At 39.1% G+C, this 53,013-nt stretch overlaps 6 protein-coding genes and 2 pseudogenes across 12 annotated transcripts; 3 read left to right on the top strand and 5 right to left on the bottom strand.

Annotated features, from left to right (window-relative positions):
- Positions 1 to 3,942: 3,942 nt before the first annotated feature.
- LOC141840512 (uncharacterized) lies at positions 3,943 to 4,980 on the bottom strand. Its single transcript, XM_074728524.1, has 2 exons — positions 4,739 to 4,980; positions 3,943 to 4,454 (listed from the first exon to the last, which is right to left on the bottom strand). Exons 1-2 carry the CDS (start codon positions 4,850 to 4,852, stop codon positions 4,149 to 4,151), a joined length of 420 nt encoding a protein of 139 aa, XP_074584625.1. The 5' UTR covers positions 4,853 to 4,980; the 3' UTR covers positions 3,943 to 4,148.
- Positions 4,981 to 7,320: 2,340 nt separating this feature from the next.
- Positions 7,321 to 8,668, bottom strand: LOC141837629 (uncharacterized). Its single transcript, XM_074725002.1, has 4 exons — positions 8,563 to 8,668; positions 7,816 to 7,878; positions 7,492 to 7,723; positions 7,321 to 7,413 (listed from the first exon to the last, which is right to left on the bottom strand). Exons 1-3 carry the CDS (start codon positions 8,655 to 8,657, stop codon positions 7,525 to 7,527), a joined length of 357 nt encoding a protein of 118 aa, XP_074581103.1. The 5' UTR covers positions 8,658 to 8,668; the 3' UTR covers positions 7,321 to 7,413; positions 7,492 to 7,524.
- A 1,468-nt stretch (positions 8,669 to 10,136) lies between these two features.
- LOC141837821 (uncharacterized) lies at positions 10,137 to 17,174 on the top strand. 7 transcript variants are annotated; one of them, XR_012602577.1, is made up of 3 exons: positions 10,137 to 10,351; positions 10,446 to 12,769; positions 16,911 to 17,174. XR_012602577.1 is itself a non-coding variant. In XM_074725191.1 (2 exons), exon 2 carries the CDS (start codon positions 10,478 to 10,480, stop codon positions 12,359 to 12,361), a length of 1,884 nt encoding a protein of 627 aa, XP_074581292.1. In that variant the 5' UTR covers positions 10,137 to 10,351; positions 10,446 to 10,477; the 3' UTR covers positions 12,362 to 12,949. The 7 variants fall into 7 exon arrangements, 1 of the variants encoding a protein (XP_074581292.1); XR_012602581.1 differs by lacking the exon at positions 16,911 to 17,174 and adding an exon at positions 16,330 to 16,879 and having other exon boundaries at positions 10,137 to 10,303; XR_012602580.1 differs by lacking the exon at positions 16,911 to 17,174 and adding an exon at positions 16,330 to 16,879 and having other exon boundaries at positions 10,449 to 12,769.
- Positions 17,175 to 18,141: 967 nt separating this feature from the next.
- On the bottom strand, positions 18,142 to 19,976 carry LOC141839447 (uncharacterized; annotated as a pseudogene).
- A 6,280-nt stretch (positions 19,977 to 26,256) lies between these two features.
- LOC141838422 (uncharacterized) lies at positions 26,257 to 26,979 on the top strand. Its single transcript, XM_074725898.1, has 2 exons — positions 26,257 to 26,482; positions 26,562 to 26,979. Exons 1-2 carry the CDS (start codon positions 26,405 to 26,407, stop codon positions 26,814 to 26,816), a joined length of 333 nt encoding a protein of 110 aa, XP_074581999.1. The 5' UTR covers positions 26,257 to 26,404; the 3' UTR covers positions 26,817 to 26,979.
- Positions 26,980 to 30,560: 3,581 nt separating this feature from the next.
- On the bottom strand, positions 30,561 to 31,948 carry LOC141838421 (UPF0481 protein At3g47200-like). The gene is made up of 2 exons (XM_074725896.1): positions 31,373 to 31,948; positions 30,561 to 31,295 (listed from the first exon to the last, which is right to left on the bottom strand). Exons 1-2 carry the CDS (start codon positions 31,946 to 31,948, stop codon positions 30,561 to 30,563), a joined length of 1,311 nt encoding a protein of 436 aa, XP_074581997.1.
- A 720-nt stretch (positions 31,949 to 32,668) lies between these two features.
- On the bottom strand, positions 32,669 to 37,811 carry LOC141838420 (acetyl-coenzyme A synthetase, chloroplastic/glyoxysomal-like). Its single transcript, XM_074725895.1, has 18 exons — positions 37,299 to 37,811; positions 37,019 to 37,162; positions 36,760 to 36,915; positions 36,559 to 36,681; positions 36,296 to 36,464; positions 35,944 to 36,026; positions 35,741 to 35,842; positions 35,578 to 35,666; positions 35,192 to 35,282; positions 34,940 to 35,053; positions 34,676 to 34,752; positions 34,519 to 34,597; positions 34,350 to 34,418; positions 34,087 to 34,262; positions 33,897 to 33,953; positions 33,685 to 33,775; positions 33,499 to 33,597; positions 32,669 to 33,125 (listed from the first exon to the last, which is right to left on the bottom strand). Exons 1-18 carry the CDS (start codon positions 37,656 to 37,658, stop codon positions 32,940 to 32,942), a joined length of 2,265 nt encoding a protein of 754 aa, XP_074581996.1. The 5' UTR covers positions 37,659 to 37,811; the 3' UTR covers positions 32,669 to 32,939.
- Positions 37,812 to 49,889: 12,078 nt separating this feature from the next.
- LOC141841392 (BOI-related E3 ubiquitin-protein ligase 1-like) lies at positions 49,890 to 51,398 on the top strand (annotated as a pseudogene).
- Positions 51,399 to 53,013: the final 1,615 nt, after the last annotated feature.

The following is a 53,013-nucleotide window of genomic DNA, read 5'->3' as shown; positions in this document are numbered from 1 at the left end:
ATGAAATATGGATAGAAAAAAAAGATAATACTATAAGAGTTTTCAGAGTCCAACCTAGAATAAGACTGTGGGTTAAGCCTTTTATAGCATGTTCAAGACATTTTAGTCAGATGGGATAACACCTTTATAGCAACCTGCAAAGGAGATCAGATATGACAGTCGTTTTCTTTTGGCCTTATGTGCATATCTGAGGGAGCCGGATTTGATAACCTCGTAACCGCTGTTCATTCTTGGACCGTCGCGTGTCCGTGAGAATACTCGCATTTCCCTTTATAGTCCATGTAAGATAACGATTCATAGAAGACGTGAAGGTGGAGCCTAGGATGAAGTCAGCCGAGGTGGAGTGGCCGAGACAAGACTTGAGGTCGAGATGATCGAGACAAGACGACTGAGATGGTCAAAACAAGGTTGGCCAAGACGAGACGATCGAGGCTAGCCGAGACAAGACGACTGAGATGGTCGATGAGAGGTTGGCCGAGACGAGATGACCGAGACGTCGAGACGAAACTGGCCGAGAAGAGATGACCGAAATGGTTGAGACGAGATGGCTTCAAGGGCCCAAGTGGAGGTTAGGACTGAACCCATACTGAGTCCGAAGTACGATCTGAGTCCGAGGTGATAGATATCTCACTCTGATGGTGGGATCGGGTCCGTGTTGACCCATCTTGCCATATCGGCCCGGACATTGACCTTTGTTTGATTCTTGATCTTTACGTTGGAGGGAGCCACGTCCTCTACGATGCCTGCACTATGGTGGTGGAATCGGATTCGTGTTGACCCGTCTTGCCACATCGATTCGAATCTTAACCTTCGCTTGACTCTTGACCATTACCCCGGAGAGAATCACGTCCTCTACGACACTTGCATCAGTTCTCTTTGGATGTTTGTAAGCATAGGGTTCCATGCCCTCTCGGCGTGCTGTTTTAGGATTGCACTCACTTTGTCGTGCAAAGATATCAGGGAGTACATGGCAAATGTCCCACCTGTGGAAATGAGTTGAAAAATAACTAAATCCTCGTGAAGTCTCACTTACTCGGTACAAGTATTCGACTATTTAACCTATGCTCTGGAAAGCACGCTTAGCTACACCCACAGAAACAACCTAATACATTTCCAACCAAAACACAGCACCACCAGGTTGCGTAAGGGAGGAAGATGGACGTACTGCCGCATTATGTGTGAACTCGGTTCTTGTAGGTTTAGGCAGGGAGTCGTTCCTCAGCGCGGACGCGTGTGAATGGGGAGCTTGTGACAAGTGGAAGCGGCAGTTAGAATTTTCAATTAAAGGAGGGGAATTCAATAAAAAGGTAGTAAAGCTTCTATCAATAATGAATCTCAGAAAAAATTATAAATTTATTGTACATAATTTTTTCTGTTTTATAAAAGATTATTTTTCATAAAGATGAAATTCAATAAATTAAAAAAAAATTAATACAACATAAAATATATAATAAAAATCTCCCTCGAACCAAGGCTGGGACGCGGGAGGCGGTGACTTGGAGGCGGAGGGTGAATGAGATCCGCCAACTCAAACCAAGGAGGACAATAAGGGAGGGCTATATCCCTCAGCAACAGCCAACAGCCCCCATGCGGTTGTTTGTCAGAAACTTTCTATTGAGAAAGTAGAGATGGAAGGCAAATGTTGGAATGCAAGGCAAATGCTGAATCTTCTTCTTTTGATCATACCAAGCAAAAGCCATGACCAGCTTGAGTATTCACGAGTCTATTTGGGTACGTAATAAAATAGGAGAAGGAAAAAAGTTACGTAAAAAAGGTAAAAAGTCATATGTGATTCTTCTTTCCTGTGTTAAAAAATTATTTCTTTTAACATAAAATATACGGACTTTATCCAACTAATTCTAAAATAATCGATCTTTCCTAATTCATCTACTAAATAAATTAAAATTATAACTTATACACATACAACTAATTTTTAATTTAAACTTTGATCTTCTTTTGATATATATAGATAATGTTCCTCGTTAAACTCTAAACCCTAAATCCTCGTTAAAATAGGAAGATCCTTTTAATTATCCATTTTTTATCTAATAATTTAGAGTATTATATTTTATTCTCTATAATTTACAAAATACAGATAAATTATTTTATTCTTTGCCAATACTATTATATAGAGAGTGTTGATAGCATCCACATGATTAGATAGAAGATCACTATCAATTTGACTATTTGCCTGCTGAAAATTTCAACATGCTTAGTATGCAACTCTTTTCGGTTGAATTCTCATCCCAAACTGTTTCAGAGCTCTTTTTTTTTTAAACAACTCTATTTTTAACAACCACGTTTCTAACATTCTTCAATTGATCAATTATTGTATGTGGTTATTATTTATTTTTTTATTTTACACAAATTAAGTATATAAATATTTTATTTCTAGTTTGCAAAATATAAAAAATAAAATTTTTGATTATATTTTCCATATCCATTCCCTCCTTTTCTCTTCTTCCCTCCAAATTACCCTCGTCCGGTGTACCAAGAGCCTAGGTTTTAATCGCATAAACCATAGTTTGTTTAATCAAACAGTAGGTTAGAATAAAAGCAAACTTCCAGATAATATTAAATCCAAATTTTCAACTCACCTTGTATCCAACCAAGTTCTACAAATTTTAACCCATCCTTCATTTAATAGCAAATTCAACCTAAAGTACCTCACTAGTCCCTGATAAAAATCTTAACAACAGAATGATCATGCTAAGTACACAACACCTCAGATGTAAACAGGACCTAATTTTACACAAACCTATTTATCTTTACCATCCCCCTCTCTTTTTCCACTCACTCATCCTCTGTTACAGCTTCAGGATCAACTCAATCAGAAAAGAATACCATAAACTAATCAAGCAAAGAAATAACGTCCATAAACTGGGACCAAGTAAACATGAAATAATATCATCCAGGTTGAATTTTGCTTAAGAATCTCTCTCTCTCTCTCACACACACACACACACACATTTTGTTAAACAACAAATAGCTAATAACTTACCATGGCAAATATGTTATTGTAAAGACATAAGCCACAGTTGATTACATGAAAATTGAAGTAGTAGGTAAATCAATAGCATAAAAGTTTTAACAAGAAAGCAATTTATTTGCAGAATCTTTGATAACTTGAATATCATTGACACAAAAATAAAAAATAATAAGAATAAGATTATACTTAGAATAGCTGTGTATTTAAGAAAAAGTAAAGGCACATTCATGCATTTTGCTTCAACAGTGCTAGTAAAAACTTGGACACTGTAGACCTTTTCACTATATTTGGCTATGGATGCTTTAAATGATTCTAGCCGGCACAAGACAATAAATAAGCTTGTCCATTGGCTGGCTAAAAATACTATCTACAACAAGGAGCTTTCGAATTTCTTGCTAAAGCTGAAGAACAAGGAACAGCAAAGACAATTTGCTTACTTTCAAGTTATCCAAATAGAAACAAAGGCTCACTGTTCATGATGACAAAAAACACTGTCCAGTAAAAAGTTTAATAAAATAACTATTAGTCCCTAAGCTAATTATCAGGACATAATCTTCTTGGTATATTCTTTCCCTAGCTAAGTAATATTGAGTTCAAATTTCAATCTTAAACATCTTTCAGTCCAAATTTAACTCAGAGGTCAATTATGCATGTAGACTTTTCAGGACCAGACAACCACCAGACGAAGGGCCCTCTAATCATCAATAAAATTATAATTGCAGAAACATTGCCAAACAGTTTGTTAGATGCCAAAAGAAATTAATTGGACAGCCTACCTAAAAAAATGATTCCTTTAGCATTAGGAGTACCAAATGACAGCAAGAAGCCTCTGAATAGTGTCCTTGATTGGATTGCTTCATTTCTCTGACCAGCCCTACTTTTGTAGGACCCCAATTAAGAGGGCAGAAGTTAGTGTACATCAGCTACGAATTCCACCAAGAGAAACCTAGACATCATAACAACAGGTTTCATCTCTGAAGCATTTAGCAGTGTAAAAGATGAGCAACAGCAGTGGCATCAAGTATGTTCTGTCAAGTAGCCTTCCCAATAAGCAATGGCTGCACCACCAACCCAGATGGTGCCCATGCCATGCAAAAACAGTAAAACAATATCAACTACACGAAGACTTTAGTAAAAACCTAGAATCCCAGACGGTGTTTCAGAGCCCCTCTGGGGCTCCTCCACTTTGGGGATTCTCGTTTGCACCAGAAGAATTGTCGGTGTCCTTCCTGGAGGAGCCCTTGCAGAGGTGGACTGGGTACTTGGCGGCATTGAGATCTATCTTCCTGAGGGCAGCCTCACCCAAGTCCACCCCACACATGTCTGAGAGCCTCACAAGGTAGAGCAGCACATCAGAGAGCTCCTCCCCCAGGTGTTGCTTCTCCTCCTCCCCCCAGTCTGGTAGCCCCTTGGCCACCTCACCTTTCCACTGAAAGATCTCAGACAACTCCCCCACCTCTCCCACCTGTGAAGATAACAATAACATGAAGATTAAGAATCACAGCGTAGTGATTAGGGTTTAGAACACAAAGAATCAATTTTTTTTATCCCTTTACTTCCTGCTTTCGGCTAGATAAGAGTAGCGATTCAATCTAATGATCTCGAAACTTTGTTTTCCAAGAGAACAAAAAAGGCTTATGCTATGGGCACAAAACGAAATCTTTTTTGGTCTCATCAAAATCAACTGCATGCCAAAGAACAAACGAACAAAAAAAAAAGAGAGATTTTGAGAGAGCGGGACGAGAGTACCAGAGCAAGGAGGAGGTTTCTGGGGCTGTGGAATTGCTCCCAGTCCCTCTCCCTTGCAAAATCTGCCATTTTCTTCCTCAAGCTCTCGAGGGTTACAACCTCCTTTCCTGCCATTGCTTGGGAGGAAGATAGAGCCTTCGATTGCTCGCTGCTTTCTGCACTATTCCTCCTCTTCTCGGGTCCTTTTCTAGGGTCAGCTGAGTAAAGCAAGCAGTGAATCGCGTTCTCATGTGCAGTCCCTCCCTCAGAAGGAATTTATTTTGATCGGCCGGCAGGAATGCGCACAATCATGGGGAGATGAACCGTCCCACATTTTATATTCCTTTTTCCCCCTTTTTTTTACATTTTTTATTAACTAAAATATATTTTCCACCTAAAAAAATATTTAATGGACGGTAAAATTCTTAGATTCCTAAAGCAAGCAAATTAGAAAATTAATTTACACCTAAAAAATTCATCAAAATAAAACAAATTAATTAGTAAATAAACTTTTAGATACTTTTGATAAAATATTAATATCTTTGAGTCAAAAATTTAATCATTAATATGTAGCTTGTTTTTTTGTAAAAAGTGAGACACTTATTTAAATAGTAATTTTTTAAAAAAAAAATGAAAAATCTTTTTTTGTCGTTTCAGAACTTTTGTCTCGATTAGGAACTTTAGTAGACTTTTTTATTTAAAAAATCAAAAGGTCCGCTGGCGGCTGGCTTGTGTATGAATTTTTGGAGACACCGTGGCAAACGAGTCAACATTCTATAAAACCGGGCGGGAAAACGTGTGCCTTGTAAATTCATAGATATCATTTTTTTACTATTTAATCAATTTCAGATGAAATTTCTCAGTTTGAAATTGTCACAATATCTTCACTTAATTTTCAAATTTATATTTTTATAAACTAATCTAATTAGTCTCTAAGCTTTATACATTTATATGTTAGGAATAATTTCAATCCACTATATATTCCTATTTTTATATTAATTTTAATTCAGTTTCTCATCGATCTTTGTTATCTATATATAATTTATTCACATTATAATTATTTTTACAACCGATTTCAAATTTATTTTTTCATCACTTTTCAATATCTATACTTTTAAGAAACTATAAATTATAGTTATAGAATTTAAATAATATTTAAATGAATGATATTTTATTTTATTTAGGAATCAATTTTAAAAATATATTTTTAGACAATTAATTTCTAAATTATTATACTTTTAAAACAATATAAATATCAAAACACCTAAGGTTAATTTTAATTATTAAATTAAAATCAATTCTAAAATTTTAATTTATGTATTCTAGGTTAAATTTCAAATTTTCAAATTAAAATGCTACTTAATTTTATTTATTATATTGCAATTTAATTTAGTTTACAAGATATATTAGTTATATGTTCATTTAAATTTAAATTTAGAATTCATGTTAAATTTAAAAAATAATTAGTTATTTTTATTTACCATAATTTAAATTTACCAAAGAGAGAAGCTCGATGATGAATTTAGCAGAACATGTCGTCCGCGATTTGTCCTTCCCGTTCGGTGATGTGTCCCGGTGCCATGCACCGGCATGCACGGACGTGGGATGATGACACTTTCTCTTGACGGTATCACCTTATCCAGATCCCACGCCCCTAAATCCTCGCACTGTACACTGCGACGCGAAAGCGCGGTGCAGCACAAACTCAGAGCAACTGACCAACTTCTGCTGCTGCATCTGCCCTTCGAGCTCCTTCAATGCCTCTATCATTGCTTATCACTGTTGATGTATTGTTGCAGCCACATGCGTCTCCATTTTTAACGATAGATTTAATCAATCAACCCTTATCCGAATCAATCATCGTATGGAACGGCGAATTCTAACTTTTGCTGTAAAATATTATTTGAGAACAGTCATCTGAAATAACGATATTATTTGAGAACAGTAATCATACTCCGATGAATTACTTTCTACCAAGCTGAAACTGAACTACATGTATTTAAGGTTTTCTCAAGGCAGATGCTGCCCCCATAACCACAGATCATACTCCAACTGATGCACCAATTGCAGCAGCTGTGACACAGATTTCTTTTCTCTGAGAGTCTTTCTTTGCTTGGAGAGGCTGCTCCTGCTCTCTTGCCAACTCCAATGACAAGCTCTCCTTGAGTTCCTGCATTCCAATCGAGTAGATAGAACAAGGAACTTTCGCATAATTCAAGTAGCTAATCAGTAATCAAGCAGGTAAAACGCTGCAATCAGTCAACACAATTTTCTAATGCTGCCTAGTTTTTTTTAGAGGGGCGGTAAAAAATACAGCTCAGCGGAAGTATTCCACTATTCTTCTACTACAGTTGAATGACAGAACATACACTCTCAAAGCAGCATTACCAACAGGTGGTTGAGAGAACGTTATACATTTCACAGGAACGTTCACGTGCTCTTTAGCCAGAGAAGATGTTGCTAGAACTCTCAAAATTGCAAGCGTAGACAGCACAGCTACCTGGCATCATAAAGAGATCGAGCCATCAGAAGATAAGAAGCTCATATTAGTATACAAGACAATATAAGTAGGGTATAATAAATATCACTTACAGCTCCACCAAGTGAATGCCCACAAACAAGCTTATGTTTTTTTTTTTCTGAGCAAGTTTATACAACTCCAGAGCTGGAATTCCTTTAGCACGCACCAAGAAACCCTGTAAAATAATTAAGGGCGTGTTACCTTAACAGTGAGTTTCAGACAAACTTCAATTTGGAGCAATTGAAGGGATTACTTTCTATGTTAACAATACTCCAAAGTAAATTTATCAGCAACTCACCCTATGTGCAGCAGGCTTTGGAGTTTCTCTCCATTGCTTCCGTTTTGCTTGAATTGGCTTTCCAAGGTTTTCATCAATCTTCATTTCCTTGCCAGCATGATCAGATTCGATATCACTCAAATCATCCATAGTATTATCCTCATGGAATATGGCTCCCTGAAGTACATTTGCATCAGTTATGTCATCTCTAAAAGAGTGATGAAAGATCAGTAACTTTGTAAGTTTTTTTATTATTACTTTGAAAATTCAGGAATTCCATAATCTTATTGTTGTGCTTACTTGTATTGTTTTGTGCCAATGAATGAAGCATAAATAGTATCCCCTGCCTCAGCTAATAGGTAGCTAACAGACAGAATAAGAACATATAAATAATCAAACAAAACATAAATCTCTTTTCACAAACTTGACTGGTTGACAACTTACCCAAATGACTAAGCTTAGGAAAGGAACCAATTTACATTAATAATACTCCCCTCCTGTGTGGTTGGTGAACTTAATTAAACTAACCCAAAACCCAACGGTGCATTCATTCAAACCCACTTGTACAACTGTCACAAACATGTAGATGCAGTCAAAGACAATGAAAATAAAAGGCTCAATTAAAGAACCAACAAGGGCCTGAATCTGAAGTAGAAATATCAACTACTGTGCTTGTGTTTTATGTTCTTTTTTCAATTACAGAATAGGAATACATTGGATCTGAGTGTTCACTGATAAGTGTTAGGTCAGTAGCAGTTAAAGATGTTTGAAATTTAACAAAAAATAGGAAATAAGAAAAAGCAACAAGATGATGGTTTCTTTTACAACCCAAAGCATGCAAACTCGTTGCATATAAAACAAACTAATATACTTTTAATACTAGTATAGCTCACAAAATACAAGTCTATGAAAAGAGTATGAGAAGATAATAATATCAACAAAAATTACATAATAATCCATTCAGTTTGGTTACTTGGATTAAGTAACAAACTATGAAATTGAAACTAGAAATAGAATTTTTTTGATATGTGATAAATGAAAGCGTACCTATGGGGCACATGGTCCAAAGAGGATTGAACTTGCTCAATAGAAACAACTTGTCCTCCAAAATCAGATTTAAATTTGTTTATGTACCACATCATATCAAAAGCACGACTCTGTCAGTTTAAAAATGTCGTAAATGATCAAAGTAGACTCAATGAGTTGAAATTCAACATGATAATGTTCATTACTTATATACTAATTAAGTGCAAGAAACTTAATTCTATGGTCTTGTTTCACTTGAAAAGATAATAAATTTAAAGGATGAATACATAAAAAGACAAAAAGGTGGAGGAGAAGGATGAAAAGAAAATTATCCTTTCAGTTGTCTATTTAAATGGATGTAAATGAGGACGAATCACTTTTGTCTAATCAACAAGTTTTAATTAGTTTTCCATTTGATTTTAGGTGGATGAGTTAAGGCCAGATGGTTAAGTTTTATCTCTTTAAATGTCCATGTTCCCTCTTTTCTGACAAAGGAAACAAAAGATCCTTTAATTTATCTCTTCAAGGAAACAGACCCTAACACTTTTAGCTAGCTGTAGTGTTTTCAATATGGTTATATCATTTGAGGACGCTCTACCATGTCTTGCTCTTAGTCTTTTATTGCAACAACAATCTAGTCTCATCTTGTGATTCATTAACAAATATAAAGTCTTATATTAAAGCAAGATGTCTATTTTCTGAATCAAAAAATAATAATACAAAGGCAAAAAACGGCTAGATCATTTGCAACTTTATCTACTTCATACCCACGTGATTGTCAAAGCTCTTTTAACCAATTCATCATGTGAAGGGACGTTTGAAATACGGCTAAAAGCTAGAATTATCACATACCACCATACACAGTGAACTATCACATTTCAGCTCGAGTTGAAGATCAATCTGATTGTCCAAGAAAGATGTAACACTTTGCTATGCTAATCCGCTGTCTATTATGTCTAGTTCCAGGTTCCAACTACTAGCGTGTGACTCGTGTCACCTCTACAATAAAAGCATGAAGAAAAACAGATTTAACGTTGGGAACAGGTATTATGAGCTTCTTTCCATTCCCTAACGCCCTTGCTCATACCTGTGATACAGACACCGGCAGTGCAAAACCTTTTGAAGAACATAAATAAGCAAGGCAAAGAAGGCGCATAGCAGAAACAGATATAATCAACCTTATATACGCACTCGGAGAGGACCATAGAGCAGAGGATCTCTTGAAGATCGGCGATGGATTCTGCTTTGACGGCGTGACAGAAGTCGTTGAGTTTCCGCAGATGCCACTTGAGCGCTCCTCGGAGGGCCCTCTCCTGATTCTTCCGATCGCTCTGGCCTTTCCATGGAGACCGTCGCCACTGCTGCTGCGTGGGGCGCGGCCACGAGATCCCCACCCTCGTAGTCTGTTCTTTGATCCAAGATTCCACCCGCGTGCGCAGCGGTCCCATTAGAGCTACTGGAACTAAAAGTGGGGTTTACAGTTGCACACTTCGGTTGATCCATAGGTAGGTTCAAAACCCTACTGGAACTACGGATCCAAAGATTTGGTATTCGAAACGAGGAAGTCATGACCGTAGATCAGCCCGGCCCAAGTTTGGCCCTTCTAACCATCGCCTAAATCATGGCGTTCCCAAACCTCGTCTCCTCTGCCCTGGGGCTTTCTCGCCGCTAGTCTTGCGCGTTCCGTTTCCTCGCCCTTCGCCGGCCTCCTCACTTCCGGTGGTCTCTGCGTTATGATGGCGCAACTCATCGGCCTGAGATGGTAAAAGCGAAGGAAAATAAAATTTACGCTTACCTTTTCCCCTCCGTGGTATATTTTTTCTCAGTTCTTTTTATAGAGGTTTCATTGTTATTAGGGTTCCGGACATGATCCCTTTCTATGAATTTTCACACCTTTGACATAGGAGGCTGATGCCTTGCAATTGCATCGACGAAAATGTTGATCAAGGCTTTCGTGCATCTCAAGAGGCGCATCTATCCCGTAGTCTCTCCCGTGTTTACATTAATGAGAACCACATCCGCCATCGTCATCTCCTCCAGAATTCCAGCATCTTTCGCAGTGGAGGCTGTGCCGACGGTGCCTTATACTACTGGAGTAGAAGGGCGTGTAGACTACGACGGCGATCGCGGCAACGGAAGGCGGTGCCGGCAAGTAACGGAGTCAGCGGAAAGGGTGTGCGAGATAATCATCACACGTCCAAGGTGGGAAAGCTCGCTTCTTTCCCGTTTCTCTCCGTCGGTGTTGTTCCACCCCACCTGCGTCTGCCAAGTCCTCCGGTTACTCTCCTCTAAAAATCCCATGCTTTCTCTTCGTTACCTTCTTTGGCTCTCCTCCCATCCTGATGCTCCACCCGCTGACCCAGAGGCCTCGGCCTCTCTCCTCTTTGCCCTTGCTGACGTGAGGGCGTGGAAGGCTGCGCTGCTTGCCATTCGCACGATGAAATGCCAACCTGACGCACGCGCACTTGAATCTTTCCTTCTCCGTCTCATTGTCAACGAACGTTGCGGAAGGGATGTGATGGTGGAGGCAATTGCCCTTGTCAACACCAATCTTACCTATTATTCTGTGCCCCTCTCTATTTGGAACACTTCCCTGTCTTCTTGCCTCCGGTCCAAGAGGACTGACCTTGTGTGGCGCTCATATGAGTCGATGATGCAAGCAGGAGTTGCAGGTGATGCTTCCACTGCTGGCTACTTAATCCAGGCTTTCTGCATAGAGAATAAGCTGGATGATGCCTACAGACTCCTACGGGAGGTATCTATGAAAGGTCTAATACCTGATGTGATCTCAATCACCAAGTTGATCGCTGAGTTCAGCAAAGATGGTAACTTTGGCAACGTTTCCGAGCTCCTGCACCTGATGATAGCAGGTGGCTGCATGCCTGACATCTTTACTTATCAGTCCATCATTCAGGGATTGTGTGAAAATGGGAAGGTGCATGATGGTTTCCACATTTTTAATAATCTCAAGTTGAGGGGATATGATCCTGATCTGGTTACTTACACAACAATGATCGATGGTTTATGCAAGACGGGCAAGATGGTTGTTGCATGGAACCTGTGGTTAGAAATGATAGGGAAGGGACTCAAGCCAAATGCTTATGCATATAATGTCATCATTAATGGATATTGCAAGGCAAGAGATCTCAGTAGGGCTCAGAATTTGTATAATGAGATGGGCTCAGCTGGGTTAAGTGAAAGCATAATGAGCTGTAACACCATGATTTCCGGATTGTGCCTGGAGGGGAGGATGGAAGAAGCACTTAACATGTTTGAGGAAATGCCAAATAAAGGAATTGAACCTGATGTCATTACCTATAACACACTCATTCAAGGTTTCTGCAATGAGGGGAATACGACAGAAGCCAACAAACTATACAAGAAACTGTTTTCAATGGGTCTGAAGCCCTCTGTTTCCACATACACACCGTTGATATGGACTCTTTGCAAAGAAGGCAATGTACTTGATGCAGTGGAGCTGATCAAATGCATGAAAGAAAAGAATTTGGAGCCTTTAGTTTGCACAAATGATTTTGTCGTTGATGGGTTCTGCGAGGTTGGCAAGGTTGAAGAAGCCATGTCTTGGTTGGTAAACATGTTGGAGAATAACCTCAAACCAAAGAAAGGGACAATTAACAAACTTTTGGTGTGCCTTACTAAGAATCATATAGTGGATGATGCACTGTTGGTACTGAATAATTTGTTTAAATTAGGTTACAGTCTCGATATACATATATGCTATTTACTGATTGATCAACTATGCCGAGATACACGGACACAATCAACATTGCAGGTTGAGGAAATATTGTTGAACAAATAGTTATTGATTTCGGGATGTTGCTGCTCCTATTGAGGATGATGACGATTCTCTAGAATAGATTTTATCTCTATGCCATTGGGGTTGACAGAGTTATAGGTGGCAGATTGCTATTGTTTTTGGTAAATATGTGTTCATTCATTTATATGCAAAGGCCATTCATGTTGAAACTTGTTGACATAACAAGGTAGATCGATTGAACAACAATATGATTAGCACTGATGCAAGGAGTCTACTGCCACACTTCTTTTGTTTGTTGCAAGAAAAACTACATTATTCATTTATGACCCAGACCAACATCAATGCGTCTAAGGGGAGGCTTGGTAACTGTTTGCTTATTTATTTAATGATGGAAGGCAACTTGGTTGGATTATTGAAGGATCCAAGAAACAGAAGACCCAGCTTAAAATGGTACGTAGATGTGGTCTTCTCCTTTATTATTAGTGCTAAATAAGATGCTTCTCAAATAGGATTGTACGCTCAGCATTGTACTTCCCTACAATTACATCCATAATTATTTTAAAAGAGTTCAAGGCATTGCTTTGCCTATCAAGAGAAAAAATCATTGTGTTAACAAAATATACCTGGAAATATTCCCGTAGCAAAATTTTCTTGTCAAGTCATCTTCCTTTTCTTGAATAGTTGTGGGTAAAGTAACGGACTTGGTAGTTCTTCAACATCTGGTATTGGACTGATCCACCAAAACCTGTGCGTGCTGCCGTTTTTTATGCTTAAAGAATAGCTGTATTTTTGTTTTCTTTTTCCAATTACAGTCTGGTTTAGCCAGATATGCATATAATAGACTTACTTGAACCCAGAAATATTCATACAAAAATCATTGCTAGCACGTTTCTAGTAAATAATAAAGATCATTAAGTTAAAGTAAAACTAAAGTGAGATGTATGAAATATATTCTTCAGTAATAAATAAGGAGTCAAGATGATAATTAATGTGATTTCATGTGAATTTTAGATATTTTGGATCAATTATTTAACAAAAAGGAGATATTGTTATAGCATTACATAGGATTAATAGGAGAAAAAGTTGGTAGCTAAAGTAGAAAGGAATTTTTCAAGATTTATGAGATATACACTTCTCAGGATAACAAATTTTTTTATAAGATTGTTACAACTCATTATACTTTGTGAATCAGAGTATGTGCAATGAAAAATAAAGTTAATGTTGCAAATTGAGAATCTTAAGATGGATGTTATGTTACTTGGTAGGATAAAGTAAAAATTACTATGTAAAAGTAATTAAGTGTAAGTTTGATATATTATAAAATGAGAAAAAAGTAGAGATAATTTGGTCATGTTCAAAGGTAGTCAATAGATTTTATAGTTTGACGAGTTGAGTCGATTAAAACTAAAAGAATGAAGGATAGAGAGACTAAAGAAAATTATAGTGATGCTTTAATTGATGTGAAGATATGACATTGTGTAGGGATCAATGAATGATAGAATCTGCATAATCAACCCTAAATAGCTGAGATGTTGTCCACTTGTACTTGGTAAAATGGATAGAGTATTATTAAAATGATTTGAATTGTTTCAAAGACCCAGTTGCCTTTGAGTTCTCATTTAGTCTTGGTTGACGATTAATGGGAGATCCAAATATTTGGCCAGAGCAAAGAGCCTAGGAGGAGAAACGCCTTTTAGAAGAGTCTTTTAGGAGTTCCTTCATGCGAGAGCTGATAAAAGGTTTTAATGGCGGTCATCACATAGGGTTGTGAATGAGCCAAGCTGAACCAAATTTTGTGTTATTCAAACTTGTATGATAAGGTAACTGAGCCAAGCTGAATCAAGTCTAACACGAATCGAGTTGCTGAAATGGTTGTTTAAGCTTTGTTTCTTTTTTTGAGCTCTGAGCATTTATATGTTATTGAGCTCCTAAAATGAACCAAGGATGAGAGTCAAAGAACTGCTAAGTGAAGAAGATTTGAGCCATGGGAGAGGACCCCCATCGTGGAAAGGATTTAGAAGGCTAGACTTAACCAATTTAGTGCCTCTAATTATCCCCCCATATGATGGGTTCCTTGGTCCTGAGAGTGCGTGGAGAATTTTCAAGCCCAAATGTCGCTTTATAATTTAGAGGCATTACTATGTCTTGCCTTCTCCACAACCTTAAAAGGGATCAGATCTACAATGCACATACTAAATTTAGAGATATGTGGCTAATTTCTCTCAACTCAACTGAAGGTTTAGAAAACATTTCAAAAGGTGTTAGAGACCAAAGAAGTGCACACAAAAGCTCGTTAACATTAGGCAACATGAAGGTGAGTCTCTAGGAAACTTGGCTCAAAAATTTAATATCGAAGCAAGGACCACATGACTATACAACTTTTTTGACAGTCATCTTGGCATGGATTAAGGCTTAGCATTCACCTTCGAAGTGTATCACAAATATACTAAACATTAAGTGCGGTTTAACTATTTTGATAGAGTCAAATATGTCAGAGATAAAAGAAGAATAGCTATAACTGACAAAGCAACCCAATAATGAACCAAAAAGATGGAAGTTATAGTTTGCCCTTACCAGTGTGGTGCAGTGGTAAAACACTCAGAGGAACAACTAAGAGGATCAGAGTTTGAATTTCATTAGAGATGAATATTCTGAAGGTTGGCTTTTGAATGAGCATTCATTAAGGATAAATATTCTGGAGGTCGGCTTTTGAGTGAACATAAATTATGATTCAGATTTATCCGATAGACGAATCAGAGGAAGGCCATATGCCTAATATAAAAAAAAAAAAAAGATGAAAGCTTAAACCGATGTATGAGAGGCTCATGTGCTCGGCCTAAGTCGTATTTGTCTCAAAGCTCAAGTAACTTTTCATCCTGAGCTGAGGGAGCACTTTCTTAATAATAAAAAATAGAAACATCTTTCTGAGGTTGGCACCCTTGAACCCCCTAAAACAAAGATGCCTGTAAGTGTTGTTAGTATTATCAATCACAACCATGACACTAAGGAATGGATAGAAGAAATTGAGAAACTTATCTAGCAGGGACACCTAAAGATATGTATTAGCAAGTCATGAGAATTAGAGTTGTTGCTAAAGAGTGCAACACCCTCGATGCTTTTGATCAATATCATCATGGAAGGTCAACTTCCACAGGAGACCCCTTGATTGATCATTGATGTTGATTTATGTTTGACATGGAGGCTACTCCGATGGAGAGAAATAATTGAGGATCAAGGACAATCCTTTTTTTATGTTTCTTGAGATTTACATTGAGGGGTCAACAAAATGAATAAATTTGAATAATTTGTTAAATTAAATGAACAAACTTGAGTACATATGTGTTTAATTTGTTAATGTTCGTGAATAACATTTGTGAACAACATTCGTGAATAATATTCATGAGCCATGTTCATCAATCAAATTCTTATCAATATGTTAAATAAATAAAAAAAATTTCAAAATCAACACACAAGTTTATATTATCAAGCTCAATAACCAACTAAACAAGTTTAAAATATAAAAATTTTAAATAATCAAACAACCTTGAATTGAGAGCTCGATAATATTTAAACGAACAAAACTCAAGTCAAACTTGAATTAAACTTAAGTTCATAAAAAAGAAATCAAATCAAACTTAAATAATTATTTCAACAATTTGATTCATTTTATGTTCAGCTTGGCTTAGCTATGTTATTCTATCAAATAAGTTTGAACACCACAAAATTTGGCCAACTCGACTTAGCTCGTTTACAATCCTTGATATACTCCACCATCATCTTTCTTCTATTTGGAGCATAACATTTTCCTGAATGGTATTTTGTTCTATGGCATTAATATCCACGATGAAGTTCTTACATTTGATGGGCACTGCGACCAACCTATAGATTTAAATATTCTTATGGTGGAATGAAGTAACTATATGTTTTTGCATCATTAGCATTACACTTTATGTTTCTTAAGCTTTATATTGTCATGGATCTTAATGTGTGTGTTTTCTAATGTTTCTTAGTTTGGTGATAGGAGGTTGGGAATGTGAACAGTAGAAGGATATGCCTCAATCATCAACGTCCATTTAACTTGTTCCAATGGTATTTAATGATTAACCCCCGGGATGCATAGAGTTGTATCTTTGGGGCCCTTCACTGTTTCCATGTTCTGTTTGACCTCTCCGGTGTCTCTTATATTCCAATTGATCTTCTCAAGAAATGAGATTTCTCTTAAAATATTTTTGTTAATATTTTTTAAAGTAAAATTCCGCATGCAGTTTTATTGGTAGCAGCTTAGCTTTCATGCTTGGTTTGGATCTGTCACACCTTTTAAGCCTGTGTCGCATAGTATGTGATGTACTCTGATTTGTCTGGACAGAATAATTATGAGCAGGCACTAATACAACATTATTGGTAGTAAACAATGTGGCATTGACAAAATCTCTTCCTTTATGATTGAGCAAGAAAAAATCATTGATGTAGGAACTAGGAATAGCTTGTGCTCTGTAGCTTCCTTTCTCATGGGTAAAACAGCTTTACTTGCATCTTTTTAACAGTTGTTGAAAAAGCTTGACATTCGTCTTTGACCTCAAATAATGTGCAGCATGCTGGAGACGGCTTTGTGGTAGGCAGATGCAACAAGGTAACATCTTAGATCGATACTGTTTTTGCAAGATCAAGACTGAAGCTTTCTTCTACTAATTAATCGTGCAACTCAAAAAGAATTATGTCGAAATACTGTATATGTGCTGATATGTAGACACATGATGTAGCATCTCAATTTAATTCCACGTGGATTGATTTCATATGGAACTAAACTAGGATATTGTAATGGTTGATGTTCTCAGCCGTACGCAATCCTTAACGAAGTGCCTTGAGCAGTTGGAAATTTATGCGTTTCTTGTAGCTGTAACTTCTCTGAACACCCACCGGGGTATAAGAACGCTGCCCATGGCAACATACAGATCAATAGTTCGTCCCCTTCCCAAATGCCAACCTTTGCAAATGTTGCAGCTCATTGATTAAAAAAAAAGAGAAGTAGACGCCATGTGAAGTGATGGAGACAGACACTGTTCCCCTCCCAAGAATTCCCTCAATATTATAGTTTCCCAATGCCAGTCCCCTACGCTTTCCACGTTCCACGACACGGTTTGGAGTGTAATCTTGACATCAATAGGTGGAAGCAGAGTGTGTGCCAGGTAGGTGGAAGCAGCAGGGTGGAATTAAGAACAATAATCCCACAAGAAATCAAATGCAACAGCACACATGGGTGGTTCTGTTTAGGCCTGTTTTACCTCGGCACTTCTTGGTTGGTCAACGTTGCTCCAGTTGCACACACATGGACAGGCACATGCAGGGTGGAATTAAGAACAATAATCCCACATGGTGATCGTAGCAAATCCAATTATACCTTCACTAATCGCGCACCTTGATGTTCTTTGAAAAATCATCAAGATCACAGGACGTTGGCATGGCGTAGGCGCCCTGAAAGTGTATGATCCTTTGCATCTGCGAGAAGAAAAACATAAATACACGGGCGCTGCGCGTACAAGTTCCAGTATAGCTTCGGCAGAGGGACCACAGTCCAAAGCAGCGCCCTGCGCACCACGGCGGAAGCGGCATGGAGACGCCATGTGCCCGCCGCAGTGCATTGACCGTTCTAAAAGACAGCGCCAGAAAGATGAAGAACCAATTGCCGTCTTCACTTCCCAACGCACAAGAATCGCACATGCCGAACTGAGCGAGGAAGGAGGTGGACATTGAAGATACCACTTGATGCGCTGCATGCAACAATAACCAGGCTAATGGCTCCAGAGTGGAATTCAAAATAATACTAAACAAAAATGAGTTCATCAACGCCATCCTCGCGCAGTGTTTTTCGCCAAACAATTGCATAAAAACACGATTTAATACAAAGCAGTACAGTTTACTGTCGTTGAAAACGAAATGGGCTGAGCATAAAAAAGCACATGAGACTTGGAGCTGGTTCTTGTAAACAAGAGTAAAATAGACGAGCAAATTTTGACGTTATCGGGCGACTGAACGGAAGAGAAGAACTAGCTCTGCACGGCGAGGAAGGATGTATTACTCCCAAGCCTTCTTTGGTTGCCACGGCCGCCGTGGCCATTGATCATCTTGTTGCTGGCATTGATCGAGGAGATGATGTTGGTCGCCGGCACAGTAGAAGTGCCGGCGTTGATGGTGTAGAGCGACCTGGAAGAGGAAGAGTAAGGTCGGAAGGCTCTCATTGGGCTGGCGAAGGCCAAGCCCCAGGTCCTGGTTCCGCAGATGAGGTGCGACGCTTGCTTTCGACGCGGGGGTTGACGCCGACACCCTGCTACCGGTGTCATAGTCGTCGTCGTGCGACGCCGCGGAGAGCCAGTAGGCCGACATCATCCCGAATCCCGGGAAGAAACCTCCGCATTTGATCCTCTCCTTCGACATATGTTGTTGGTCGTCGTCGTTGCTCTTATTGTGGTCGAGTTGGAGGGCGGTCTTAGGCTTGACCTCGCGCTGGGACTCCACCCTCCGCAGCGTGCAGTCACCAAAGCCCGTGGAGATGCGCTCAAGGAAGTCGCCCGAGAAGCTCCTGCTGCCGCATCCCACTGACCTGGACCTCGACACCTTCCTCCCGAATGAGGATGACGCTTGGCTGCCGCTTGGGCTCTCGGCATCCTCCACGCCACCGTTTTCCCCTGATTGTGATCTGGCGGTCGCTGCTTCCAACTTATTTGACGGAGGTTGCAGCTGCTTGTTGACTTCTCCTTCGCACCCTCCCCCCGAAGAGGATGAGGTGGATCTGCGCCTGTTGATGTTCCCGTTGGCGGCAGAGGAAGAAGAGGTGGAGGTGGAAGAAACAGAAGAGTGGTAGAGGAAAGACCAGAAGCTCTTCTTCCGAGGACTATCTGCGACGGCGGCGTCTCCATTGCCGCGGCCAACACCAACCCGTGCAAGGGACGATCCGGACGTCCTCGTGGCCACAGACTTGCTCCGTTTCAAAACCAACCCACCGCCGTTAGCCACCACGGCAGAAGCGGTAGCGCGACTAGTTCCATTCGATAACAACTTCCTTGCGCCGTTCGCGTAACTACCTCCGCCGCCGCTGCCCTTCTTCTTATTCCTATAGTCAGCTGACAGGTAAGGGAACTTCGTCCGTCTGCCGTCGTCCACGATCGCGCTGTGGCGTGAATAGACAGAGGCGAACCCAGCGGCACCGCCAGACGCAGCGCCGACATCGGAGAAGGAGGTGCGGGGGGAGGTGGAGGAGGAAGGCGAGGGCTGGAGGGGGAGGAAAGGGGTGGACTTGGAGGAGGAGACCAGTTTTCCCAGCTTTTCCTGCAAGCAGAAGGCGCACACCCCGCCCGGATTGCTACGGTACGGGTGGTCCACGCACTGCATGCTCTCCCCCATGTCGTCCGCCACTCCCACCGCCGCTTTGTCGGCCATCCTCCTCCTCCTCCTCCTCCTGAGACAAATCCCGGTCGTTCTCCGTACGCGCCGCCTCCAACTTTGCCTCCAGGTCCACCTTCAACCCCCCTGTTGCCCCCGAAATACAGAGAGAGAGTGTGAGATGGGAAGGGACGCCCTCCTACAAGAAATCGTGCCGGGATATTTACGGCCTTCGATCCCGTGCCGGATGGGAGCGGCACATGCAGCCAAAATTTATCGACTGGCCAGAGCCAGAGCCAGAGCCAGAGGAATGGCGAGATTTGACCGGCCTCATGCTTTGTAAATTGTCCGGCGCGGGATGGTGATGGGTCGGATTTACTGGACCATCAAGACGGCTCGCTCATCTCTGCGAAAACCGAGACTTTAATTAGTCCGTATTGAATCAGAACACATTGTGGGTGAGCGAAGTTGGTTGCAGTAATAACACGTTTCTATTTATAAATTTTTAAAATTCTGGATATGTAATTATTCCGGTTGAGATCCGCTTCTAGATGCATTGCTCTTTCGCAGCATCTCACTTGAGCTAATTTGATTGGGGAGGGAGGCGCGAAGCTTCGAGGACCTGCGTTCACAAACACCGTGAGAAGGAAAGTCAGGAGTGGTCCTGGCGCGACCACTCCGATGCTTAAGTTAGTTCGTGTAGAAGGAAGAAGAGAGCGAGAGCCAAAAGAGAAGATTTGTGAGATTGCATACCTCCCTTCAGTACATAACCAACCTTTTATATAAGTTGAAGACGTTATATCACATCACGGATGTGGCTGAAGTCCCATCATCGTTATGAATGTGTCAGAGGGTATGGTATAGTCAGCGCATATGTCCCACCGTCAACTTGCATTTAGGCGGGTTATGTCACGCACATCTGTCAGAGCCTTGCTATGATGAGTTGCAGGGGTGGCAGCAGGACATTCACAACTACATGATGGGGGAGTAGTCTTTGGGAAAGAGGAAAAGCCTATATGGGGCCAGGACAGAACTGAGGAATCGACATGTCTTACGTCCGAATGGGTCGACTCAGCTCAGGCCGAGGCGCCGGGGGATTTGGCTCGATCCGTACTCTATGACACTCTGAGCTCGACCCGAGGACTCGGTTCGGTCCTCATATCGACTCGATGAGTACATCGCGAGGACTCGGTATCGAGTGCTCGGGAAGGGGAGATCTGATTCGGCCCTGGCGTCGTTACGGAGTATTTCCGTTAGGTCCTACCTGCTTCGCCCGATTCGGCCTGTAAGACTCGACCCGGGGGTGAAGGGCCAGAGGCTCCGGTTCGATCCGGGCTCCGCGGCATCGTAGATCGGACCCGATAGGCTGCTCTCGGATTTGATTAACCGTGATCCACTCCTTACAATCATAACAGTAATATATTCTTGAGATTTGAAATTATTCAACCACTGTCACCGTACTGGAGCGAGGGGATGTGTTTTGTTATTTACCTCCTGGATCAAATGGCATGGACATGCTCAATCATGCGTGGACCATCATGCAGTCTGACGGCCCAGAGATCGTATTAGTCCAGTGCACTTGTACGTTCCATCCCTGCCCGACTGCTCCAGATAAGAACACCCAGCTCCAGGGCTCACAATATCTGTTTTTTTCCGACTAGTAAATATCAGCAAACAGTGGGCAACTTTGTCTCAGTCTCCAAAAAATCTTAGAAATTAAAAATATTTAAAGAAGCATTTACAGTGAATAATGTCCGGATAAGTTGATGTTTATCTATATCTATATTTAGGGTTGATTTAAAAGGAGAGAGCAATTATTCATTCTAATTAGATTTAATATTATACATTAAATTAATTAAGTTGTTGTGATAATTATTCAAATTTAACTTTTTTTTTTAAATATAAATAAGTTTGGTTTGAACTTCACTTGAGTTTGATTTGTTGTTTGTACATGTTAAATAATTACTAATAAACTCTTTCGAAATATTAATTTATTTATGGTCCTAACTATTTGCTCTATTATTGATGAAGGGTGGCCACTGCTAGATATATGAGTAGCTATTATCCCCGAGTTTAAATTAAAAAAAAAACACAATTTAGAATAGAAAATATTCATAATTATTTAAAAATAAATAATGCAAGGTCGAATGTGGAGACCTATCATATGACAGACAAAAATTATGGTGTGTAACTCTCTTTGATTCCTTCTTGAATGAAATTAATAAGAAATAAAATAATTATTTCTAGAAATTAAAATAGACTAAAAGCATATGATTGTTACAACTTTAACCAATCCATTTAAGTGTTAGTTCATAATATGTTTTTTTCATCCAAACTCCTGTTGGTTTAATCGTCTCCTATCTGCTCTAGAACTAAAGTTTAGCTTCTCTCTTGTTCTTTTCTTCAAACAGTTGATCAAAAACTACTTGATCATAAGATTGCGTAGAACTGTCAAACCACCTTCAACAACAGCCTTGTTGTACTGCCGATCTATAGCAACTGAGAAAGGACTCACAATAGTTAATGAAAAGGTGACCATTCACATATTCCTCTCAGTGTTCCATTGCAATTTTCATATGTCAATCAAGACAGGCAAGAATACCTACAAACCCGGTGCTTCATGAATAACCAATGTGGGCATATAAAGGGAATAATGAACAGGCAACAATATTTTTCACTATTTAATTAGAGGTACAAAACAAGCTGGAACCTTGCAAACTGGCGTAGGTGAACTCTTTTCTTTCAGGATAAATACGGTTCTGCTACTATGTCAATGATTGTGGATGAGATAAAACCACAACTGCCAATTATTAATATGAATGACCATCTGTTACTGTTTTTTTTTAATTTCTTTTATTTTGTAACAGCTGGTTTATGAGAAAACTGGGACCGGATTGGCTGCCAGTTCCCAGTTTAAATGGTTGAAAGTTGAAACGGCCTGCTGTACAGTCGAGTTTTAAAAACACTGCCTTTTGGTTTACCCATTGCAGTGGTTTATCAGGAAAAAAAAATCTACTTTGTTTTCTAGATGAATTGCTGAGTATGGGGGCATGAAATTCAGACGTGAACAAAAAACACAGTGCTTTATGGAGAATTATTACAAAGAATAAGACCTGCACCAAGGTCATGTGGTTTTTGACAACAGGAAAAGAAATAGGATTTTTTATGGGGGATGAAACGAACAGTGAAGTTTGATCTACGATCAGTACAGTCCAGACACACATGTAAGAGACTTCAAGTAAAAAGTTTGTCAGGAAGAGAAAAGCTGAACAGCAGGGCTCTTGTGCTTCCCTATGTTGGAGGAGGAAGACGAGATGTTTAGTTCCCTGAGAGAGAACCTCACAATCAGCGTGTTCTCGTATATTGATCGGCTAACTGCTAACCTAGTCTTAAATTACGGAGTGGAGGATGATTATGATGCTACTTCCTTACAGAGTACTTATTGTTTAGTTTGATTTGGGCTCGAGCAATTTGGCCAACCCTTGGCATTGGATGTAATTGTCTTCAGTTGGTGGCTTGTAAGAGATGTGAGACACCTCCAATTCATCAGCTGATAAAGAAATGCATTATAAAGGCATTCAAGAATGCATTCAAGATCAAAGGAAATGGCACAAAATCTTCAAAATGCAAAAGAATGCCTGAAATTACGGTTTAGGAATTGGCATCGCAAGTCTACTTGTCACATTCTGCATACTTTCGAACACCAGATGCCCTTTTCCTTATGTTGCTCTAAATACAAAAAGAAGAAACAGAGAATTCAAGCGCTTTGAGTGGAAGTTAAGAAGGGTCACAATTTCAAGTAACGTTTTGGGGTTGTCAACATGGCCCAGTGGCCAGACTTACGCAGGAACGGAATCAAAGCTTTCCTTCTTTGGGTCTCCTTTCCTATCTAGAGATGTGATCAAGTCGATGAACCACATGCTCTGGCCTCCTGTCACTGTTGACTGTTCTCTGCTAGAACAATAACAGTCTCCGATTCTTTTGGTGGGGATTCCAATAAAGAACTACAGCTCACTTCCCTGCAGTCATATACTTCTGTTCCTCAAATATTGCAAACAATTCAAAATGAAATACATGACAGACAAGCCTCATTCCTAACTTGGCTATTAGCAGTTGTTGCCGAGTTTCAAATGTGGATATAATGAAGTCCTCGAGCCTCCACATTTGAAACTCGGCAACAACTGCTAATAGCTAAGTTAGGAATGAGGTGCTTTAGTTGCATTACCTATAGGAACTGAACATATTCATGCAGGCCTCAATATCAAAGGCTCACATTAAATGTCCACTGTCATTCTTCAGGTTGCTCACCATCACTAGACCAGACTTCACATGTATATTCTTCATCTGCTATGTCAGCTCATACCATCGATATGAGCATTACTTAGTCACATCCCACACCGATTGCCAGTTAGAGCGCCATACAAATTACACGTAATAATGCCCACCATATCCGCCACTCCACTTGCTTCACGTCAGTTTCATGACTATATATAAAGAGGTAAATTAAGAAATTATTAAATACAAAATATACACAAATGGGTTATGACTTCACCTAACGTCACAGAGTAAGAAATACTGATTTACAGATAAGGATTCGAATCTTGACGAAGTCAGGCAATACTCTTCTGCGTCGTGATCAATTGCAGTTTCTCGATTTACTTCCTCATCATAATGGTCATGAAACCGACCGTGTGAGACCACTAAGATAACGGATTCTATTTTTTACATAAAATATATGTATTACTAAAACCTCTATGTGATCCTTGACTACATGTGCTAATATCTAAACTCAATTTGATCGAACATAATCTCCAATTGAGTTTGAGGGGTGTGAGGATAACTCAGTTCAAATAAATAAATTGGGGACAAATTTATGACTAATTGCAAATAAAAACTTAATATAATCTAATTATTCGTGCACCTAGCCTGATTATTTTTATTTACAATCATATAAACTCAATATCAGTAACAATTGATGGCTGGAATTTATTTCATAATTTATCGGAGATTGTTATTGGAGTTTACCAGAAGAAGATCTGAATTTAAATTATAAAATAATTTAGATTTATTTATTAAGATGACTTGAGTTAATAATTTCAAAATATTAATCAGGTTGATTAGGTTGAACTGCTCCTATGTGATTCCTCGAGCTCGAGTGGGAAGTCGTCGGATGAAGTCGAGTGCTTCTATCCTGAGTGCAATGAGGTCCGAACTGCTGATGTGCTTCATAAGTCCAAGTGGAAAGTCGAGTATCACTTAAGCGAGCTACTGAATCGGGGCGTCGAGTGTTGATGCTATTGAGTCGCCGAGTCATTGCATCACTTGATTGTTTAGTGGGGCGACAAGTGCTTGAATACGAAAAAAGATGCTCGGGAACAGTTAGGTTAGAAATTGATGCTGAGTCTAAATGGATTCCCCATTCAGAAAAGAATGATGTTGAGGCATGTGTGCAATGTAGTTTCCTTCAAACATATTCGTCTCTCTCCAATTGTACTTTGTGGTTATGTCGAATGTTTATTTTTCAAGATACAATAGCATATCACAATCATCGCCAGACATAGGTCAGTCATAGCAAATTGAGTTTGTACCCGAATACTATCACAAGTAAACCGTCGAGCGAAATGCATGGCGGAAAAGAAAAAATGAGGGGAAACAAAGGTGGATAGAGTTTTCTTTTTCTTCTGTTTGCTACTATTTGCCTAATTTCATAACCTCCTTATAGGAATTTTATATCTCCACTATAATAAATAGCCGAATAAAGATCATTTATCGTCTCTACTCGTCTGAATTGAAATGTTAGTTGCTGACCACCTAGATGGTTATGAATTCTCCATTAATATATCTATTACTATTGAACAGCAATTAAAAAGAAAATTCAAATGGTAAAATATTAATTAATTCTCTTGGATAAATTTTATCCTGATCGATCTGACATTCGATGAATATAGATCGTGCTTGCACACGAGTCAATTTATATTAGCTCCCGCATGAGAAAGAATCTATCCCCTTGCATGCATTCACAATTTCAATACTTATGATAAATTATAAATTAACCAATACAATGAAACTAAAATCTCATTCATTAGTCTCGTTCCTTTCCATTTTTTTATTTCCATTCAAATTTCATAATGGACTCTCCCCATTGCATTCGTACTTTTATTCTAGTTATGTATTATTTAACATAGGTTTTTAAATTTTTATTAATGATATTTCTTTATTATGGTATTATTGTAATTCGTTAAATTATATTTATGTCATAGGTTTTATCTAAGGTTATAATAAGTCTTATGAACATTATAAATAAACAATAAAACTCTTTTTAAATGTATAAATAAAATTTACATGAAAAATAAATGAATAGACCAAACTATACAAAAATATATATATATAAATTTTAAATAATTAAATTAAATTAAATTAAAAAATCTATAACATCTAAATAAATCAATTTTTAGTTTAGACTCAAATATATATCTTGAAAAATCAAAATAAAAACTAATCCCTTCACCCCACGCTCTCTTCGTTTCTTTCCTTCCCCTACCCCCTCCCTCCTCCCTCCTCCCTCCTCCCTCCCTCCCTCCCTCCACAGTCCATAGCATAGTGAGAGTAATAAAGACTCCTTGCCCCACCCCAAGAGTCTCCGTTCCCTCCTCTCGCCTCTCCTTCTCCCCCAAAGAAAACCCCAAAACCACCATCCATAAAGCAGAGATGGCTTCCTCCCCTTCTTCCCTCCATTTTCTTCTCTTGCTCCTCCTCTTCGCCGCTCTCTTATCACGTTCAGCTGAGGTGAGTTCTTCTTCGCCATTCACCACCTCTGGATTTCCATTTCTGGCGCTAATTGTGCAGGCTTTGGTTTGATCTCCAGGCGGGCGGGCCGACAGCGTCGATGCGGCCGTCGTCGCCTTTTCCGGGGCTGAAATCCTCGCTGATCGACGAGGCCAGGCGGAGGCGGCTCAGCAACTTCCAGATATGCGCGCTCTGCACCTGCTGCGGCGGCCCCCGTGGCCTCTGCCTGCCCTCGCCCTGCTGCTACACTATCAACTGCAACATCCCCAACCGGCCCTTCGGTTTCTGCGCATTCACCCCCAAATCCTGCAACTGCTTCGGGTGCCACCTCTGAAACAGTCCCTAAATTCTAATCTCCGATTGCTTGCTCATTTATACTAGTTTTACTTAATTGGTGTTATTGGTTCGCCTGTGCGCTGCAATTGCATAGGGGAATAGTAAAGTGTTTGTGTTCTGTTTCCTGAAATTGTATGAAATTCAGTCTGGTCAATGTTGAGGAATGCAGCAAATGAGTTCTCTTCAGCGTCTCTGGAACACTGATACTGATATGCACTGATGCATTGGAGTCGTTGCCGTTGGTTCTTGGTTTTCTAGTCGAATCGACTGGTCCAGTCCGGTAGGGTTTTGGAAAAATCTGGCACAGAGTGACTTGTGCTGGCTGTGCCATGCATATCAATGAGGTAGGCTTGCAGAGGCATTAGAGGTGGGTGGGAGTTGGCTGAGCGGCATTAAAACCTATAATTATGGAGTTGAGTTGGCAGTGTGGTTCTTGTGAGTGTCAGCTACTTAAACATCATTATTTATTAGGAAGGCCTCCTGCTTGGTTGGACTCATTTACTCGCTGAGAAATAGAAATGTTCAAGACCTCGTATTAAATTCTATTGCAGAAAATGTTATGATTTTTTAGAGGAATGTAAAGGGCGTCTGGAACACTCACTATAAACACATCATGCGTCTTGTGTTGAGATCATCATTCAAGAAAGTGCCTGTTGTTTCGAGGTCTCCAGCATCAGAAAATTCAGATTCGCAAGATCCTGGTGTTTATAATGCTTTCTTATATTGTCTTTTGCATGTGGGAATTCATGAAAATGAGAGAACTAAATGACCCACAATCTTTATTTTTTTCAATCCGGAAGTATGCATGTCAAGGAAGGCTTTTTTTTCAAGAGGGGGAATCTCGTTGACCGTCCTTCTCCATGTGCCTGCAATGCCTTTTTCTTTTCTTAAACACGCATGTCTGTCCATTTAGCTGCTCGGATCGGAGTTGGATATGACAGTCTGAATTCGACGAAAGATGAAGTCAAACCATTTGAGACTTACTTGCAGATTGTCCTTAGCTTGATGTCATTCTGATGGCATGTCTTGTTCTTGATAAACACGCGCGCGTAGCATGCGAAAGCTAAACGCAATATAAAATCAACCGATCAACCGATGAGTATTTTCGCATCTTGGATGACAAAATTTTGATCATGTTGCCTAAGCTAAACAAGGATAAAGAGTCGAGTTTCATGGTGATTAAATTTATTTGTTAAGATAATCGAATTAAATCAAATCAAATATAATGAATTACGTTGTTGAAATGATTATTTAAATTTAATTTGATTTTTTTTATAAATTGAGTTTGATTCAAATTTAATTTGAATTTGGTTATTTAAATGTTATCAAATTTTCAATTTAAATTTATTAGATTGTTTAATATTTTTATATTTTAAATTTATTTAATTAATTATTAAATTTGATAATATAAATTTATTTATTTAATATATTAATTAATAAAAATTTTATTAATAATGATGAATATTATTGACATGTTAATTATTTATGAATATTAACAATTTGAACGTTTATTTAAGTTTATTTATTTAATTTAATAAATTATTTAATTGATATATTGAATGAATATAAATAAATTTTTATTAAATTAAATATTAAATTTATTGATAAATGTTTAATTAATTTACCGCATATAGGAGGCTGCCCACTACTCCTGTTAAACGCCCTTCTTGGTCTGAAGATAGTTAAAAATATCAAAAACAAAAAATCTTCTGAAGTTAAGTATTTCAATGGCACTCGATGTAATCCTATTTTTGACTGGGATTTGATTCGTGGACCCGAAGCTGTCGTGCCAATTAATGCTCATCTTTGTGACAAAAAGAGAGAGAGACAGAGAGAGAGAGGATAACTCTTTGACTGGAAAGTGTATTAGCTCCCTTATTGAATGACCTATCAACAATTGTTAGCTATGCCTGTAAATCAGATCTGCATGATAAAAAAAATGATGTTTTATTTAAAAGCCACAACTCCTAGACATGTCATGAGCTGAGAGTTGCTAATATTTGTTTCGATAGTTAGGATCTCTTTTACAAAATTCTGAACAGAAATCCAAGTAAAGAAAGATGAGGTATATAAGAAAGAATATAATGATGCTCAACTCACAAGCATTTAATTAATTGTTTGATTGAGATGGCTTCATTCTTTCTAAAAACAGGTTTAGTTAATGAATGTTTAGAAACATGACTTCTTTTTCTCTTATTATTCCTTTCACCTCAGTGCACAAATATTTTATTCTCGTTGCTGCCTGGCTGTTAGTTTGTCTGCTTTTATTTAAATAGGCTTCTGTCACCCTTTATTCCTGATTATCTCTTTGACAGACTTATCAGGATCCCCAAGTTTCTTGAAGAGACTGTTGGTTAAGAAGTCACCTATTTTGCTTCAGTTTAGGAAAGCAACATAATGCATATAGTCATATACAAGATACAACTATAGATCTTGGTCATTGTATATTTGTGAAGTTACAATTACTTACAAATGCCCATTATATTAGTGGTAGGAAAATTTTGATGATGATGAACTGCAACATTGATAATAGGCAATCATTTTGATGGAATTAAGGAAAATTTTGTAGAGTTATGGAACAGACAAGTTGTAATTGTTTCAAGGCAGACAAGCTTGATACTAGGCACCAAGTCTACAACTAGTTAGGCAAAGTTCAGGTTGAATACCTAACATTTTGTTTCAGTTAAATCACTAAAAATTAGATTTAATTTATTTCCTTTATGTCACTCTTTTGATGATAGTTATCAGAGAAGCATCCATCTAACAAGAGCATGATGCGGTTTTGACGCATCCACACCAAGTTTTAGTAATTTCCGTCAAGTTAATTAGTCTAATCGAGTGATCTGAATGAAAAGTATAAGAGTTTGAGCAATTGACATGAAAAAATTGAGGCAAATACACCATAAAGTTTACCTTTCAGCGTGTTTTGCAACTCTTGTATCACTTATGATGACCGGAGTCGAACATTATTTTTTCTCTACTTAAACAAGAGCAGCCTGGGGATCATATATAAAAACGTAGACCATATGAAAGGATCCAAGTACATTTTATTTTCATGCTAGATAGTTGTTTAATTAAGGTTGAATAAATCTTGAGACACACACAGTAATGCTTTGCATAGGATTTAGAGCATTGGCCAACCGAGTGAACTATGGACAATCAATATGATCACAATAGCAGGTGGAGTCAAAAAATATTTTTAGAATTAATGCAACCGACAAAACTTGCACTTTTTAGTAACTTAACGGTGCTTTTGAATATCAAACTTATAAGTTTGTTGATAAATTTATTGTCAATTGTAGAGGATTACATACAAGATGACTTCAACTTATGTGGTCTTCAAGGATTGATTCCATTTTATGATTATGCCTTAGACATGATATCGGATAATGATTCACTCACTAAGTGGTATGGTCTTTCACAGAGTTTATCACTTGCAAAGCATTACCTACTAGGATTTGCTTTCCCGAGGAAAGTTCAAGGCAGGTGTGAATTCATATTCTAAAATGGATATGCTTGCTCTTTACCAGTATTAAAAGTGAAGTGTACAAAAGCACAAACGGAAGAACTTATAAAGATAGATAGCTTTATGGTCAAATAAGAATAAATAAAGCACGCTCACACCCAAAAATCTCACACGTTCAAATTCATCAAAGAAAAGAAAGGAAAATGCAAAACGAATCAGAAAAAAAAAAACACAACCCAACACAGGCCAAAGTCTCAAGGTCTAATTCATCTTAATTCACTGAGGAGAGGGGGCGGCGTCGTTGTCGTAGTAGGGGACGATGGTGTAGATTGTCTGCAGAACGGTGAGGACGAGGAGGAAGATGGCGGCAGCGAGGGAGAGGAACGCCCAGGGGCTACGGAAGTAGGTGTGGATGAGGTTGGCCCGCCACATGTTGATGCTCTTCCGGCAGTACTTGTTCACCCGACGGTGCACCTCGTCGAGGCTGCTCTCTGGGTCCAGCACCACGTCCTTGGACAGGCTGTTGAAGAGCTTCGCCACGGCCTTGTCGCTGCCCACCGCGTTCTGGATGATGCCCTTCGAGTGTAGCAGGCTCACGTCCTTGGCCGAGTCGATGATGTTGTCCATGAAGAAGACGTAGGACGTCACCTCGTTGCCCGCCGCCACGTGCAGCCGCTCGAACGCCATCAGGTTCAGGAACATGTACTCGGTGGAGTCGTCCACCACGATCACCGGTAGGCTCAGCACGCCGCGGTGGAACCGGATGTCGCGCAGGCTGTTGCTCTTGCTCGGCTGGAAACGGATCCCGGCCTCGTACAGCTCCACCGCCGACCGGATCACCTCACTTGACCCCTCGTCGGAGGGGCCAGTACTCGACCGCGTCAATGACCCCAAATACAGCAGGCTGTGGCGGAATACGTCGAGGGGGTGGAGGCCCAGCCCGGCCAACGTCAACGCCCGTGCGTTCGGCGGTCCCAAGAACTTCAACACCAGCTTGTTCACGTACTCATGCTGATCGATTATTTAAAACTTTAGGAGTAAAACTTCTAAATTTGGGGAGTAAAAATGGAAACATCAATTTCTCTTACTTTCGCCGGCTTGCCGCTCTCGATGGTGAGCAGCGCGTCCAACGCCAGCAGCGGCAGCTGATTCTCCAGCATCAGCATGTCCCGCTTTATGTACGGCACGTTGTACAGCATTCCGTGGTTGCTGAACACAGGGTCGTTCACCGCATAGTCGTCGCTCGATCCCCCGCCGCCGCTCGTCGTCGCCGCCCGCATGATCTCCATCATGAAGCACGCGTCTGTGACCATCAGACTCAGGAACTTCTCGTCGTCCCGCCACTCCTCCCCCACCCCCTCGTACGCCTCACGCAGCGGGCCCGCCACCGCCTCCATAGCGTCCACGAACTCCTTCAGAGGACGCTTCGACCGCTTCAGGAAGTGAAGCAGCGCCCGCCGCTTGTGCTCCTCCATGGGCGCCACGTCCGGTTCGCCGTGGTGGTACGGCCCGAACGACACCACCTGCGGCCGGTACGCCTTAGGGTTCAGGACCTTGATGCAGGCCGGTACCTTGTAGATCGACCGTTTGTTCCATTGCTCGATCTCGCGTGCCTGGTCGATGTTCCCGAGTTCCTTGTCGATCTCCACCACCCAATTCTCCATACTCCCATTCGAGTCCACGAACCTGCACCTTTATAATGCATGGGTGAGGAAGATTAAAAATGAAGATTTTGGTGGTGAAATTGCACCGTCGAGGCTTTCCAGCGAACCAGAAGCAGGCTTTAGCCAGGGTTCCACATGGCGATTGTGGTGGGGATTGCAAAGGAAGAGTGTGCGACAGGGGAGGTATCTGTGGCATCTAGGGAAACGGAAAAGGACAGGGTTGATGATGATGGACTCCTTAAACCCCGGAACAAGTCACCTACGATATGCTTTCTCGGTAGGTAATTCCTCTCTTTATCGAACATTGATATCTCTCTCTTTATGCTACATCTGGTTATTTACAAGAACCCGCTCCGAGACCATGAAAGGGATCAGTAACTAGCTAGCTTGCTAGTGTACCGCTTTGTATTGGATGATGCGTGCGTCGTGCGTGTGTGTGCGCCTTTTGTGGGCAAAATTGAACCCTTTATGAACAGTCATCTCCTATCTCTTTACGCATCATGTGCAACATGCATTCGAACTGGCCAAATGATTATCTGAACCAAACATTTGCTAATTGCTATACACACGCAGGTGATTGTTCCAATACTCCGACAAGTAGCCATCGATCGATTTAATTAAACAGAATCAAGATCGTATTTTGCCAAGTAGAAAAACTCTCATCATTGTGTCAAAAGTGGAAGCGAAGTATATATTAGCTAGTTTTACAAACATCCATCACAAATGAAACCGTCCAAAAGCTCATCGTTTATTATCATCATGTAGTTCCAGTGCAAGTGTAACAGCATTCTTAAGTCCGTAGTACAAGGATTCAAACTATCTTGGGGACAAAAACCATGAACAGTGTCCGATCTGCTATTATTCGACTGGTGATATTTAAACTCTGACTAGGAGCTAGAAAACTAGTTCAGAACTGTTTAATCTTGTGTAATTCTCAAAAAAAAAAACAAAAACAAAAACAAATGTTTATGGGAGGAGACAAGTGTTCGCGCTAACAATCAGAATACTCGATTAGCTGGTTCACGACACTTGGTTCGGCAAGGGTGCTAATGTCCCCAAGCTCATCAAGCTGTTTGGAAGCAATTTTTCTTAGGATCCGCCGCATGATCTTTCCACTCCTGGTTTTGGGGAGCCCTGGTGCCCAGTGAATCTTGTCTGGGGCAGCAAATGCACCAATCTGACATAAAGGCCCGTTTAAGTTTGATGTCTTAAGGATGCACTGATCAAAGTCCACAACAAGAACAAGAAAACTACTATTTTCAAAGTGTTGTGAGTTTGGCAGTCGAAGCCCATAAACTGCACTAAAAGGAACTGGTGCTTACAATTAGGATGATATAATTTCATGCCTTGAAGTTGTGCGAGAATGCAAATGACTAGACAAAAATTCAAGATATCTATGACTAAATTCACTGCAAGGGCAGGAACAAAAGGGTTATCAGCTTTATTTGATGATTTCAGAATAAAAGGGTTAATAGCTAAAGAATAAAAACCATCTAAAATGCAAACTTTGTAGATTAGGAGTTCAAAGTCCTATCAGGAACAGAACAGACCTGAGTTCTGACTGCCAAAATGAGGCTTTTCCGAACTTCATCTGTGTAATCCACTCCATCCACCAGAGTGACGAAGGCATATATGCCTTGTCCTTTCACCTGAAGCAACAGAAAGAGAAAAACAGTAACAAATCCTAGTAGTTCCGGATGAAGCTTGACGCCTTAAGCATGAAGCTGGAGTTTCACCTGATGGTCGACACCAACGACGGCCGCTTCCACACAGAGGGGATGAGACACAAGGGCAGATTCTATTTCTGCAGTGCCAATGCGATGTCCACTGCCAGCAAGTAATAGTTTTTCAGTCATCAAGGCACCAATTTGAATACTTATACCTTTAAAAATGGAATTGACATGTGTGCTATAGTACTATAGTAAAGCATACACAAGCTTTGCACTACCTGACATTGATAACATCATCAACTCTACCAGTGAGCCAATGATATCCGTCCTTGTCCCTAATGATTAGAACAAGATGATCAGAATAAAATACAGTACTACTGTTAGGCAAGTTATTCAAACATTTTCTAAGAGTTCATGGCATAGAGATGAAATTGGCAGATTGCATATTCGTAGATGAACACAACTAACCTGCTGCAGCCATCACCACTGAAATAATAACCAGCAAATGGTTTGAAATATGTGGTCTCGTATCGTTCATGGTCACCGTAAAGTGAACGGAATATCCCAGGCCATGAATTTTTTATGCAAAGATACCCACTGCATTCACCTTCTATCTCATTTCCTTTCTCATCAACTATGACCGGCTGTAATTTGTTGCAACTATGCTTTCAAATAAGTGCACATACTTAATGATACTCGTGCATCTCTAGGTCAACAGCTTTAATTCATACCTGAACACCAAAGAATGGAAATGTGGCAGAACCTGGTTTCTGTGGCCAGGCACCCGGTATAGGTGTGATCTGGATAAGTTGAGGAAAATATCAGAAAATGGGGATGAGAGAAACAAGAGGATCAAGCAGAACATTTGCGCGTTAAGCATCGACATGTGCAACAACATACCAAAAAGCCACCGGTCTCAGTTTGCCACCAGGTATCTGATATAGGACATCGAGAATCCCCAACTACATTGTAGAACCATCTAAAAAATTAACACCAAAATATGTCAAGAAACATGTCATATAGAAAGAATACATAGATACAGAGTAAGGCATTGTACCTCCAAGCAGATGGGTTAATAGGTTCTCCCACACTTCCTAGAACACGGAGAGATTTACGAGAATATCGAGTAACATACTGCAAAGAGCACTATGTTTTAGTAATATCAACAATAATGCAGACAGGAATATGCTGACTGACTATGGAGAGCTACATCATTGATGTTGCAACTAAAGCAAATCTCATGCCAATAGATGTGACAATGAATGACTGTAAAAGAGAATAAGATAAGTCAACATGATCAATTGAAGATTATCATTTTTACCTCGTCACCCTCTCGCATGAGTGCTCGCACCAGTGTAGGCGCTGTGTAAAATAACGTGACCTTGTACTTGTCGACAATATCCCAGCACCGACCAGGATCAGGGTAACTAGGAGCCTGTAAATTTGACTCAAAACATTTTGATATGGGAACGACATAAAGTTAATAGATTTTGCCTATTTGATCAGTGGAATTAGATAAAGACATAATTGACTGGACACAACCAAAAAATTTTAAAAGATCACGAATATTTACCCCTTCAAAAACTAAAACAGTAGCTCCATTCAAAAGAGGGCCATATGTAACATAGCTGTGTCCAGTTATCCAACCACAGTCAGCAGTACACCTGAGGTCAGAAGAACAACAAGTAGCATAAGAACACTCTACCAGCAACTACAATAACCAACTGTTTGAGTCATCTCTGTTACACTAGTTTTAGATGTTGGTATTCTCATCTCTGTTACATTAGTTTTATATTTTTCCTAAAACCTACAATGTCAATTTGAAGTCGGGATAAGAAAATTGGCCTTTGTACTGTAATGAATAAAAACAATGCACTCGATGTCATAAATTTCAAAGATAGTTGCTTTCTCTAAGATGTTCACACAATTCCATAACTTCAATAGGGGTATAAACCATACCAGTAGATATCTGATGGCTTATAATCGAATGCATACTTAAATGTTGTTGCAGTGTATACCATATATCCCCCAGTTGTGTGCAAAACACCCTGCCCACAAGAAAGAAACTATGTCAAACTTAAGAGTGCAAGTCAAAAGAACTGGTGTTAGTAGCTTTGGCTACCTTCGGCTTTCCGGTGCTACCGCTTGTGTACAAGAGAAAAAGTGGATCCTCTGCATCAACCCATTCCACCGGACATTTGATTGGAAATTGTGGAACCACTTCCTAAGACAAGACAAAATACAGTGATTAAAGAGAATGACACTGCATTGTATGTTTCTGTAGGCAAATATTCAGGCAATTTAAGAGATGGATGTATCAATAACCTGCCACAAGATGTCTCTTCCATCCTGCCATTTGTTATCTACTTTTTTCATGGTCGACTGGTTTTCATAAACCAAGCATAAGTCTGAAAAGGGGAGAAAGCTAAAGTAATGTCGATGAAGATAAGATATAACCTTTCAGTGAAAGTTTCTGGGGGAAAAAAATAACAAATTTGAGAAAGAAAGAAGTTTAAAGAACTATTCACTTCTGCATAACAGAAACGGATGAACATCACCAATACACAATTACAACCTAGTTTATTTTAATGCAAAATCTGAGGATGACACTTAATAAATTTGAAAAAGCTATTGCTAATTCCACATATAAACAGTCATTAAGAAACTTTATAATTACCAACTGCAATTCCATTATTGGCAGATTCAACCAAAGCATTATCAACTATTGCCTTGAGATTTATCTCTTTGGCTCCTCTACGCACTGCATTGCAGCATATTACAACTTTTGGTTTGCAGTCAATAATTCTCTGTGCAAGAGATTCAGCTGAGAAACCAGCAAATACAACCTGAAAGGAAAAACGCCATCAGGTCTCGTCTCCTTACAGCAAATTCAATCCCTATAATCTTGAAAATCTTGTGAGGAATGTAATATAACTGTACCGAGTGGACTGCACCGATGCGGGCACATGCCAACATTGCAATTGGTAACTCCATCAGCATGGGCAGGTAAATGACAACTGCATCCCCTTTGCGGACGCCGACATGCTTTAGGTAGTTGGCCAACTATTTAAAGACACTGAAGATTCATTGCCAACTGCCACTTTCACTACCTTAAACCAAGAAACATTGAACTGAACGTACCTGGCAAACCTGATCCAGTAATTGGGCATATGTAAGTTGCCCATCTTGACCTGGTTCATTGCCTTCCCAATACAGAGCCACCTTATCGCCGTTCCCTGCCTCTATGTTCCGATCCAGGGCATTGTAACAGATGTTCGTAATGCCCCCTTTGAACCACTTCATTCAGAAAAGATAGAGCACGATTCAACTAATGAAATAGGTCCAGAAAACAGGGCAAAACTTACACTTTTCAATTAAAACGACAAAAAACTACACCGACCTCAATCTTAACAGGTCCCTGCCTCACGTCAATATTCTCGCTGTAGACATCCGGACTCCACCGCTTCTTCCAGTAAAACTGCGCAGCGATCTCCGACCAAAATCCAGCAGGATCTTCGATAGATCTCTTATACATTTTGCGATACTAATTCATGAAACAGTGAAAGAAAGATATGATATAGTCATGGTGGATTCAGAAAACTATCTGATATATTAAAAAAATAAAAATATATATAATCTTAACTATTCCGAGAGTGACAGAAAGGAGAAGACAAAGGGACCTGTTCGGGGGAGGAGACAAGGGCGTCTCGAGAGAACTCAGGGGACGGGAAGATGAGATCGTTCTCCTCGGCGGCTAGGGCCTCCCCAAGGACGACGGCGTTGAGGTGGGAGATCCGGCCGTTGCCAGATGGGAGTCGCGACATGGACTCCACGTGCCGAAGGAACCCGACGGAGAGCAGCCGCGACGCCGCCGACCCGGGATCCGCCGCCGCCGTGCAGAACGTAGCCAGAGACGAGCGCTGGCGGCCGAGGTGGAAGCGCGAGGTGGAGAAGAGGCGGCGCGTCGAAGCTTGCGAGGCTGTTGCTGCTGCCGACGTGATCAATGGCGTACAGAAACGAGCGGACGGCATGGAATCCATCCGTAAAAAGTCAGACGGATCGCCAACTGGAATCTAAAATCCAAGCCTTTTTTCTTCTCAACGCCGCCCGCCGCTTCCCCTCTCCCTTCTCTCCCCGATCCAAGCCTTCTTTATTATTTCTTCTCCCGGACACTCTGTAGTGCAGGCGGCCGCGGCTTGCGGGAGGTTAATCTGACGCATCTGCGATATCGCCATCTATAAATCAATCATCAACGCTTAAAAATGGATCAGCCTCATCTTCGTCATCCATTGCGGTGATGGAATCTGAGGCTGGATTCCTCTCGCGTCATCGCCAGCACTTTGTTTAATGCTTGGGCCAAATTTTCAATGGCATGGAAAGCGACACGCGCAGCGTCTGAAACTGAGGTGGCGGCGTGACTACCAACAAGTGGCCTGTTAAGTGGGCCGTGCTTTAGGCATTGAACGACGACTGCCACTGATAACACGAGGTTCATGCACTCATCGAGGCTATCAATTGATCTCGCGTCGGTCAAATCCTTCTTATCTGAGATTAAAGCTGCAAGCCTCGTTTGCCAGCACACAATCTATGATGCATGAAGTTGGATTGGACCATGAATAATCCTCCCAGTGTATGGACATTATATATAACAAAGTATAAATGTTATATTTTCCATTTTTAGGAGATATAATTCCTTCTCGTTATTCGATTTGGTGTTTTCAAAATTAGTATGTAATAGAAATGTAAATAAATTGGTATATTGAATCTACACAATCTATTAGATGCAGAAAATTTTTATCCAATGATGTGGACGAACCTATGTTGATTAACATGCATCAAAGGGATTTGGAATTGTCCGATAAAATTCCTTCAATATTTAAGTCAATATTCGATGACGGAGTTTGAGAGAGAGAGATAGAATGTTGGAGAGAGAAAAAATATTAGAAGGAATGAAGTTAGGTTCTCTTTACTGTTATTTATTTAACCTTTTTCATATGACTTGTCCTTTCATTTGTATGTTGTCACTTATCAATCTCATGGAGGATGAGACGCAACGACATGGATCATTGGGCCTCCATTTACAGTGTGCCCACTTGACAGCCCAGCCCAATATACAATGCAATCAGTGAGAGAGTTTCTTAACTCCCCTCAGCTTCATTGGAATGGAGGCCTAGTCATGTCATAAATCAATTGTGTGATTCAGTCTAATGGAAAATTAAAATTATATAAAACAATATATATCTTTTTAAAAAACATGAGATTTTATATCTTATAGATTAAGTTATATAGCAAAAAAAAAGCATTATGCTTTTTTAAAAAATTAATTAATTTGCAGAAGAATAATGATTAGCTCTATATTGGCAGCCATAGCTTCTCCGAGTCAAAATAAAAAAAAGTCGAGGGAAGAATAGCGAATCAAAGACCGTAGCAGTCGATGTCGATGGAGCCTTGAAATTGAAGAAGTAGAACAAGACAACAGCTCAGCCAGCTCTCACGGATAAGCTTGCGACTTTGGGAGGCTGATGATTTAAGCTTATCGCACACATTTTAGAATATTCAATAATCGAGGTCAAGTCAAAGAGTGTCCTCATAATCGAGGTCAACTCAGCTTTCCTCTACTGTTTCATTGGAAGGAATGATGTTCTTATGTCTAATATAATACGAAAATACTTCATTGTTAAGAGGGGAAAAAACTACTTATTTATTAATATTAAATAATAATGAACTAATACTATAGTTAATTAAAAAATAAATTAATATTTATTAAAAATCACTATACCTTCTGCTTATTAGATTCAAAATTAAACTACTCATGTGATTCACATGACACCTTTGACTTCGCCTAAACTACTCACATCCTTGGTTTAGGATTGGTTGATATTTTATTAGTTCCTCTGGCAACTATATCTAGTTTGTAGAAATTAGAATCCCAATTGTCCTTTACTTCCCCTAGCATCGAGTTATGGAGGATAATCAATATATTACTTAATTATGATAATTTATACTTTAGACATATTGTAAAATTATTTTGTTTCTATAGCTTATTCTATCGTGGATAATGTGTTTGATTTTAAAGTCTTAAGAGATCTACATTTGGAGGATTTCTTACTTCCTATTCCAAAACATTCCAAAGCCCACCTTATAACATTCAGATGAAGAGAAAAGTTTTATGCTCCACTAACGAGATCGGATTTGGGAAAGGAGTAGTTAACTCGGTAGCTCGGAAAAGTTGAATATGGCCCCTCTTCTAATGCTTTGAATAGGATTGCTTCTCGTTCATGAATGTTACATCTTCTCCTTAATTCCTTTGTTGACGTCTTCACCATCAATCTCATTCTCTAAAACAACAATTAGGCTCAATTGCTAAATAACTTTTATTTTAATGGTTTTTAGAAAGCCTTTGATGAGCGCTCCAAAATTTAAAAGATGTCCAACATAAGAAATGAGTAGAAGCTACGAGATAACTAGAATCTTAAAAAGAAGAGAATTTTGTTTTTTTTGGAAAGTGGTGGAGGTGAAATTTTTTTCTATAGGTGTTGAAAGAGGAGCTTATGAAGGATTACAAGATCTTTTTGTACCAAGTGTAGGCGTCAATTTATCCAATTTTTATTTTATATTATACCATTTTAATATTATAATTTCATGATATCACTTTTTCTCTTTTGCTCATGTCTTCCATTTTTACTATGACCTAAAAATTAATTATCTAAATTATCTTAATGTCACTTGTCATTATTAATTTTTTCAAAAGTATATTAAACAGCCCATGACCATGCATAACAACCATTTATAAACCCTAAAATTTACTTCTTTAAAAAATTTTAAAATATTCTATTTTGAGTTCAGCTGGTTATGGTCTCCAATTTTGAAATTTTCATTTGGACCACAAGGATTTTCATCGATACAAAAAAAATAGAAATTTATCCAACGTCACAAAATCTTCAAACTCTTAAATATAATATGTTTATATGAGATTTAAAATCCTTTTATCTTCGTGTGACACTTGATTAGAAGATATCAAGAGTTCACAATTGTATACGACATTAAATCGTTTATTTTCAAGTCATAAATCGCCCAATCACTTTAGTCCATATTTAACAGCGATCGTTCCCAAAAGGCAAAAATATAAATTACATATTCGTGGAAGATAAACCACGATAGGTTTTTGTCACTGTGGGCCCATAATGGCCCATCATGATAATCCCTTAATTTGGTCGGAGTTGGAAGATGTCGACATGCAAGGTGGCATGATTAGGACAACCACTTTGCCAATAACTGCGTTTTTTTTAAAAAAAAAAAAAGAGAGAGAAATTCTACACATGATTTGACGATGAAAATGGCTATCGTTTTAGTGGGATGTGATCGTAGATATTCCTCCGGCAAACTTTCAATCCAAATTAAAGATCTTGTTAGCGATCAATATCCACCAATTCAATTCGGTCAGTCAATTCAGTAGACCAACTGCTGGTAAAGTCAGTCTTCGCCAGTAGTTCTCATCACAATTTATTCTTTTTGTTATTATTATTATAATTAGTTCTGAATTTTTCGTGCCTGCGTTTAAAAAAATAAATCGGTTGACGTGATCGAGCTTCTCCTGTAAGGTACCTGTTAATATTTAATGTTGATTGTGATCCGGCCGGCCATATTATCCGATCCGATGAGCACATAATTATCGCAACGTCAATATTGAAGACTAGGGCGAGGAGGAGGAAAATATCGGCACGGACAGACTTGTTTCTGGCGTCATTTAAGTATTCGGGGTTTAATTAATTAGGGTTGGTGAAGGAGGATAAGAATCGAGGAAAAATCAGGCATCCGTTTATATATGTACTTTTATATAATATTGTTATCATGATCATCCATATGCAGATAATTCATGGACATTTATCATTAAAATTATTTTTTTAATAAAATTCTTATTTTTATTAAGTGAGAATTAACAATTAGATTTGGACTAACTCTCATTTTTTTAAGTTTAAAATCTTTGACTTTAAATTCGAAAAAAATAAAAAAAAATACTAAGTTAATTTACCACGCAGGTATCCACAGGTTGGTAAAATCTCATTTCTAAATTCTAAAATCTTAAATTCTAAACTCCAAAAAAAATGTCAGTCAATTTGTCGCATTAATTTCAGCAAAAGATAAAATCTGTTACCCAACGATCCCACACAATCGATTCTACACGATATGTGAGAAAATAAATCATAAATTGGTTAACCACGACAGAAAGATATTGTCTCAGTTTATCACATTAACAAGTGCCCATGGGGTTGCCCATCCATGGGTGAGTAGGACAATTGAACTCTATATGTATAGGGACAAAGCTAGGGGCGATCACTATGGGCATCCCTTTGAATTTTTAGTGCAAGAGATGTAAGAGTATACAAATGAGCAGTAAATGACACCCCCCCTCCTCTCTTTACATAAACACACATCTTTCATCTCCAATATGAAATTTCTGACTCCGTCTATATATATATATATATATATATATATATATATATATATATATATATATAATTATATCATATATATATCAATATCTTCCCTGTTCCCTGAGCACTTAACCTCTATATCTAGAGCGATATCTTTGAATACTAAATGGGGTCAGCATCCCTAAGCACTTGACCTCCATCTCTAAAATGACATCCATGATCACTCAATTGGAGCAACATCCCCAAGCACTTAACCTCCATCTCCATAGCAACATCTCCAAGTACTAAATGAGGTCATTATCTCCCAAGTACTTAACTTACATGTAGCGACATCTCGCATAGACTTCAGGAAATCATTTGAGATTTATTCTCCAAGTATTTATTGCTCTTTCAATGACAATTCATTCAGGCTCGAGAGACACATCTTAGGTGCTTGACCAAATCATTATTTAGCTTCAACCTTTGTCGATTAAGTAGAATACACCCTCCACTTGGAAATTATTCTCCATGGGTGTCACCCTTTAATCTCCTAATTGCTCCACAAATCCCTAACCACCTCTTTAAGGATATCCATGTGGAGATTTCTTTTCGTTGGCTATATAATAGCTGGCGAGAGTAAGTTAAATGTATGATTTTCTTCTCATGCGCGCAGACAACTCTTGTTCTTTACACTTTGTCTTTTTTTCTCTTGTATCTCTGTAAGTTTTCTTTACTGCACTCAAATTTTATCTTGAGTGTCAGAGTGACACCACCGGTAGAACTGACTAATCCTAACCTATATTTTATCATAGGCCATCAAAATTTGGCCAATTGGTAGTTCGCCATAACCTCGACTTAGAAAGCGTTTAGGAGAAGTGGAGTCCGAGCCAGCGAAAATGATACCCTCGTATATAATTTAAGTCTTGTGACTTCATCTGATTAGATTAATTTTAAAAATAGATGATTAATATATTGAATAAATTTAAAATTTTATAATTTATATATAGTTAGAGGTTAATTTTCAAAATTAAAATGCATGTTGAATTCTGGATTTATTGGGCAATAATAAGTACTGCGCGCTACACACTATATCGTTGTAAAAAATTTTGCGTTTTGGTTTAATAAGAATTTATTATTAATTAAATAAATAAATTCGAATATTTTTAAATTAAAATGAATAAAATTAAATACATATATTTAACTAATTAATATTTGTTATTAAATATTGTAAAGTATTTATAATTTTTTCATAAATAATATGTATAAATAAAACTTATGAACTAATTAAACTCAACAAATAAAGAAATTCTTAAAATCGACAAAGAAAATTATGATATTAAACTCATTAACTAACGGAATAAGTTTAAAATAATTCAAATTAAATTAAAATATCGATACGAAATAGACACGAGTCAAGGTAAATGAAGGTTGAGATAAAATAAAAACACGCTTAAAAACCCATTGTGCAAAATATATATATATATATATATATATATATATATACACGAGTTTTATATATATATATATAATTTTTTTAAAAATATAAATATCTTAATAAAAGGGATATTGATATAATGAATATATAATATATGAATCTTATACTTTAAAAAAAATTAATATATATATTATCGTTCAAATAAATATGGATACCCTTATCCTCCTCGTCCAATGCCGCCACCTCTCACCGTGACGTAACGTGATTCCTCTCGGATAAGCTCAAAGCAGTGATTTGATTTCCCATCCACCTGGACCACCTCACACTCAATAATTCCCAAGCGGGCCCCACCCCTTTGAGCTCGATCGCGACTCCACCATACGGACCCGACCCGCTTCAACATCGGCTCCTCCTATCCTGTTGGTTCATCTCGTCAAGCTCGAGCGGGCCCCTACTGTGCCGCCTGCACGCAATTATTGAGCTAGGTAACAAAATTGCACAAGGCGGTCCCCACCCAAATTACCACATTAACCTCCCTTTTTATTTCACTCACAGAGATAAAAATGAATTGAATAAATTTATATATATATATATATATATATATATATATATATTTATATAAATTAAATAAAATTTATAAATTATATTTATTAATAAAATTCTTATAAAATTTATTAAAAATAAAAAAATCAATAAGATTGTAATATTAAATTTACTAAATTAACTAGATAAATTTAAAATATAAAAATTTTAAAATTAAACAAGTTTGAATTTAAAATTTGATAACATCTAAATGAATATTCAAGTCAATAATGAATCAAACTTATAAAAAAATAAAATAAAATAACTTTGAACAACCGTCCATTTTCACTGATTAATTCATTTGAAGTTTAACTTAATTAACTTATAAGCTTATCCATTTTCGCCATTTCGAGGGTAGTTATGTCACTTTGTGTGCGCGAATAAACTTTTTGGTAGGGACACCTCAGCAAACAACCAAACGTTTGCCGGCCCCACCGCTCCGGGGGTCTCACCTCGAACTGCCCCTGCTGGGGGCGTCGTCTCTATAAATTGGAGCATCGTGCCGGGGAATGCAGTTTGCTGGTTTGGCTCCTTGATCTTGCCGTTAAGGTTCTTTTTCTTTCCTTTAATCTTGTTTTTTCCCCTCCAAAATTGTTTGTTTTGATTTAATTGAAGTATATAAGAAAAATTGAAATAAATTAGAGATCCAAAGTTAGCGCCGATTTTTCAGTCGCGACTCAGAAGTCATTTTCTCTCTCTCCCTCTCATTATCATTTAGATTATTGCTACAGTTTGATTTCATTTTCGCAATTTTACCAGTTTAGATATTTATTATCTAGAACAGATATTTAGTTTATTTTTCTTCCGGATCTGTGGATGTCAATCTAATAATCTCTTACTTGTTTCGGATTTCCAATTTTTTTAAATGCTTTTTGTTACATTTTTTGAGGATATTTTCTTATTCTGATCGACACTTTTGTTGCTTCAGATCTGAAGAAGAGCACCGAGAATTAAGCCGAAGTGATGGCGTCTAACTTCGTGATCAAGGAGGAGAGCTACGACAACCACCATAACCACCACCAGGCGCCGTCGCCGCGGGGGGTTGTGCGACGGAGTTTTTCCTCAAACTCCTCCTCTTGCAGCCCGGGCGTCGCCGGTGGCGCGGCCCCGAAGTGCGTCTGCGCTCCGGCCACCCACGCTGGTTCCTTCAAGTGTCGCCTCCACAGGACCAACTCCCAGGGCCACTCGCCGCGCTCGCCCACCACGATCCCCTCGCCACGGCCCTCAGGGGCCGCCACCGGTTCCACCGTGGAGGCTCAGTAAATCACTCCGTCCATGGAAGATGAGCTAGAATAACAAAAAAAAAAAAAGCATCATCGATTTAGTGATTCTCGATTGCTTCAGAGAGGAAAATGATGTTGGCATATGTGTCGTGTGTTCCTTACCCCCGCTGCTTCCCCTTCTTTATGTTTGGTGGAGAGATCAGATGGCTAAGAGTTACAAGTGGTGTAAAATCCCCATCTTTCTTCAGTGAAAGATGGGGCTATTAGTTTCTCTCGTGGAGATCTGTTTGTCGTTAAATCTGTTCTTGTAGATATGATCCTACTTTCTTAAAAGAAAATTCCATCTTAATGTGATCTCCAATGTGTTCATCTCCTATTCATGGACAAATACCAGTTTCTGAGACACATCAAACTAAAATTTGGAGATAAGTGCGACCTCCATATTGCCATCTCTGTTTTCTACGTACTCTTTTCTCCTATTTCATTTGGATGTAAGTTTGCCTCCTTTGGATCGACTGATCATGATTCTCTCCAGCTATTGTTTATCCTGATGGAACATTGGCATTTAGTATGTCTTCTTTGTCAGAGTTTATATGTATAAAAGTCTAGATAAATTCTTAGATCTGAGAATGCATCCGGGACAGGTTTTGTTCCATCTCATTTTTTACATGTATCATTTTGTTTTTTTCTAGCGCTGGCAATACAGGTCTATCCAGAGTTTTAGTCGAGTAAATCTAGGACTTGAAAACGCAGAATACTAGTATAATTTACAACAAGGAAGCCTGAAGCTATCATAATCAAAGCTTACGCTGGTGGGAAAGTATAATATTGCAGATATTTTGTAGCGCATTTCATTCAATCTATTCTACAGTATTCTGTCGCATGTGAAATAGCTAGTATTTTGGACTGTTTTATTAATTTATACGCTCTTTGTTAAATTTATTTCTTGTTTGAACAATGTACGTATTAAGATACGAATAAGGTGGCAGCTGGTGTTGTGAGAAAACTAAGTCCGGGATAAAGTAAATAATTTATCATACAGAAGCTTTGAGATTACTTCTCCACCTTAGCCTGATCTAGCATGGTCTGAAAAGAAATAGGGCCTGGCCTGGCCCACGAGGCGGTGGAGTGGGCATGGGTGGCTCGACGTACAAGTTGAAGGCCCAACACGAACTTGATCTAGACACGATTCACATGGCGTACTTGACTAAACAATTTAAAGATATAAAGAAATTTTAAAAATTAAAACTATTTTTGATATATTGCTTAAATTTTTATTCATGTATATTTTTTATTTTTAATATTTTATTTTTTAAAAAAATGAAATGAGCATGTTCAACATGTCCCGTAACAAATTATGTCGTGCTTGATCCGACACGACACGGACTGATTGAGCCCATAACACACCTAGTCTGATTAATCTATTTTATAACTTTATTTCTAGCTCATTGACTGCTAAAGCTCCGCGATCTTCATCACATCTCCAGTTTGGTGTATTGCCTCTCGTTGCAACCAATTCTAATGACAACTCATCTTCGCATCTACTATACTTGAAGTGACAGCTACGAGCACCGTCCCTGAGGTCTTGCTTGATGCATATCCTCTCCCGGATACGATATATTAATCCGTCAAATAAATTGTGGGTCAGCTCATTTGAATTCATCTTGAATTTATTTAAATTAATTGACGAGATGAATCAATTTGATAGACCTAATTGAAATTGACGACTCTATTCCTCTTGTGAGAGCTCTAAGATCTTTCCAAACGAGTGGATCTCAACTCCACAAGAGCCATCGAAGTTCCAAACGAGTGGGCAAAAAGTAGTAAACACAAAATTAATCTGATAGTTTTTTGTGATGGAACGTAAACTTTGATTCCAAAAATTGACTCCATTAGTGTTGTAGGTTCCAAATAGATTTTCCATCTGAAAACTTAAAATATTGAGCTGATAGACTCCTGATTGGATTTCAACCGATCAGAATAAAGGTGCACAATATCCTCATAGCGCACAAAACTAGCAAAATTTAGCATTAGATTAGCTCATCGACGAAGACATTAAAGAAATAAAGAATAAAGGTGAAACAAGATACGTACGTAGAGATTTCATGAACAAACTTCTCCTTAATATAATCCGACACTTGAGATGAGAAAATAATAAGTACTAATCTTGAGGTTTTTACGGGCTTCAGAAAGTAATTAGAAGAGAGGATGATTAAAAACTCAAGAAGGTAAAGATAAAATGGAGAAGCAAGAAAGGATGTGGATACAGATCTCTGTAGATCTGAATGATTTCATGTAAGCTCTGAACAGCACATACAAAAACAAAATGAGCAATGTCCAGAACTGCTCCGACACGGCAACGGACAGAACTAATCCATTGTGAAACATGTGCTTGGTGGAGCAATGGTAGCATGCAAATCTTTGGCATTTATTGAACTTATCAAACTAATTGTCAGGGAATCGTTGTATACAAGAAGATAAGCTTAGGCCTAAAGGAATTAAACATGTTTAATTTGGATCATTAATTGAAGTATCAAGGCCAGATGTCGTTGTAGAGATAAGCTCGAACACAAGTAAATAATAGAAAAGACAATCAAATGGATGTAGCGTTAGTCTTTACCCTCGTTAACTACAAGCAAACCCAGAACTAATAAATATTCTGTTTCGAGATAAGATTCTGTCACATACAAATAAAAATGATAAACGAGTTTGGTGATTTAATACTGTGCTTAATTAGTGCCTACCCAACTCAAAATTGTCACCTCATGTCAATTAATTGTTGTGATGATGTGCAAGTCTCAATCGTAGTTGTAATAGAGGTCTATCCTACTCCACTGAAATAGTAGAGATTGCCCAATTGAATCCATTTTTTTTTTTCTGATTCAAGATAATTTTTAATTAACTCAGCCCATGATCGAATCTAATGACTGATCAGCCTCTCTCAACCACGTGCTCTCAACTCGACCACATCGCCAGCCATGATATATATCCTCCGTTATGGCTTCGATTAAGTTAATCAATTGCTTCCACCTTCTCCAACATCCCCAATTAACCCCCACGTTTCGAGATTTGAGTGGGCATTGCTTGGACCCCAACAATGTAATAAAACAAGGTAAAAGCCGTATGTAGCCATTAATGGAGCACAGAAAAGTCAATAGATGCAATTACAAAGCAAGGGATGAGTGGATGACAGTGTATACTTTACTCATAACCAGTCTGCAATTGACTTCAATAAGCCAAGTTCGAGTCCTCTTTTTGATGCAACAAAATGAAATAATTGATCGTTTCACAATGGCGGAATTACTTGCCAAATATAAAATGATAAATTTAATCCGTCCTCGATACGGTATGGATGGACGTTCGTAGGCAGGTACGGCTCGCAGAAGCTGCTACGTGACAGAGACGCATGCAGCAGGCCGAGGCCAACTGGCCAAGGCACAGGATCACCACGTACCCCGCCTGCTACCTCTACCTGAGACGTACGCCATCAATCACTAATAATAATAAACCTCACTGCTCACGCGTTACTGTGCCTGGAAGAGGCAATGGAAGGTCGCAAGGCCAAGGCGACGCAGAAATGGGCGCCGGCGAGGCTTCCGAGATCCGATATGATAGTTTCCATTGACCGGGTCACCACCGGCGAAGCACCCTTCGTGTCAAATACGGTGCCCTCCGGTGTGTACATATTATAGTAATTACCGCTGCCATTTACTGCTGCTCCGCTATAATGGCGGAGCAGGAACTGGCTGGCGTTGGTATGAGAGATCGCTTTTTAAAGCAGACAATGGCATAAAGTACGGACACTGGACGAGGTGCATGCTGCTCCTCCGCTCCCGCCATCCGCCGTGGTCCCGCCCCCTCCTTTTTCCGTCCCATTAGATTAATTAATCAAACAGCCACAGGAACAATGAATCCGAGACATGGAGTAATGGCGTGACCTTGTAATCAATAAAGGTTCTCCGAAATCGCAGGAGGACGCAGGTTGTCAGAAGCCGTTCAAGGCTGTCGCTGCTGCAGTGCAGGGTAGGGCAGGCCACTGCCCGCTGCCACCAACTCCGGCGGTGCAGGTGCAGCGCAGCGAACGCCCGGTCCGGCACCATAATAATGACGCTATCGTTTCGTAGCCTTTTTTAATTGTGTGTGTGGGGAGTCACGTTATTCCCATGACTGACGCGGATGCCTTCTCAGTTGGTGCATCGCATTGGTAAAGCAAAAGATAGAAATTAATATTGGTTTTAATGAGTACATGGAATCCAGAAGCGGCAGTTCACGTACCATTTCGAGAAGCACGTTCGCTAGTCGACGAAAACGCCACCACGTCTCGCGTGCGTCGTTGACCGTCCGTTGCCGCCATTAACTCGTAATTATAAAATAAAATTGTATTAACCGAACCGGTTAAATAAAGGGAAAACCGGGCAATTACCTTTTTATTTTATTTATTTATTTTTTTGTGTGTCCCACGGGTTGGTTTTCCCACGCCTCTTAATCTGGAAACCGAGACTGTTTCGTTTTGGCTTCATCTGTCCTACGTGGCCACCCCTCCCACGCTCTCTTTTATGTGGTTTGTATATAAAGGGAGAGAGGGGGTTGGAGAAGGTTATAAAGGTGTCACGCACGACCAGAGTTGTCTCCCCATTTCGTGCGCTCTATTTCCTGGAACGAAGACGGTGTCGTCGTGGACAAGGGGATTGTTTCGATCGGTCGGTGATGGCAGTGGAAGCCATGGTTTTCGCCTCCGATTTCGGGAATCGGTGAGTCATTCAGGTTTCGTGCTCTCGTCGAAGTTTCGGTTGATTTGTCTTCTTCGTAGAGCGATTCTTTGGGTGTTCTTCTCATCTCGGAGTCGATGCCTCGGTGGGCTCATATGAGATGCGTTGTGTTTGATTTCTTTGTCTCAGACTTGTTTTTCCGTGATTGGTCCTGCAGAGGAATGGATGAACTCCAGATTGTGAACCAAGACGCTTGCAATCTTCTGCAACTCGGAAGCAACCTTGGCAACGAAGGAGGGAAGCTGCTGTTGCAGCAGCAGGCGAGACAAATCGTGTTGAATCCCACGATGTTAAGCGACCGGCAGAGCGAGCTCACATGCAACGAATCCCATCCGGGAAAGCGGGCGCGGGTGGAATCTGTGGCTTTGCCTTGCCATAACCAGATTACGGCAACGCATCCTTTTCCCTACATCGGGGCGCCGCCGAAGGGAGCTGGAGTTGTACCTGAACTTCTTGTCCAGAGTCGATTGCAGGAGTCCGGCGGGGTTTCAACCAGTGGCCGGCACGCTTTGACTTCTCATCCCGTATCTTCTTCTGTACATGATCTCGTTTCTCTTCTCTACCAACAGAATCTGGAAGTCGATGCGCTCGTTCGTCTGCAGGTACCATGATGCCTTCCTTTTCAATTACTCTTTTGATCGAATTTTCTTTTCTTGCTTCTTGCATGATCAGTGAATGATTCGGATTGTTTACAGAACGAGCGATTGCGATGTGAATTGGAGGAGATGTGCAACAGACATTACCGGGCGTTTCTCTCTGTGTGTGCGCAACAAGCGGCAAAGCAGTTGATGGAGAAGGAAACAGGGTTGCAGAGCGCTCTCCGCCGGAATGTGGAGTTGGAGGAGAAGATACGGCTGATGAGCGCGGAGAACCAGCTCTGGTTCAACATGGCCAAGAACAACGAAGCTATCGTTAGCAATCTGAAGGCAACTCTCGAACAAGCGCTGCACGAGGGCGTGGCCAATCGAGACACGAACGGCGTATCCTGCGATTTAGGCCTGAAGACGTGCAGTCATGCTGCTACGAAGCTGACAACGCCGCTGCCGCTCCGGCGGTGGAATCGTTGAGGGCCAAGGCATGCAAAGTTTGCTGCGAGAAGGAGGTCTGCATGCTTCTGCTTCCTTGCCGGCATCTGTGTCTCTGCAAGGTTTGCGAGTCCGTCGCCGTTGCCTGTCCCGTCTGCGGCGCCATAAAGAACAGCCGCCTACAAGTGTTCATGTGCTGATGAACCTCCGGCGATTGGCCGTGCGGTTTTTTTTTGCTTGTCTCGTTTTCCCGGCGGTTCGCTAGTCGGTTCGGCTGTGTAATTTGTTCATACCATTTCTTCTTCTTTTTAGCAATTTGTTTTTCTTTTTGTCGAAAGCTCTTTCTGTTTTTTTTTTTTTTTTTTGCTTATAGCGGTTGTCGTGTTGGATCCAGATCTATTGCCCGTTTGTTAGCTTGAGAATTCAACGTCATTGTTCATTTACATAATTTTCTTCTAATTTCTCTGGATTAACATGTTCAAGGGTGGAAATATCGAACACATCGAAGGAGTTTTTTTTATTTATCATAAAAAATATATACCTTCAAATTTTCTCTTTTAAATTTATTTAAATAGTTCTTTTTTAAAAAAGGGATCGTTGTTTAATGAGCAAGTATGTTATCTAAAATTGATCATTAACTTTTCTTTATATATATATATATATATATACATATATATTGTCTTTATTCCTGTCTATTGTCTTTTCAATTTGCCCTGTGGGATTCTTTTAGCCCCGTGAAGTGATGGCAAAGAAGACACTTGACAACGAACTTTCTGGAAAATGGAGTTTAGCGTTTTTTTTCCAGGGTTTATTTTTCTCGAGGAGTGTTATAATTTAATATTTATTTACTTATTTTTATTTAAAAGAGTTTTTAAGGGCGTTGAAGCTTTAAAATCTGAGAACAATTAAAAGAGCGTTTTTTTTAATCAAGACGTTTTATTTCATGAGTAATTCAGGTATAATTACTTAATTATTTTTTAATATATTATTATTATTTATTTAAATTTAAATTGATTTGATATAATAAAATAATTATAATTTCGTAATTACTATAATGTATATTTAATTTGTTTAAAAATATTTATATATAATAATTATAAAATCGCGTAACATAATGTGTTCGATTATTTTAAAGATAAACTATATATGAATTGTAATGGAATGGATGGAATGGAATATCTTTTTGATAAAAAATCAAAAATGGATGACCCTTGATTATTCCAAAAAAAAACTGAGACAGCCTTCTTGTTTTTGCCCTAAAAATCTCCTTATTTTTACACTAAAAATCTATATTATTTAGCTGCTAAAATGCATAGTAACTACATTGTACTTTTATAAAATGTTAAAATAAATCAATTTAATACTTTTTATTTCAATTCAATTAAATTATAAAATACTTTTATATCAAAACATTTTTAATAATTTAATTAAAATTATTTAAATTTAATTTAAATCACTTCAACTTTGTTTGTATTGCTTTAAAATTATTGTAATAGCTATTGAATAATTGCTATCATGAACGGATCTAATATAAGCCAATTGTGAGCAGCTGGTTCAAGAAAAAATTGAAAAAATTATTAATTCCAAAGTGGAGTATTAATTTTCCACGTCGGCAAAAAAAAAAAGAAAAATTCACTTCACGAGCAATATTAACTACCCACCATGTCTATATGAGCACTAAAAATCTGATAGTATTTAAGGCACACGATGAGACCTAACAAAACTTTTACATGTAATTTTGGAAGAAAAAATATATATTACATGGACAATTTGGAGTTTTGCATTTCTAAAAATAAGGATTGACCTTAAAAGCACTTTGCAGATGCATCTAACCGCTTAGATTCACTATAAAAAAATCCAAATAAGTAATCATTGTCAAGTATATATTATTACACTGACATTCTGGAGAAGTTTCATACTAGGAGAGAATGAGTGAATCCCCACTTT

Source organism: Curcuma longa, chromosome 11 (genome assembly GCF_044706935.1).
Source record: "Curcuma longa cultivar G26 ecotype Majalengka, Jawa Barat chromosome 11, ITB_CL_G26_1.1, whole genome shotgun sequence".
In the NCBI taxonomy this organism is placed as follows: Eukaryota; Viridiplantae; Streptophyta; class Magnoliopsida; order Zingiberales; family Zingiberaceae; genus Curcuma; species Curcuma longa.
This window is presented reverse-complemented; position numbering and strand designations above follow the sequence as displayed.

Excerpts from the sequence above, each read along its gene's own strand:
- LOC141840512 (XM_074728524.1), bottom strand. The coding sequence starts at position 4,852 with ATGGCAGGAAAGGAGGTTGTAACCCTCGAGAGCTTGAGGAAGAAAATG. Across the intron at positions 4,455-4,738 it reads GAAACCTCCTCCTTGCTCTG|GTGGGAGAGGTGGGGGAGTT; the intron begins GTACTCTCGTCC and ends TTATCTTCACAG.
- LOC141837629 (XM_074725002.1), bottom strand. The coding sequence starts at position 8,657 with ATGATGTGGTACATAAACAAATTTAAATCTGATTTTGGAGGACAAGTT. Across the intron at positions 7,879-8,562 it reads TTGGACCATGTGCCCCATAG|CTACCTATTAGCTGAGGCAG; the intron begins GTACGCTTTCAT and ends TCTGTCTGTTAG. Across the intron at positions 7,724-7,815 it reads ATTGGCACAAAACAATACAA|AGATGACATAACTGATGCAA; the intron begins GTAAGCACAACA and ends TCACTCTTTTAG.
- LOC141837821 (XM_074725191.1), top strand. The coding sequence starts at position 10,478 with ATGTTGATCAAGGCTTTCGTGCATCTCAAGAGGCGCATCTATCCCGTA.
- LOC141838422 (XM_074725898.1), top strand. The coding sequence starts at position 26,405 with ATGGCTTCCTCCCCTTCTTCCCTCCATTTTCTTCTCTTGCTCCTCCTC. Across the intron at positions 26,483-26,561 it reads TCTTATCACGTTCAGCTGAG|GCGGGCGGGCCGACAGCGTC; the intron begins GTGAGTTCTTCT and ends TTTGATCTCCAG.
- LOC141838421 (XM_074725896.1), bottom strand. The coding sequence starts at position 31,948 with ATGGAGAATTGGGTGGTGGAGATCGACAAGGAACTCGGGAACATCGAC. Across the intron at positions 31,296-31,372 it reads AGAGCGGCAAGCCGGCGAAA|CATGAGTACGTGAACAAGCT; the intron begins GTAAGAGAAATT and ends ATAATCGATCAG.
- LOC141838420 (XM_074725895.1), bottom strand. The coding sequence starts at position 37,658 with ATGGATTCCATGCCGTCCGCTCGTTTCTGTACGCCATTGATCACGTCG. Across the intron at positions 37,163-37,298 it reads TTGTCTCCTCCCCCGAACAG|TATCGCAAAATGTATAAGAG; the intron begins GTCCCTTTGTCT and ends TTCATGAATTAG. Across the intron at positions 34,263-34,349 it reads TTCCATTCTTTGGTGTTCAG|CCGGTCATAGTTGATGAGAA; the intron begins GTATGAATTAAA and ends AACAAATTACAG.